The 72089-nt window shown below is 34.2% G+C and overlaps 3 protein-coding genes and 1 long non-coding RNA gene across 5 annotated transcripts; 1 reads left to right on the forward strand and 3 right to left on the reverse strand.

The window, feature by feature from the left end:
- Nucleotides 1-18763: 18763 nt before the first annotated feature.
- On the reverse strand, nucleotides 18764-24446 carry LOC131957852 (GTPase IMAP family member 7-like). Its single transcript, XM_059322655.1, has 3 exons — nucleotides 24387-24446; nucleotides 22651-22806; nucleotides 18764-19942 (listed from the first exon to the last, which is right to left on the reverse strand). Exons 1-3 carry the CDS (start codon nucleotides 24444-24446, stop codon nucleotides 18764-18766), a joined length of 1395 nt encoding a protein of 464 aa, XP_059178638.1.
- Nucleotides 24444-29523, reverse strand: LOC131957851 (uncharacterized). Of its 2 annotated transcripts, none has more exons than XR_009389145.1 (3): nucleotides 29461-29523; nucleotides 25045-25106; nucleotides 24444-24542 (listed from the first exon to the last, which is right to left on the reverse strand). It is a non-coding gene; the product is annotated as an uncharacterized LOC131957851 (long non-coding RNA). The 2 variants fall into 2 exon arrangements; XR_009389144.1 differs by lacking the exon at nucleotides 29461-29523 and adding an exon at nucleotides 26829-26954.
- Nucleotides 29524-43394: 13871 nt separating this feature from the next.
- Nucleotides 43395-44968, forward strand: LOC131957853 (ankyrin repeat domain-containing protein 50-like). The gene is made up of 3 exons (XM_059322656.1): nucleotides 43395-43501; nucleotides 43590-44008; nucleotides 44721-44968. Exons 1-3 carry the CDS (start codon nucleotides 43395-43397, stop codon nucleotides 44966-44968), a joined length of 774 nt encoding a protein of 257 aa, XP_059178639.1.
- A 7059-nt stretch (nucleotides 44969-52027) lies between these two features.
- Nucleotides 52028-58938, reverse strand: LOC131957854 (ankyrin repeat domain-containing protein 50). The gene is made up of 3 exons (XM_059322657.1): nucleotides 57031-58938; nucleotides 55870-56330; nucleotides 52028-52596 (listed from the first exon to the last, which is right to left on the reverse strand). The coding sequence occupies exons 1-3, from the start codon at nucleotides 58936-58938 to the stop codon at nucleotides 52587-52589; spliced, it is 2379 nt and encodes a 792-aa protein (XP_059178640.1). The 3' UTR covers nucleotides 52028-52586.
- Between the last annotated feature and the right edge of the window lie 13151 nt (nucleotides 58939-72089).

Genomic DNA, 72089 nt, shown 5'->3' on the forward strand with positions numbered 1-72089 from the left:
CGTGACCTGGCCACAGACAGTTGTACATGTGAAAAACATGTTTCTGTCTATTATGCATTACTGCATCATTCACCCAATCGCCATGAAAAGTTGGGAAGCTGTTGAGTACAGCCCCCCAAAGGTTTCTGTCATAGGTCTAACATTTGTTTACAAATTGGAGTGGGGACGACTAACGGAAATTTGTGATTTAGCGCCTCAAGATCCTCCATAATAGGATGAGGTTACTACTTGAATACAACCGACAGCAGTGTCATCCTGAGCGCATCACATATGAGCAAGTTGGCTCCCACAGACAGTCGTTTAAAAGTTCCCACAACAATAGGAATAGGTCTCGCTACAACGCTCGATGACTAAATATAATCAGGTGTTGCACCAATGTTTCTTACAGGGTAGACTGTTTTCGGGGGAGGGGAGGGGGGGGACCTCTGCCGGAAGAAACAATGTGTCGCACCCATCACCCGTGTAGTAATGTAACCGGTAGCTCCAAGAGCCCCGTGACTCCCCTGACACCTGGGCCGTCGCCGAGGGACTTACAGCATGCCTTGGCAAACATACATTGCTTTATATATATATATATATATATATTTCTATATATATAAATGTATATATATAAATGTATATATATAAATATATATATATATATATATATATATATATAAATATATATATATATATATATATATATATATATATATATATATATATATATATATATATATGTGTATATATGTATATATATTTTTTTTTTTTAATACTTTTATTTGCAATTAAAACAAGTACATCAACATCACATTTTTTACATAGTTTCAAATGAAAACGAAAGGTTTTGAACATGTACATAATGAATATTTGCGTGATGTCATGTATATGATTATAACAAAAATTACAAAAGATGGCAGTAAAAGGGGTGAAGGTCGAATAAACGTGTCAGAAGTCTGGGTGGGGAGTGGAAAGGATATTTTTCCGAGAATGACAAAGGGCCAGTGGAGCATTTTCAATGTAGGGAAACAAATTAAGTTGACTAGTTAAAAGAGTGTTTATTTATGTACTGGTCGCATTGAGTTTTCGAAAGGTTGCTGTGTAAAACATGAGGGGAAAGAAACAAGATTTAGAACTTTAAAAAGTAAACGAATAGATATTCGAAATTGATGTTGGGGTGGGTGGTGGGGTCGTTGGAACAGTTAAAGGGAAAGTGGTGTTTTCATGTCTGAGGGTAAGTGGATAGACGGGGAGAGGGGGGAGTGGGTAGCTGTGTCTGACGAGGCGTGGAGAGGGTGACTGCGTGTTTTAAGGCAAGCCAAGCGTCAAATTTTGTGTTGTGTTATCTGACTGCTGATGTGTTACCATTTGTAGTGTGTGTGGGTGGGGGGGGGGAGGGTTTGACGAACAGATTGCTGTGTGAGCGAATTAGTGGGAGGGTGAAAGGTTGGTATGTTCAAGTCGGTGTTTATGTTTAGATGAATGTTAAGTACCGACAGGTTAGGGGTGGGTAGGCGTGTAGCTATCACGTGTAGGGATGCAGTGGAGTTTTATAGATAAAAAAATTGGTGTTCACATAAAAGAGTTAGTACAACTGTAAGTGTTAATTTGGTGATAATACAATGTATACTAAAGGAGTACGGGTCATTGGGGTCATTTGTACGTTGTGGACCAAAGTACCTTACATATATGATAATAGTAATATAGTAACAAATGATTGCTTTACAATGTTTGTAAGCTTTATAAATTAAACAATACACAAAAAGCAACAATAGGAAAATGAAATGCCAAATGATAAATGATGCGACACAGAGTGGGGACATGGGGGTTGAGGGGTGGGAGTTACATTGATGTTGTTAGAAATGTATTTGGATAATACATCATTGTCACTGTTTAACATAGTACTTCATCACAGGGGTGGTGGTGATGGGGACGAGGGGATGCAGTTTTGAGGGGAAATTTGATATTGGGATCATGAGGTTTAGGGGCGGGGGGGGGGGGGGGGCGGAGAGGGTGTGATGAAAGGGGGATGTGTCAGTTCGATTAGGCGTTCCAGGTGGCAAAAGCAGTGTAATATGTTCTTTACGTTTTGGTGTTGTTAATTATGGTATATGTGTTTGAGTGCTGTCATTGTCGAGTCGTCTACGATAAATCAAGTCTAGTACGTGTCCCGTGAACTGTACCTTGTCGTGTTTTGCTTTTATTCTGCTGTTCCAAATAGTCTGTCTATATATAGCTACCGTCCTTGCTTTTTGCTCTATGTCCGTCCTATCTCTTTGTATTGGGATTTTGTTTAGAGTTATGACTATATCGATATTGTAGGTCTCGTTTTTTATTATTTTGTTTTCTAGCGTCTTTTTCATGTTTTGTATGGTGGGGCATTCTAAATAGATGTGCGTTTCGGTTTCGGGTGTGTTTTGTCTGCATAGTGGGCAAAATGGTTTCTGTTGTTTTGCTAGGGGGGTTGAATTGTAGATGAGTCTGTAAGTTATTTCCCTGGCCTTGGGTGTGATGGTTTTGAGGTGTAGGTTTCTGAAGGTGTCCATTGTGTCTGTTAGAGCGTATTTCCTACACCATTGAATTCTGTTGTATAGTGGAGTTGAGAGCTTTTGCACTAACTTTTTGTAAATGTTTTGTGACTTTTTGCTAACAAGTTTTTCGTTTTTTTTTAATATTTGTAAACATTCTGTGTAAAAGGGACTGAGTTTTCCTCCTATGTAATGTGGAGTTGTATTATTGATTTTTGTAAGTTTGTTTAGCTGAATGCCTATATAGTAGTGAGCTAGAGGGTGAAAGTTTGGTTGGCTAATTATTCTGCTAATGTGTGTTAGTCTGAATGTATTGATTTTGGTCTGTATATCGTGCAAGTTTATTCCTCCATGAAGTTTGTTTTGTACTAAAGTGTTGTGGCTAATGTTTGAAATTGTGGTCTGAAATATGTACTCTCTAATGATTTTATTCAGATGTTTAATTGTTGGCTTTGGGATTGTTTTTGCCGTGGCTATATAGGTGATTTTTGGGATGACATACCTATTAATTATAGATGACCTAGCAAAAATTGTTGTTGAGCTAAATTTATAAAGTGCTATGGTGTTTTGGATTTTGCTTAAGACTTGTTTCCATTCATCATCGTTGTTGGTGTGTGGGTTACTATAGTGGGTTATGCCGTAAAGTTTTAGTTTGTTGGTACCTAGCATGTTTAGTGGGTAATTGGGTTTGTTGATCCACCGTCCAAGTCCCATAATTTTGGTTTTCATTAGGTTAATTTTTGACCCGCTACCCAGCCCAAAGTCAAGGAACATGTCTGTTATTAGTATGATAGATTTTTCGGTTTGGAGCGTAAAAGCTGTATCATCAGCGTACGCTAGAATTTTTTTGTTTAATTGATTTGGGATGTCGATTCCTCTAATGTCTCTAGTGTTTCTAATGCATTCTAAAAGGGGTTCGAGTGTTAGTATATAAAGGATTGGAGATAGGGGACAGCCTTGTCTGACTGATTTATTTATTCTAAAGGGTTGGGAAATATTATGGTTTATCAGTAAGTGACTATGTGCATTAAAATAGATTATTTTTATCCATGTCGTAAAGTATTGTCCTAAATTGTTTGCTTCTAAGATTTTGTGAAGGTATTTGTGAGCTACCCGGTCGAAGGCTTTTTCTTGATCTAAACTGAGTATGCATGCTTGTGTGTTTTTCTCGTGTGTGTAGTGGATAATGTCTCTAATTAAGTGATTGTGATTTTGTATGTTCCTACCTGTGATGTTGCATTGTTGGTCTACATTTATAATTTTATGCAAGTGCGGTTCAATTTTGGAGACTAGAGCTTTGGATAGGATTTTGTAATCAGTGTTTAGGAGAGAAATAGGTCTATAGTTTTGGGTTTGTTTAGGATCGGTTTTGGGTTTGCGTATTAATGTTATGTATGATCTGTTGAAATTTTCGTGGCATTGTTCTAGCAGAAACATTTCTCTAAAGGTAGCTAAAAGGAGAGAAATTAGGTCGGTTGAAAAGGCTTTAAAAAATTCGCTTGTCAGGCCGTCCGGCCCTGGCGATTTATTTGAATTTAATTTCAGTATGGCTTTGGTTATGTCGACTGGCTGAAAGGGGGTGTCAATATTAGTTTTGTCGCTGTCACGTAATGGTTTAATAAACTTAAGGTATTTGTCTTGTATGTCTGTGTTTGTCTCTTCGAACTTATACAGTTGCGTATAATAGTCTCTAAATATTGATTGAATTTTTTCAGGGTCAGTCGTCTCTTGGTTGTTGTTATCTATGAGATGTGTGATTTGTTTTGCCCTCTGAAAGCTTTGTTCTAAAATTAAGGTGTGGTGTGTGGGATTTTCCGAGCCTATTTGTTCGATTCTACTTCTAATTTGCGCCCCTTTATATTTGTGCTCTTGTATTTTAGAAAGTTCTGATTCTGTTGCGTCTATTTGTTCTTTGTTGTTGTTGATTCCTTTCAGTATACTTAATTGTTTTTCTAATTTAGTTTCTATGTGGGCCCTTACGCTATTAATGCTACATGCATATTGGATAGATACCCGCTTAATGTCTTGTTTTAAATCTTCCCAATGTTGGATTTTGTTAAATTTTGGTGATGACTGCGTGTAAAATTTTATTAAGTCCTTAATAATGTTAATGTAGCGCTCGTCTAGTAAGAGTGTATTATTGAATTTCCAATATGTGTTGTGTTTTGGTTTGTTTTGTATTTGTTCATTTTTTAAAGTTGTCAGAACTGCTGTATGGTCGCTAAACTGTAGTGTTGAGAATAGGTGTTCTACTTTGTTGATTTTCATGTTCGATGGGGCGTAAATTCTGTCTAGACGGAATCTATTCCCAGATGTGTTACTTCCGTGGGTGGTTTGTATGGTGTGTGGATATTGCGCTCTGTATGTGTCGACTAAATTGAAATATGTTTTAATGTTGTTGATTGAGTTGGCGTGTGGTTTGTCTGCGGTTAAACGGTTTCGAATTATGTCTTTTGGTCCTAAAATGTCTAATCTGTCTTCCACGAAATTGAAGTCCCCGGCCAAAATGATGTCGTGTTGGTTGTATCTGTTAGTTAATAAATGTTCCAGGTTTTCATAAAATTTACTGTCTTTTGGTCTATGTGGTCCGTGTACATTGACTATGCTTAGTTTTCCCTCTTGTCCCTCGATTGTAACTATTGCTAATTTTCCCTCAGAGTCGGCGTGCGTGTCTGTTATGTTGAACTTGTTTGATGTGTTAAAAATTGTTGACCCGCTTCCCGTGATTAGTGAACTGTAGCTGTGATGTGCTTGAGTTAACCCTAAGTTGTGAGTGAATTTGTCTGCTGTGTATTTATTTTTGAAATTAGTTTCTTGTAGTAAAATGAAGTCAGGTTTATGTTTGTCGATTAATTGTCTTAAAAACTTGTCTTTGTATCTTGTACTTTGTATGTTGAGGGTTATAATTGTGAGGTTACTTACACTGCCTTTAAAACCTGGTCCGCCTTAGTCTGTTTTGGGATTAGTGGAGGGGGTGTGAAAGTTTTCCTTTTTGTTGTGGTCCTGTCTTTTGCGGTTGGGCGTGTTGGGGTTGGTCGTGTAGGGCTCTGTATGGTGTCGGTTTCAATGATGTGTTCGTTTTCTTTGCTTCGTAAGCTATCTTTCTTTTTTTTCCGTGAAAGCTTATTTCTTTTTCCCTGAACTTTTGTCCATTCACCTTCTGTGGTAGGGGCTGTAGTTGTAGCTGGTTCTTGGGCTGGTTCAATGTCGGCGGCGTCGTCAGACACATCTTCGCTGTCGTCAATAAGTAGATCATTGTCGTAATAATTTCCATCGTTGTCTATATTTATATTGTCTCTCTCCCTTACATAGGGGCTTCGGCATGCGGCCGGTCCATGTTTTGTCGTGCCACAAAGGGGGCATATCGATCTCCTGCCGTTTAGTTGTAATAGCAAGGTGTAAGTTTCTCCTCCAATTTCTAAATCAATATAGTGGGGTAGGTCCTTTAGGGGGGCGTTTGGGCAAAAATCAACTGCCCACTTGTCACTTTTACCAATTTTTAAAGTTGACACGATTGTATCTGGCTCAGATATTTCGATCATGATCTTGTTGATCATATTCTGAGTAATGGTAGGAGGTACCCACTTTAAGTGACCCCTCTGACCATTTTTATCAACATATGAACAATTATAATACTCAAAGCTTATTCGTAAAATACCTACAACATTTGCATTTGATCAATCCCCGCTAATTATGTAATTATTTTTTCCCAACACCAAAGCAAAGTAATAATAAACCGGGAGTGATCTCCCCTAAACTTTCTCGAATATTCTTATATAAAACAACAGGGGATGGGAACTCGGGCTATGGACATGATTTTTAATCCATTTTAAAATACTTAAAGTTTAAAAAATAGAATAAAATCTCGTCGACAAAAGAATTGCACATCAAGTGAACGCCAAATAAAAAGTGCATAATAGTGCGCAATTTTAATAGTACTTTAAAAATTTACATTAGTTTTTTGAGAAATCGGAAGTAGCGTAACTTACTACTTCCGGTCAACGGAAATTACTCAAAATTTAACAGAAGGTAGAGAATTAGATCTTTTACTTACACGTGAAATTTCATTTATCTATCTGAAATGGTACTCAAGTTATAGGCTTTTGAAAAATTCAAAGTAGAAAAAGTACCACATCCGGTTATCGGAAATCGCTCAAAAGTTGATACGGATCTACGATTTTGATAAAATACTTATATCTGAAATTTCATCAACCTAGCTGTAACGGTACTCAAGTTATCGTGTTTACACACGGACACACACACAGACAGACAGACACACAGACATACGGACAGAATTGCAAAGCCCAGTTTTTCAGACTGGATTACGCATAAAACCTCTTAATTTTGCTAAATCTGGATTGATAATTTTTGCCCGATTAAATTAAGTCCTCTATACTTTGGATGTGATGAAGGACTGAGGAGTAATACGGTGAAAATCGTTAAAATTTCAAGTGATTTTTGTGCACGATTATAATACTTTCTCTATACTCCGTATATACGAGAAAGTAAAAAGTAAATTCTTTTCCACTAATGCAATGTTTCATAAAGGGAAGTAATTGTGTTTTCTTAATTTATCAAAGGGAAGTAAGTGCTAAAGGACTAAATATAAATAATTTTCAGGCATAATTAGTATTTTTGTTATTTTTTTTTTAAATTGTGTTTAATGAACATGCTGAAAATTATTTCCCAACACTTTCAATAGTAATTTTTTAACTCATAAATTTAGACTATGAGCACGGTAATAGTCTAACACTTAAATCCATACAAGTATGTCAACGACAAACAAATTATTTACATGTTACATACAGAATTGAGCTTTATATAGGACTTCCTCTGGCTGTCTAATGCTATTCTAGAATACATCACAGTTGGGTCTCTCTAGGACTTCCTCTCGTTCAGCCATGTAGGTTTTACTCAAACACCTTACGAGTGTAGGTTATGCGAACAGGGCCGGCGCTACCTATAAGGCGAACTAGGCGGTCGCCTAGGGCGCTGGCGGTAGGGGGGGGGGCGCTAAAATGGGTTGGAAAAACAAATTGATAGTTTGAGGGGCGGGGGTGCAAATCGAAAGTTTGTTCCCGGGGGCACGAAAAAAAATACGGGGGGGGGGGGGCGCTTTTAATTTAGCTTTGTCTAGGGCGCTAAATAACCTGGCGCCTGCACTGTATGCGAACTGTACGCAGATTGTGCCCACCCTCCGCATCTTGCTCCTACCGTACTAAACTGCCATAGGTTCCTGCGATATTGTTTTACACGTCTGTGTTGGATACTTTGTCTTGCTATCTCATGTCGGCATCTGTCATAGATAGTTGTTGTGGGTTAAAGTTTGTATTTGTGATGGTAAGAAAATAAATCTTTGTTTGATGTGTTCTTCTTGTTGCATCAGATGTGAGGGTGGGGATTTTTAAGAGGCCGGAACGAATCCAATAACACACAGTCCAAGTTCCAAATACAAAGTTCTTTATTCAAATGTATATAATCAAGTTTCTATCTAACTAGCCTATTCTATACTCTCTACTGTTTACTACTACTACTAACTGTTCACTATACTACTAACTACGCACTCCCATGACCAATCCTAACACTAACTAACTGTTCTCTACATAACTACGTCTGCTTCATTCTACAACCTAACACCTTCTCTACTCTTCGCTAGCTACCTATCAACTGCTGCTAATATCTCTACTACTGACCCACGCCTCAGTGGTCAGCTGACCGTCCCACGTGACCGGTCAGTTCCCGTATTTTTATTGGTCTCTCTCTCTGACTAGTCTGACCAACTTGCTATAGAGTCCTTTCATATGACGTCACGTCCGTTCGTGATACCTACGCCCGCCGCCACAGTGGTGTACACAAGACGTAAACACAATCAGCTGTTCGCCAGCGCTGGACGTGTTCACCAGCGCTGGACGCGTTCACTGTATGTAAAGAACCGCACCCGCGGAAAAGGAAAAATACGTTAAAAAACTTGAACTCTTAGGAATTGAAGATCCTTATAGTTATACTGTTATTGACAGTTTCGTATAAATAAATATGTGGATAAAATTTCTAAATAAAAATACTGTTAGTAATACTGTTTGCGTTTAGAGTTAAAGTAGCCGAATCTGATCAAATGCAGTTCTCGATACTTTGTTTCATGTAAGGACAGTAAAATAATAAACTTCATTTTAATTATAAAAGATAACTATTAATAAAACAAATATGCTCGACCTTCACAAATACTAATAGTAAAAGACAAAGTCAAAAGTAATAGGCAAATAAGAATAATAAGATCTAATAGTAGGCCTAATACCTGGCTCCGCTGGGTAGACATAGAATCTAGAATCTACTTCTTTACTTAAATTTAATTACTTTAGATCTACATTCGATTCAAAATACACCCATAATAAATCAAAAGTAGTCATAATAGGCATAATAAAGCATTTAATTGTCTCTAAGATCTAAAATCTCGCTCTATTATCTAATCATTTTTTTAGCAAACGAAATTTTCTGAAATTGAAATAGACTATATGACTAGACTTAGATCTAGAATCTGCTACTTAAATTAAATTGTAAAAACTTTATACAAGCATGTAGTTGATATTATTGTAGTAGAAGGCTTTAATAAATTACTAAGGCCTACCTACTTTGTTGTCTTTTTACAGCAATATGTATCTGATACTGGACTGAGTTTAATTAAATTCAAATTCATATCTAGTAATTGGTCTACTAAGTTTTTGTAGCCTAGTAGTACAATCTAGATCATACCAGCCAACAAAAAATAACCACATTGTTATTATTTGGTTAATGATTAGGCTAAAAAAATTTTTAAATCCACTGTTTATAAAAGAAACAAATCAAGCTAGAAACATTATAAGTGAGATGGTTTAGAATAATAACAATGGACCCAGTCTACAATTGATACAATTGCAGGTCTACATAGGGCCTACAGTCGAGTAGTTTACAGTAGGCACCTAGTGTGTAGCTAGTATACTAGTGTGTAGCTGTCCAGAGTTAAGATTCTTAATGCCTTAATGCTTTCCCCTGATAAGCCGTGTGTGCTATAAATGACATAACATGACACCGAGGTGAGAAGTGTTGAGGGGAGAGCAGTGGGACTTTCCCCTTTGTTCTCCCTGCTGGGCCTAGAGGGTCAAAATTATATAAGAAATACTATCTCTGTGGGGCTGGGTATCACGGAGGTGAGACATTTTCAGGGGAGGGCAGGGCAGACTCCTCTTTGGTTTTATTGTGGGCTAGATACAGGTGGGGGCAGCCATCATGAGGGTTGAACGTCAGTATTAATGTGTCTGATTACTTCCCTGCTGGATTATAAGAGTCTTAAATTGTATAACATGCTACCCAGATTGGTTATTACCCATGGATTATATTAGCCGTTGTAGTGCGGGTTTTGTAGGAGTTAAGTGGTCTCACGTTTGCTACAGTAGATAACCTCTAATATATTACAGCATTTGATCAGCTTCGTCTACTTAAACTCTAAACGCAAACGGTATTACTAACAGTATTTTTATTTAGAAATTTCGGCCACATATTTATATTATCCACGAAACTGTCAATAACTGTATAAGGATCTTCAATTCCTAAGAGTTCAAGTTTTTTAACATATTTTTCCTTTTCCGCCGTCGCGATTCTTTACATACGGTGAACACGTCCAGCGCTGGTGAACACGTCCAGCGCTGGCGAACAGCTGATTGTGTTTACGTCTGATGTACACCACTGTGGCGGCGGGCGTAGGTATCACGTGATTTAGGTCACGTGTTTGCAAGGACTCTATAGCCTGCTTCTGCTATCTACCGCAGCTCTCCGACGCAACCTTGCGTCATCACAGTATTCTATTCCTGATAATTTTGGAGTCTTTCCTTTCACTTATCTATAATACAAGACAGTCTTCACATTTGAGATGAATAACCTAGTTTGTTGTGGTAGTGAAGGCAGTAATCGTACAAGTCGTTAAAACATAAATATGTGAGTGGTCTTCTTAATTACTCTATATGCCCTCGCCTTCATAATGTATGTAATCGTTACTTGTGGTATAAGGATGAGGTTGAGTTCTGATGTTGAGATTAAGGTTGCGGTTGAGTTTAAAGGTGATTTTGAGTTTGAGTTTAAGGTGTGCCGCAAATGGACATAATTCAGCTCTAGTAAAAATTAACAGATAAATAAGAGTTATTTAATGGGTCTCTTACAGTAGTTATTACGGGTCGAAACTGACTTGAGAGAGAGAGAAGCTGTATGTATGTGTGTGTGTTGGCGTGTGTGTAGTTAGTGTGGGCATGCATTACATTGTTACATAATTAAAAACGAAAGAAATATGATATGCACACTATTAAAGAAAAAACAAATGTTAAGGCAATGCAAACAAACCTATTTCAAGAAAAATAACTCAAAACTTTTCGTTGCATTTTTACTGTAAAAATAATTTGAATGTTGTCCCTTTGCAAGTAAGTACGCAATTAGTTCCTATCTGTTTCTATATATTTAAAACATCCTCCTGTTGATTTCGAAATCTAAATGATTTATTTATATTAAATATCTAATTAATCAAAATGAATGGATTAAATGAGGTATGTGAATTTAAAGTTTACTGTTTTTAATTATAAAATACATCAATTTTATTAAAATTTCTAGCTAAGCTTATTATTTTTAAATTCAACTTTCGTATTATCACCTTTCCTGGTTGCAATAGGATTAGATTAAATGTGTTTAACTTATTTATTTAAGTATTTTATAACAACTTTTACTTTGATATTTTTAAACAATAGAGCGGATATAGTCTTCTTCCATACTCAGTAACCTACATTGTTGTTGTGGTAGCTCTTGGGTAAAAATGTAGAAAATTAGCCGAACGACTGGTAATCTTTTCGGTGATTTCTGTTAAGTATGTCGATTCCTAGATTAGGCATCATGGCAGAAGTATGAGAGGGAATCTAATAGAAAACTAATTTATGATAAATAATTACGTAATTAAGTAAAATGACAACATTTGAAATCTCCACAGTTGCAATCACTTATATTTAGCTTATATAAATATATAAGAGACCCATATATAAGCTGTATAGATCTCCATTAAACCGGCTTAGCAATCCTATATACGCCTCGCAGAGTGATAAATGAACATAGAAGAGTATTGTGGAGCTATAAACGTAGATTATTATTCACGCATGAAGCAAACGCAGCCAAATGTATATTATGTCACTTGCGTCAACAGTGACAATAGTCTCTCCACCCCCACCATTATCCCCACGTAAATTACCAGCTTTAAATTAATATGTTGTACATTTCCCGCCTACTAAAGATTTATATTATATATCGTGCTGTCTACGTTTGTGGTTGTGGTTCGAGAATACAGCACTTTATATCTTGATTAATAATCACTGTTCCGAGAATGGCATGAAACTCAACAGACCACAATGTCACAAGCTGATACACTGTATCACTCCATACCGCACGTTCTACTACGTTCAATCATTATCTGTGACGGCAACACTCAAGGTACAATTAAGAAGCGATCTCGGTCACAATCATCAATCAAACACGCCGCACCGTAGCTTAAGCCATCCATATGTTAATCCACTATTAACAATCTGTCTCCATCATCACACAATCTCAGCACACAACCGTTCTCTAGGTGTTTTACTGGTCTTCTGCGCCTAATCGTTTTTTTTTTGTCGTTTCTGCGCCGTACTCAAAAGTAGCTCTGCTTATATACTACACACCCTGACACACACAGCCGGTACATCCAGTGTAGTAAACAAGCTCTATCATGGTCAAACTATTATATTTCTGTACCACCAATTACTTAATATTTTGTATTGGTTGGTCCATATGTGTCTGTTGCGCAGTTTGCAAAAAATGCGGTTTATATTAAGGTAGCACGTCTTGTTTAAAAGTCTATTTAGTCACACTAGACTATGTCTATGTTTATGTCATAGTTACATACTAACTCATTTGGGTTTTGGTGTCCTTGGTGACAGCCAAATACGTTGTCATCTATTGTGTAATTAGTAACTCTACATCAGTTACGTATATAATGTTTCGACGAAAGTTTAAGATTAAGAACGATGCAAAATATGGGTTTTTATTTTCAAAAGCATAATAATAATTATAACGATACAAATCTGTAATAATAGTTTCACTATTCTGTCTCTCTGTCACTCTATCTGACATTCTATCTGAGAAGCCCCCGCTCCCACCCACCAAAGGACGTCTAACGCCCGCCAGCCCCCCCCCCCCCCCCCCACCGAATGAAATACAATTTATATAGAATACATGTACTTTTACCAGTGTCTCAGTTAATTGCCTAGCAGAAAGAGAGAGAGATGGAAGTATAGAACAATTACTACTCACCCAACAAATTACTTCAACTCCGTTTTTCTGACGGATGCCAAATCAGACATTCAGACCTTAACACAGCATTTAGTATGTAAAATCAATAACTATTCGCTATGATCTACTTCCTCAATATGCGCTTATAAGGGTGGGGTTAGAGGGTCGAGAAAAAATGTGACGTATAAAGGTTAGGCTTAACGGGTGTTTTCTGTGAAAACTATACAAACGGTGAATATTAACATTACAGTGATGTTTTGACATATAAAGTAAGGATTAAAGAAAATGTTCAAGTTGAAAAGCTAAGGCTAAGGTTGCAGTTTTTCTTGTGACGAGAGATAATAGGCAAAAAAAAAGGTAAATATATTTTAGAGAATCGAGACAGTTTTTCAAGTACCCATTCAAAAGTTACGAAAATTTTGTATGAAACTATTCGAAAATCCTAAACATCCACGATTTTCGACCAGCACGATTCCATATCTTTAATCATCCATTACATGATCACATTATTTAAACAATACATCGTTAAGAAAATGAAAAACAAAATCTTAAATATGTGATCTTTAGCTGAAAACAGTCGGTACTTTGTTGTTTGTATTTGTTGTGTTCGTTGTGTATATACATGTTTTTTTTCGTAATAACTCAACTATGTTCAATATTCCAAGCACAATTTTAAAATTCTAAGTTATTTATTATTGGCTTAAATTAAAATTATTTTTATGTCTATTTTACTTTAAAGTTTAAGTAAGATACGGTGTTATATTTTTAAAATTCTATGTTGTCTGTAATACAGACCAAGACAAACCTATTCACGGTAATCTTAAGCACAGTCATTATAAATTTCTCAATGGGGGAATAGAGGTAGGCCTATTTAGTTAATGAACTTGATGGCAAGGATTTAACAGCGCTTCTTTTTTCAAAGAAAATAATTGATTTCGACGTAAAACAAAAGGAGGTGAATGGAAAACCTACCTCGGAAGAAAGGAAAGTTTGTCTACTTGATATTACTTTTCGTTCAGGCCCAAAGAGATCTTTTCCTGAATTTATGAATTTCTAGAAAAAGAGAACACTCATGTAGCGTCTAGATTAAAAACAAGTTATAAAAATCAACAGTAAGAAATATTTTTAAATTACAGAATATTCGCATGTAGGCTACTTTGTATTTCAGTACACAAACAATTACCACCTAGAAAATCGCAAAATATTACATAGCGACAAAGTACTCTGTCGAAATATTAATTTACTAAACTTGACCTGTATTTGTTATAAGTAGACCATTATCAGCTTTTTGTCAGTTTTCGAAACATAACTGTTTATTTATTTTAAGACTGACTTTGTTCAAATACTAACGTTGATGTTTACTTTCTCATATATAGGAAGTATAGAGAAAGTATTGTAATCGTGCGAAAATCGTGCAAATCTCGACGTTTTACACCCCACTGATACGGAAAAACATAATTTTGCACGAAATCACGAAACGAGGCCTAAAACAAAAAACAAGAAATCATCTTCACAACAGTTATTTACTTTGTAAGTAGGTTATGCATTTCTCGTTCTAGAATTTACCAGCTAGTATTTATCAAACTAAATCTTCTTTCTTCTTCTTCGTTCTTAATTATTAGTGTTGAAGGGGATCGAGACTTTGTTCGAATTTATCTACCATGAGCTTTTTGCCGACTCGACCACGCCTCCAACACAATTAAGCGGTACGTGTCAACTGGTTATGCGCCATTGAGGCCATTGACTCCGATTTCAGCCTGCTTTTCTTTTTGGATTTGCTTCCATAGCCTTTGTCCAACCAAGAACAAACTACAAGGCATCAGTTGTTTAATTTTGGAGTTTTCTCTCCTAGAAGAGTGGCTGTCCCCAGCTAACGAGCCTCATCTGCCCGAGGGTTCGAACTCGAGACTTTTCGGTTTAGCAACCATGAGCTTTACCGACTCGACCACGCCGACCTCTAAAACTAAATGACAATATGTTTCTTTAATAATTTTTTAAAAAATCGAAAATTTACTTCCGCTATTATTAAGTAACGAGGAAAATGGCCCGTTGAGGAAGGGTACAACGGGCGCTAGGCTGATAGTGCTGTCTCTTTTCTCTAAACTAAAACCAACCCACCCCCCCACACACCACCCCCACCCCCCACCCCTCCACCCCCCCCCCCCCCCAAAAAAAACATGTCTACCGTCCCATTCAACGAAATATAATTATATACTTTTTCCAGTGTCCGCCCCCTCCCAGAAAATTCTACCCCCGCCCCCGAAAATTTCAAGTACCCCCACCCCTCTCCGGGGAGGAAAAAGTCTGAAAGAAACACTGAAACCAACCCCCCCCCCACACCCCCCACACCCCCCCAAAAAAAAACATGTCTACCGTCCCATTGCAAGAAAACCACTTTTTAGATTAGACACATTAATTAGGCGGTAATTTTATTATAGAGTATCGATGAGGAAATTTCTTTTGAGTTGGGGAGGGGGGGGGGGGGCTCAGACGTTCTTACGCGGGGGTGGGGCTTCGCCCCTACCCGAAGAATTGTATGAAAGAAACTCTTCACGCAAACCACTTAGATTAGACCAAATTGCCTTTGTATTGAATGTTTACTCGATAATCAATGACGTCATATAAATGTGTGCACTATCCGGCTTGAGATTATTTTCTACTCTGTGCTAAATGTGTCGACGCCATACTTCGTTTTTCGAATTACTATGCATGTTTTTAAATTGCTTGTCTTTTCTCTAGAGCGTTCTTGTCAGACAGATAGATAGATAGATAGATACATAGAGAGACAGCGAAACTATTATTATTAATTATTAATTCAAAGTCCTAAATAATGATAATGATAGATGACAAGGTTTAAAAATATTAACAAAGCTAAAGTCTGATTTTTTTTTATAAAGAAGCGAACAGTTTTGTTTTTTTTTAATTTATTCGAATCCGTAAATATTTGTCCTAAACGTATTTAGAATTTTATTTGTTAATAATAATTGTCTAAACCCGAAGGCACCTAATTGGATTATATCATTAGTTAATTTTTTTAATATAATTTTTGCTTTTTGTTTACTATTGTGTTTTAAAATCATAAACCGAAGCCTACAAATAAATAGCCGTATTGTATTAGGTAGGAATGGCTATCATGATCACAACAATTAATTTAATTTGAAAATTTACATCTATCCCTGGCTAACGATATTTTGAATTTTTAAAGAGAGAAACTGAGACTCATAAACTCTAAAGGTGTGACCAAACTGATAGTATCTCTACATGTTTTTTTTTAATTGTGGACCATTCACAAGGCCTGTAGATACGTGGTTTTAATTAACAAATCTAGTCAATGAGATGCATGCTTTATATATAAAACAATAAATTAATGCATTGACGGCAATAATAACACACTAAAGCAATAGACAAATCAAAACAAAATCTATATCATATTTTAATAATAACATGTAATAACCTTTTTCTGCAAAAGAAATTTTTTTTATAAAAGCAATCAATTTTAAAATTATTATGTAAACTTTTCCAAATGTATATTTTCGTTCGTAAAAAGTGTATGCATCTCTTTGTGTTAAGTTAGACCACGAAGATAGAAAAATTACAATACAATATACCAGAAAACAATTGTCAATCGATTGGATTATATTTAATACGTACTTACAAAACTAAACAAATTAAATATAAAATAAACATGCGAATACGAAAAAACATAACTGCTAGTTAGTATGATACATATCTTAGTGCTTTAGACCGGAACATAAAGTTTCATCTTCACTTCAAGGTTAAGCTTATTTCTCCAGTTATTGTCAAATAAATTGTGGAACAAACTCCACGTCAAACTAAACACGTCAATATAAAAAGTCTATCAACGATTGGAATTTCTGTTTACAACCACCCGAGACGGGTTAGTGAAAATAGCCACGGTTACTAATCATCATCTTTCAAAGACCGATGAGGCTCATGAAATATAGTTCTTCTATTTAATTACCACAGCACTATACCTAATGATTTCCATAATGAGTGCTCAAGGGAGTAAAGCGGATTCAAAATAGCGATTATTGCATTTGCAGTCATAAGCTCTACTGTCCGACAATTTCGTTCCACCAGTACTGTTCAAGAAAAGACGTATTTGTACTTTAACCGTTTTTTAAAAACAAAAACAACAAAAAAAAAACCCATTAATATTCAATACGAGCCGACCCGCGGTGTATCATTCGCTGCTATTTAGTTGTTATTTTTTCTACTTTCAGTAATTCATAATTTGTGAATTCGACAGTACCAATGCTGCCACTGAAAATATTTGCTCTAAAACACTAACCCCCCCTTCCCCCCGTGAAAGCAGCCTCCTCTTAGTTACCTCCTCTAAGTTTAAAATCGTTTCAAACTAAATTATCTGCCCCTAATAGCTGTCACCAAACCCGGCTCTACGAATGTAAACATTTAGCGTGAACCACAGCTCACCAGACCATGTGGGGGGAGGGGGAGGGTGGGGGGGGGGGTAGTAGCGATAGAGAGGAAGAGAGGGGACTGCAAGGCGCGCTTGCAGCTTGTTTTCTAACGTCTCCAAGAAGAGAATTATATATATAGATAATAGTATTTTAAATGTAATATTGGTGTTGCTATAGGACGGATTGATCTAATTGTAGTGCGATCATCCGACTGCTAATCGTAGAGTCGTGCGTTCGAATCCGGGTTGAAGACATTAAAACGTTCCTAAGTCCATCTATCTCTAGTGGGTGCCTGATTCACCTTGCAGAAAGAAAACGCCGCGGTGTGTTCACATTGCCGACAACGCTATCACTTTATATGCTAGAGTCACAGAAACAATGAGTGAACTATATTTCACCTGCCTCAAGGATTGTCATGTTCGAAAGGGAACATTACTACTTATAGGCGTTCGAATTTAGAACAGAATTTAACATGTCTTCTCTTCTTCTTCTTTGTTCTTAATTATTAGTGTTGAAGGGGATCGAGATTTATCTGCAAGTCGGCAGTTCGAATTTATCTACCATGAGCATTTTGCCTACTCGACCACGCCTCCAACACAATTAAGGATACGTGTCAACTGGTTATGCGCCATTGAGGCCATTGACTCCGATTTCAGCCTGCTTTTCTTTTTGGATTTGCTTCCATAGCCTTTGTCCAACCAAGAACAAACTACAAGGCAGCAGTTGTTTAATTTTGGAGTTGTCTCTCCTAGAAGAGTGGCTGTCCCCAGCTAACGAGCCTCATCTGCCCGAGGGTTCGAACTCGAGACTTTTCGGTTTAGCAACCATGAGCTTTACCGACTCGACCACGCCGAACCCCTTAACATGTCTAAAACTTGTGCAATGACAGTGAAGAAATACAACTTTTGTATGACGCGGGTTAAGCAACATTAAGTCCCCCCCCCCCCACTTTGACCACATGTGAGGGACCCAATTATGCGGCTTATAAGTAAGCGTGCGTATTTGTATGACAAACAGATATCATAGTTTTAAATATTCAGTAATTATTATTAGGTAAAAATATCAAATTATTAAAATACAAGCTTCATTTGCCTTATCATTATAAATTATAAACTATGAAGATAATACAACATACGTCAGAATATGGAATTAATAGTGTCTACATTAAAACAAGCGATGCATAATATTGGAAAAAAATCAGTTTAATCTTGTATCTTATTCTAAAATAAAATTTTATTTTGCAATTTGTTTTTGTTTACTCAAACACATTATGTTTTTTTCGTTGTCCAGATAATAACATTCATACTAGATTTGATTTAAATTAACACAAGCATCTATTTGTCTTACAATTTTATATTTTAAAATCTTAAATTTTGTATTTTAAGCACAAACGTAATTTTACCAGCAGCCAAACAATTTTACAATATATTTTTTAAATATGTTGATGCAAATTATGCTACCAAGATAACACAAACTAGAATTAAACTTTTAGCGGTTTTGAAGTTTAATTATTAATTTACCTAGTAATTTGCCAAAACTAATACCCGTTCCAACGGCACCGGTCCAAGAAAATACTTCTGCAGCTATGATAGCTGCAGCCGGGGCAGCGCCTCCAGTTAGAACAGTTACGGCTGCGCCAGAAGCAAGTAAGACACAGCCCGCTATTGCAGCCCCGATGTCTACAGACATAGGCGGATTGAAAATTTTATCCAATATGTTTTCAATAGGTTTTATCTGCTTTTCGATTGGATCCTTCAAATTGATTTCTTTTAACAACCTTTCAATGGTTACTACATTATCTTTTAAATTTTTCATTATATTTGGATCTTGTGAAATTTTATTCATTTCATCAAACAAAGATGTGCATTGTGTCTTTAGATTAACCAACTGCATCTCTGTCATACTTTTCGACTTAGAACAATAGTTAATTTCTTTCATCAGGTAACCAACTTTACGTTGAAACTCTAAATTAAGTTCTGGTAACTTATATTTTAAAATTAAGCGGTTTCTTTCTTCTGCGCATTTTAAAAATTGCTCGTTACAGTAAGCGCCCTTTTTACCGATTTCAAAAGCAATATTTAAAAGCTGTTTTACAGCATCTGGTTTTTTTTTTTTATTTCTGTTATAAAAAAGGACAATTCTGTTGTCACATTCTTTAAACAATTCCTCAATCGGTCCTTTTTGATTTTTGCACCACGTTTCAAATGTTATTGGTGTGGTATCTTCGTCATTGTTGTCCATATCAAAATCTTCTCCGTGTGTCATAATGATTATACCATGATCTCTAAAAATCGTTTCTCCAAAAATCTGCTTGATATAAGATACAGCTTGCCTATCTTCTTTAGTATACCTAGTTCCAAAGTGTAAAACCAAAAGCATTGCGTGAACACCTTTCGGGCAGACGCTCATCATCCCAGGAAGCTGTGATGCAAGGTTAGCTATTTCTTGTTTATCATCTAGATCCATAACTCCGGGGGTATCAACTACTTTGATCTCATAATGTCCATGTATAACGTGTTTGGCCGTGGTTAAATAAGTGCATGAACTTGCACTATTACTGCTTTCAAAAAGGTTTTGTCCTAAAATAGAGTTGGCAGATGAACTTTTTCCATTTCCCACTTTACCAACCAATGCAAGCGTAATTTTATCTAATTTTTCAACGGTACTCTGCAAAATAGGAAATGTTTCAAAATCAGAAATCATTGAATATTATAGCAACAATCACAAATAGATGAATGTTAGATACATAATTTATAATTCTTTATATTTGATAGAAAATTATGAACACGTCCAAGGTTATGTGCCTATGTAGGTCTATAAGCATATGTATGTGAATATATATTGTTATGATAGATTATAAATATCTATCATAGTGTCTCCACTCCCCCCCCCCCACCTCTTATTGCTACCGAACAGGTAAAGTAAACACCTGGACTTGAGTCCAGCGGTATTGTAAGGTTGACCGGGCCTCGACCTCAGACTGCGGTCATGAGGACGGAGCCTGAGTCTTGTGACCTGTATGGTAGGGACGCCACAGTCCGGTCACTCAACCTTCTTCGAAGTTTCACTTTGTTTTTGTGCTAAGGCACTTTCTATCATTATATTATACTCATTTTATTGCTATGTCACGGAGAAATTTAACTTACGTTTTGGCAAAATGTGTAGAGGATTATGTGGCTTTATTTGAAGGTAATTGGAAACTCACTTTTATTAACTGTACTGTTATAAATTAATCAATAAGTATGAAATGTGAATAAAACAATGTATGACTGAAAACGATAATTTTTAGTAATGTTTATTGTAGGCCCTAAGTCAGGCTGATGTAAATGTATTATCTTTGTAACAATTTTAAAATTGTATGTGTTTGAAGTCTGGATGAATGTGTATATAACACAGATGTTAGGGAGTTTGTTAAATGTATTTTACCACCGGTCAGCTTGGGGCTAAAGAGACGCTACAGAGGTCCGTGTGTGAGCAAGTGTGACCACGCTGCCCTGGAGACCAGTCGCCCATTTCAAGCTAATCTGACTTAGTTAAAACTTTCCTCGTTTGTTATTACTCAATGTTAACCTTCATGTATTAAAATTTAAATGTGTTAAATCTTTGCACTTAGTTAATTATTCATTAATATTGTTAAACCCTTTTCACTGAACAAACATAGAAGAAAAGACAAACACAAAATAAAACACAAACACAATGTAAAAAAACAATGCAAACACAAACTAAAACACCAACGCAACACACAAACACAATAGACAATACTCCTAACGTAAACATAACTTAAATGCAAAAATAAACGCATAGTGCTCACAGTCTAGTCCGAAAACCGAAAGACAGAATAATGATTAGTAAACAGTAGAATACGTTCAGTATATAAAATAAATTAAATGCAGTATTTAAAATATCCGTGTTTTACCTACCATATTGCACTTTATCAATTCATTCATTTTATTTTTAATACTTTAAATTTTTAAAAATTACAATAGTTTCATGACTAAAACCTAATGGACACGATGACCCGTGTATAATAGTGCGGTATAGTTGGTTAAAAGTTATAAATAGTAAACAGTACGTTAGTGAATAAAATAAATAAAAGATAGCCTTTAATCGATCCATGCTAATTATAATATTTCAACAATAATGCGCTCTTATACATCTGCCGATTTTGCATTCACATTTTGCTAATTATATTATTCCTACACTAATTCCCTCTTGTGGAGTTTGCATTCACGTTTATTTTAATAGCGTGAGTTTCATTTATTTTTAAATTACCTCCCTTGAAAAAATTACAAAACAGTTTAATTAATTAGTTTTTTCGACCCTATTATTAATAAAAATGTATCTCTTTTTTTCTAGGGATCTAAGCGGAAATGGTATTTGACATTGATCCGTTTAATATGTTTTAGTGATATGCGTATGTTTAATATTTTCTTTACCTTAAGCGAAAGAGTACAAAAAAAAAAGGGGGCAACTTAAAAATAATTTTAAGTCGTCATATAATTATATATATATTACTTTTAAAATACAACTTTAATACACTGCGATGCAAGTAAAAAGCACGAAATGTGACGTGTTTACTTTTATGGTTTGAAAACCTATTGCGATGACGGAATGACGGAAACACTACCTAGCCGCTTATATTAAAGATGTAGTATCGACTAGAATCTTCCGAAACTATGTGAGTTATTTTCAGAACCTTTAAACGTTTGTTTTATGTTCATTTTATTTTCCACTTTTTGGTCATTCGTTAGAAAAGAAGTTGACCCTACAAATGTTTTTTTATAAAACCTAACCAATATCTTGTGATCTATAGAAGACAGTTATCTGCCGCTAAGTTGTTCGTGGTAGACTCTGAATCAAGAAATCGACCAGCCGTGAAAAATAACTTAAAGTTGAAAACATGCTGATGGAGTAAGCACTTGAAGTTTGTCACTAGCTTTAGAAATGTTTTAAATAAAGCTTTAATGACTAGTTGGCTATCTAATTTGAGAAAAAAGTTAGATAATCTTGCATTGTCATAGAAAATAAAAGTATCTGAAAAGTTTGAACTAATTTAAAGGGTCAAAAATAAGTTACAACATTTGCAACAATCCAGTAACAGACGTTGCGAACTAAATAAAAGCTTGTATGCGAAAGTTTTACTTTGCTTGTGTTTTGTCTATATTTTCGAGAATGACCGATAGGCAGATAAAGTTACAGAATAGTGAAGCTATTGTTATAGATATTTGTATTATAAAATGACATAAAACATAACTATCTTTAATTAGAATTTTAATAATGTTCTATTAATAAATTAATTATATCAATGATCTCTGCACTTTAGATGTGTGTCAAAGAATATTGCATGTACGTATACTCTGCAATTAACAACTTACCGAATTACACAATGATAACGTGCTCTCCACTTTGTCCTCATGTTTGAGCTGTTCTCCCATTTGTAATTTGACGCCTGAATCTGTTGATGGCACAGCTGCTGTAGTTGCTATAATATCACAAGACTGTGTTACCGTACTGCTGTTCTTTACTGTGTCCTGTAAACATAACACTGCATTTGATACGGACTTGTATCTACATAATTATCCGATAGAATGTTTTATTTTAACAAAAGATATATTTATGTACAATTTTCTTATGAAGGTGATGTAAAATTATTATACATTTAATACCACATAATTTGTTTAATTGCAAAGTCATTAATTACTAGGTTCGCCTACTTTTTGGTAAAGGCGATTACACAGTTTTGCGCCCTCCTAGGTATGGCGCCCTAGGCGACCTCCTAGTTAGCCTTATAGGTAGCGCTTGCTCTTAGTGTTGTAAATTATGTAATGTTACAAAATTTAAGCTTGCTATATTTTAATAAAATGCATCCAACTATTCCTAGAACGAATGCATATTGTTGTACTTTTCGCCATTATACATAATGTTGTTTTTAGACTGATATCAAAATGAATTTAAGTCGTGTTTTTACACACAATTACATTTGATAATATAATGGAAATATATTGTAAAAATTAACATAGGTGTCATCCATTAATGACGCTACGCTTTTTTGACGATTTTTAACTTACCCTCTCCCCTCCGTCATACATCGTCAGAAAAAGCCAGAACCCCCCCCCCCCCCTAAGTTGACATTACACCTTAGCCTACAACCCCCCTCAAAATCGCAATTGAATTTTTATGAAAATAAGATATTTTTTCTAAAATCGTGACTGAACTAAGTCAACATAGAGTATTTTAATCAATTCCCATATAATTAACTAAAAAAGTTTCCAAATACGTAAAATAGAGGCTAAAAGTCGTTTTCTAACATTGTTTTTTTTATAATGCAAAAGTGTGACGTTTCACCATCTGAACCCCCCCCCCCCCCCCTTCCCCTCATCACACAGTCGTGTGACGTCATTTATGGATGACCCCCATACTAAATATACGTTTTTAAGAAACTTTTTAAATTCGTGCTCATCCTTTTAAATGAAGGATTTTATAAAATTGATCTGTTACAAGCAACTTTGATACATAGAGATATGAATAAATATTGCAATGGCGATGAGTGGGTACGATAGGTGGTCTTCAGCGGGGTTGAATGGGGGGGGGGGCGCTCTGCTCTCATACCCAAAAAGACGAATAAAAGAAACTCTGCAAGCAGACCCCTATTTAGATTAGAGAAATGAATTAGTTGTAATGTTAGTGTCTTTATTATTGAGTATCGATGACGTCATTATTATTGTGTATTTTTTTTATAAGCAAGGCTTTTTAATTGTATGTTTACTCTAGAATCAATAACGTCACGTTTTGTTTTCCTTTTGACTCTGGACGTTTTACTTTGCTTGTGTATTGTCTATATTGTTCCAGAATAACCGATAGACCGATAGATATATAGCGTTACATAATAGTGAAACTATGTTTATAGATAGGCCTATATGTATTACAAACGCTTTTTCCTGCGTGCGTTTTTTTCTATTGAGCATAATTTAGTCACCATTAATTATAGGCATTAATTTTATTGATATCAATTATCCCCGCACTTTAGATTTGTGTTAAACAAAATTGAATGTTCGTATTCTACGTAGGCTTATAGTTTAGGCCTTCTTTTCGATGAAACTGAACAACTTACCGAATTACACAATGATAACGTGCTCTCCACTTTGTCCTCATGTTTGAGCTGTTCTCCCATTTGTAATTTGACGCCTGAATCTGTTGATGGCACAGCTGCTGTAGTTGCTATAATATCACAAGACTGTGTTACCGTACTGCTGTTCTTTACTGTGTCCTGTAAACATAACACTGCATTTGATACGGACTTGTATCTTCATGGTTATCTGATAAATTATTTTATTTGACAATTGTATATTTATGTACGATTTCCCTTAACAAGGCGATGCAACTTGCTACATATTTAAAAACCACACAATTTGCTTAATTGTAAAAATTGTACATTAGTTTATATGTGTAGTTTAAGCACTGAATGCAATGAGAATATAGTATGAGCAGAATGTGCTGTAAGTAATGCGCAAATTAAAAATATCCTAAAATATTATAAAAACTATTAAAACATGATAATTGAAAGCAGTTAACACTCGGTGAAAGTTCGATATTAACATATATCAAATCTATGCATTTTAAAGTTTAATCCTATTCTATTTTTTTTTTAATTTTGAATATTTCTATAACACATGTTTACCCACAAATATAATGCAATACAAAAATGAACTGAATTAACTGACACAATATAAACAGTTTTTCTATTTAAAAACAAAATTATATAAATTTACCTTGTTGTCTTGATGATACTCAAATTTCCATTGCCATAAATCTATGTCGAACTTTGCCAGAACTAAGAAAATATAATTGTTTTCAAATCACACAGAGAATAATTGTATACATGTTTATAAAGAGAAATGCGTTTTATTACTAATAATTAAAACCGAATACAGATAAAATAGTAATTGCATTTATAAATGACAAAAAGCTTCACCTCGTAAGTTGATCTATTCTGTTAGTTTAGGATAATGAGATAATTTTAAATATGGTATTGACTTTAAACATTAGTTAGTTCTACATTTTTAATTAGTCAAAATTAATTTTTACAAATCTATCTTGAGGCTAATTATAAACCCCTAGTTACATGATCGCAGGGGCGTGGCGTAGGGCCCCTGGCTCGGTTTAATCATCGAATTTCAAGTGCCGCTTAGCCAATATACTAGGGTGCTCCTTAAAACTAACGAAAACGCCATAGTGCTCAAAGGATAGCACAGTGCACTAAATCGCTCCATGCCGATGTGCTGGCGGACGCGCTTGATTATGTTTAGTGAACGACTCTAAAACCTTATGTTTTACACTGCCTATCGCAGTGTTTAAACGTTCGTAGATGCTATAGCGCCAAACTGCATCTTGCCGGGGCGCCGGCGAACGTGCTTGATTCAATTTAGTGAGCGACTTAAGTGCCCCATTGTAAACATGGTCTACCGCGATGTTTAAAACGAACGTGGGCGCTATAGCACTCACGATATAGCCCTGGGCGCGTAATCTCAGCCTGCAGAGATGACTGATTCAATAGTCAACGATTATTGTTTCCTTTCGCGTATTTAGTGTATAGCCATAGCGTTTGCGGGGAAGCACGGAGCGCTTCAGGTCGAGCAATCAACTGGGCGCCGACGGTTGCGCCTGCTGCAGTTTTTACCGCTTAATATACTATCACCCTTTACTTGTCCGATTAATGGATGCCAAGTGCTAACATAACCGCTCTAGAACTCTGGGCGCTAAACCGTGTATTGACGAAAATTGCACGCTCCCGGACGAAGTCCATAATTTTTTATCGCCGAAAACTCATCTGGAGTGTTCTCATCAACTTCTTAAGTTTCATGGAGATCGGATAAACGGTGTCAAACCGCAATCAATTTACATTTTTATACACCGTATATAAAGAAAAATCAAATCGCACCCTGCCGAGCTCTTTCCTTGCGAATTAGATTTGATACTCCACCTGAGTATTCTCAATAATTTCCTAAAGTTTCATGGCGGTAGGATGAAATGAAAAGTAATGCATCAAAGACAGACAGACAAAGAGACGGACAGAGATAAATTATAATCGGACGAAAGGTATAGTAATGCATAAAAGAAACACACAAATGAATTGCTTTTTATATATAGATAAAGAGAAGATTCGAATCGTGCCTGCTGGGGTGCCACCCTGCGAATTTTAATTTTTTCCCCCCAAAAATCTCCCCATGTGTATTTTCAACAACTTCACAAAGTTTCATGGTGATAGGATGAAAGGTGTAGTAATGCATGCAAGAAAGACATACATACATTGCTATATATAAATATATAGAGAGAGATACTATTATTTATAGAGATACTTATTATTTATTGATATAGTTCAAATCTAGGTGCTTATGTTATTAAAAGGAAATAATTTATAATTTTTTTTTTTTAAATTTAAACAGCTGATTTCAGTTTTTATTAAATAAAGTATCTGACAAAAAAATATCGAGTGAACGTGATAATCTTATAAATGACTTTGCGCTACATTTACAAAAGAAATATTATTGGACACCTTTTTTAAAACCAAATATTGCTGCTGGTATTAAAATAGGTAACAAAAATGTCCATATCTGTATAATTCCTTCCGTTATAAAAGTGATGTAAAACTCCTCCCAGGCATTCATTTTACATAAGAAACCGCAAAATATTCCTGCACGGAGAAATAAAAAAAAATTCATAAAAAACGTTTTAATAACAAGCTTTTTATGTAATGATGCACTAAAAAGTAGAAAATAAATTATGCACTACTATTTAAATTACTATAAAGAAAAGCGTGGGTCACTTTAGTACTTTAGTACCTATTGCATACCTTTATTAATATTTGAGAAGAGACCCACGCTTTTCTTTATAGTAATTTAAATAGTAGTGTATAATTTATTTTCTACTTTTTAGAGCATCATTACATAAAAGCTTGTTATTAAAACGTTTTTTATAAAAAAAAAATTCAGTACTTTACATGTTTTATTTACAATAGTGTTAAATGACTAAAAACCATTGCGCGTCTATTGAACGTGATGGCGCAGCTATTAAACATGATGGCGCAGCTATTGAACGTGATGACGCGTGTGGCGTGGTTGGATAGACATGCCTACTAATTCGGTCCAAATTTTAATTAATTCATAAAAAAATAATTAGGCATCCAATTAGTTAAGTCAAATTTAGTTTCAGATTGCATTGTCTTCATGTCTTGACCCACATGCCAAATGTGAATCGTATCGGTCAAGTAGAAGTTTCCGAATTTTCACTCCCGCGTTTCGATCTAGACTGACGACAGACAGAGGAAGTGAGTTAAATAAAAACTTGTAAAAAGAATCATCTCAGAAATGTATTCGCTCTCATCATAATTATTTGCACAGTTAACTTCTGTTGCTACATTGTTTTTAAATAGGTCGGTGACAATTGGCGCAATTCTATGTAAAAAAAAACACAACTACAAAGCTTTAGATTGTGCTTAAACTTACATGTCAGTTGTGTCTGTGTTTTTATGAAACCATTCAAAATAATAGACGAAATAAAAGTAAAGAAATCAAATTGCAACCAGATACTGCTGCACTTCTTAGACACTGTTAGAATTATTGTAGAACAGACGATAGATAGGCAAGCCCAACTTTACATCTGCTTTGTTGACTTTGAGAGGGCTTTTGATAGTGTGGATAGGCAAACAATATTGAATGTGTTGAGAACTAATTCAGCTACTTTAGTATATATTATTGTGCTAATTTAGAGATGCTTTGAAACTGTCAGACGAGTTTCAGGTCACCGCAGGTGTTAGACAAGGATGTCTGTTGTCGCCCCTCCTCTTCTTTGTGGTTCTCGATTTTGTGGCGGCTTATGCCAGTTCTGGAAAAGGTATACAGTGGACACTCACGGGGAATCTAGAGTGTCTAGAGTTTGTAGATGACCTTGCCTTACTCTCGTACAGGCTACAAGACATGCAAGATAAAATTGATGCATGAGGAGCCATCTCACAGCGCGTAGGTCTCAAGATCAACAAAGAAAAGACAGAAGTGATGAGAATCAATTATGCCCAGGAGGTCCTAGTGACAATAGACAGAAGACATGTAAATGATGTGGAAGAGTTCGTTTAAATTGGCAGCAAGATCAGCAAATCAAAAATCAAAGAGCTGGAGTTAATAGAGCTGCGCTTTCAAATTTCTGCGACCTATATGGACTCATATATAGAAGCATTCTGCAATCTCCAACACAACCAACATTAGGATACTAAATTCAAATGTCAAGGTAGTTTAGTTATATGGTGCAGAGACATGGAGAGTCCTTAATGCAAGCACAGAACTTCATGAACAAATGTCTTAGGTTTTGAAATTGAAATGACAGGACTAAGTCTCGAACATTGCATAACGGAGAAAGACAAGCAAGAAGCCTATAACAGCACAAATAAGAAGGAGGGAGTGGCACTGGGTGGGACACACTGTGAAAAGCTCACCCAAACGTGACACACCGGGCGCTTGAGTGGAACACCCAAGGAAAGCGTCACAGGCTTGTCTTTCTCCATAATGCAGGCGGCGTCTTCTCGAATAAGTGAAGCCAAAAGCGATGTATTTAGAGTTTAAAAATCAATAGCCGGGGATCAGACAAAAAGGAAGTGTATGGTGGAGACCCTATGTTACAAAAAGAGCAAAGAGAACTAAGTCAAAGTGAAGCACTATAGTGTCCTGTGCAATACTCTAAAGCAGGGGTCTCCAAACTACGGCCCGCGGGCCGAATGCGGCCCGCGAGGTCCTCTCATGCGGCCCGCGGAGATCGTTTTGTCCACGGAAAAAACGTTTGTTGGTGATGGCTGAGGAACTTTGCCCAGAAAAATCAAAGACATGCCTGGAAGAAACTGGCCCCCGAAATGAAATGTGATAGTAAATGCGGCCCTCGGACTGAAAAGTTTGGAGACCCCTGCTCTAAAGGAATAATAGTTATTCATTTCTGACGTTAAAAAAGGGTAACTAATAAAGTTATAATACAAAAACAAAACGAATGTAAATTAAAATAAATACAAATTATTTAATTTCAACACAAATTATCTTAAATTTTAAATAGAAAAAAATGTTATAAATAGTGTTAATTTTAAACAACAAAATTAAAGCATATTTGCACGGTAATCAGTTCAACGTTACAGTTAAAAGAGTACATACGTTGCTTGATATGTGAAAACAAACAAAATTTAAAAAGTGAAACCGTTTTAGTGGTTTCAGATCAAAAGTTTAAATAGGAATGAAACATGCATTTATAATTGCTTGGGTAGACTAATCAGTGAGGGGCGTGGTTTTTATAAGATTAATTGCTCAAGTTTGTTTTTAGGAACAACTGGGGCGTTATCTGATAATTTTATCTCCGCTTGACAGTACACACACACACATACACATAACTAAAGTTCCCTTTTGAACTTGAAGGTCCATGGGGGAAAGTGAACATAAATTGATAGTGTGGTCAAGCCACCTTTACGTACCCTAACGTTAGTAGTCAGGTGCCCATAAAAGCTGAGTGGACTTAGGAACGTTTTACGAAATTGAACACGGATTCAAACTCTAGACTCTGGTTTTTGTATTCTCATGGTCTACCATTTGACTCAAATACACACACAAACGAGGACCTATAATTAATCGTTGTCAAGCGCAGCGTCGCTACCAATGTTATTACCAGCGTCACTACCAGCAAAGATATAGAAAATCTACAAACTGTAAAATGACAAAAAAAGATAGCCATACAGCCGCTGTCTATTTTGCTAATTTTTTCTTGGATGGTAAAGCAATATGACTGTTTGACTCCAAAAGTAAATAGCCTTTTTTTGTTGGAAGGGACCCGATCGTTGGTAATAGCATAGGCCTAAACACGATTTTGTCTATATCTTCTTTTAAGGCTGCATTTCGTTTTACTTGAATCAACCCAAAACTTTACTCTAAAATTGTACTTTAGTAAGACAGACTTTGTTTAGCCATTAGGTTGGTTTTCGTTATACAATGCAAACTAACGGCTGATTACATTTACCGTATGGTTATGAGCAAAAAATGCAAATTATTTTGGTTTTCTAAAGATAGTAATTTGTTACTGAAACATTAAAATCAACTAAAACACAATCGTTATGAAATTCATACAAAAATCATGCTATAATAACACTGAAATCGAATTTTAAATATGAATTCCCCCTTCCGAATTTATTTTAAAATGTTAAATGAGCCAGATGGACAATAAGTAAATTAATCAATTACTATTAGAATTTTCACCAACATTGATTTAATAATTATCATTAAAAAAGTTTTTAAAAACCCACGTTTTCTGATTGAACTAAAAAGTAGAAAATAAATGCTATACATCACAATAATGCAAGCGATCACTCTACTATAAGCGATGAAAAACGTGGGGCGCCGAAGTAAAAGTTATATTACTATTGATTAGATAATACTATTGACTTTTATTAGGGAGCTTGTAGAGAGTCAACAGTATTAGAAACTGTAAGAAAATCACGGCGCCCCACGTTTTTCATCGCTTATAGTAGAGTGATCGCTTGCATTATTGTGATGTATAGCATTTATATTCTACTTTTTAGTTCAATCAGAAAACGTGGGTTTTTTAAAAACTTTTTTAATGATAATATTTTCTACTTTTTAGTCTTTGTCTGTTTGTTTGCATTAAAATCTTGCTATCGATTTTATCTTTTCGCATTCACTTTTTTTGGTAAACGAAGACAACTCGTAAAAAACACGTGCCTTGAACCCGTGTCGAGTGGGTTAGCAATCGTGTGCCCCACCACTCGACCATATCGTCTCCCCCATACTGGCCACCAGTAGTTCCGGTTGTTTGTACACAAACACCACGTGAACACTACTTAGTAAGCCAAAAGAGGGAGAGTACCGAACCTTGTTTTCATCAAATTACAATTACTGGGTTATGTCCCCTTTCCCCCACGTTTTTTTAAAACAAATATATAGCGGTCTAAAATGATCAATAAAATGTTTCTATGGATCAATTTAGTAATAATAACAATTGAATATTCTATTGTCATTGGAAACAAAGCTTCCCTGAAAATTTCAGCGCGCTAGCTAACTGGGATAGCAAGATTTGATTGGAAAAACAGACGCGAAAGCAAGTTAAAGAAAACGTGGTAAAAAGTGAAATATCAGTTAGAGTTCCCATTCCAACATTTTTTTAAATGTGTGTCGTGACACTTTTTGAAAACCTTCTCTACCATCGTCTGAAAAGTCCAACCCTCTTTCCCGTATGATTTTGATCGTCATGGACGATCACTGTACACGTCACAGCAATGTTGTCATCAGCTCATGTTTAGAGCCACGTCAGCACAGTAAGCAGAAATGGCTGATACACCGGAAATGGTTGAAAACATGTGTACAGGATCTAAAATTGTATTTGAAGTGTCATACATCAAAATGCAAGTTAACATGATCCCCCCACCCCCACCTCCCACACACACACACCGAGATATATACATTGAAGTTAACCATCTTTTCTTTTCGGACTCAGAAAGGTATGCAACGTAGAGCTCTGTAAATACCTTCAATACTTGTATACAAATTAAAATCTAGAGAGATACCTTATGTGATGGATTTTACTATTATATATTTCTATTAGCATTTCCATCCTCGCACGTTGCCGTATTAGAAGAAAGTCTGATGAAAAATATATTAGGAGGGTTTCATCAATGCGTTACCAAATCCTATATTCTTAGGCTTGTGACCTTGTTCTTTAAAACTGATTTATTTAAATGTAAACAATGCCTGCGGTTAGATCATTTTTATTGGGGGAGGGGGGGGGGGGGGGGGAGGGTGCACATCGAAAGTTCGAGAGGGGTGCAAATCGAAAGTTTGAGGGGGGGGGGGGGGTGCGAATCGAAAGTTTGATGGGGGATGCAAATCGAAAATTGAAAGTTGTTCCCCGGGAAGGTTCGCGACGTCTCTGGGGGTGACAGCATTAAGTGCCGCACCGGGTGACACCCGACCTCGCTACGCCACTGCATTAGTTAAGTATTAGCATTACTTGTTTATTGCTAATGAATGATTAAGTAATTATTGGACGATTTTCAGTACATTAATTGTGTTATTATTCCAATTATAACAAATGTTTTAACATAAAACATCCAAGGTTATTTTGTATGAACAATAGGCGGATCATTATCTACACCAGGGGTTCCCAACCTTTTTTTACTCTAGAGCACATTCTAAAATATCGGTAGGGTTGCGGGCACCACCTATTTTAAATCGACAAACTCCTTCCATAACTTTTCATTATTCCATAATTTTCTTATTTTCTTATAGTCATAATGTATTAATAAATAATAAACAAAAATGTTTCAAAAATAATAAAATTATTTGGCATTTTTTTTTTTCAAAGAGAGAAATGTATTTACAAAACATAAAGAAAGTAAACAAAACACATAAATACAAAGAAAATATTTAATTTAAAAATACAATAAAGTCAATGTGATCTTTGGCATTGCCTTTCATTGGCCAGAGCTTCATAATTAGGAGCCTATGACTATAATCCTGTTAGCAGACAATCATAAAGATGCTCATCGGTGAGTCATGTTTGAAAACAATTATTCGCATAAATCTGTCGAATAGTGAGAGGCGGGCACATACGAATCGTTCAGCGGGCACAGGGTTGGGAACCCCTGCATCTACACAGTTTAGAGCGAAGGCTGTCAGGTGACGCTTGATAAAAAAATCAAGAGGTTACTGATAAGCGAATTGTAACAACAAATTTTCGAGAAAAATGAACTGATATTGTAGACAAGGAAAACATAATACAAAGTTCAAGTTATTTTGTTTTTACTTTAAGTTTTGCCAAAACAAACCTCTCTCTCTCTCTCTCTCTCTCTCTCTTTATATATATATATATATATATATATATATATATATAATATATATATATATATATATATATATATATATATATATATATATATATATATATATATATATATATATATATATGTGTCTAACCATGTGGGACATCACCACCACCGCTTACGCCTGCCAAGGCGCCCCTCCCTCGCTCTTCAGGCATATCGCTGCCATCCCCACCCTCACTAGTCTAGCGAGCTGTGGTTCACGACGAATGTTTACAATCATAGAGACGGATCGAATTAGTGAAGGCTATTAGGGGCAGATAATTTAGTTTCAAAAGGATTTGAAACTAAGGGGAGGTAACAGAAAGGGAGGGAGGGTGAGGATAATCGACCTTCACGAGATACGTATAGTGTTTTAAAGCAAATATTTTCAGTCGCAGCATTGATAGTGTCAAATTAACAAATTCTGAATAACTGAAAAGTAGAAAATAAACAAAAAAACTAAAAAGCGACGTATGCTACGCCGCGGGTCGACTCGTAAATAATATTTATAAAAACACAATGTAATGTTTATTGCACATTTAATAACATATATTTTGAGATTACACACATGTGAATACAATTATTATTGGGAAAGTGAATTGGTCTCTTATGGAATCTAACGTCATAAATTACATGAACAAAAAAGTGTCATTAAGATTATGTAATTGCTTAGAGGCATAACAAACTGTACTAAATTATGCTATTGTAAATAACATATTAACATTTAAGTAGCTATTATATTCATCTTTAGATAAAATAGGGACTGCGAGGTTGAATTGTAGAAACTACGACAGCTAGGCTAAAAGTCTAGAGTTTAGATACCGAATTCAAGTGTATAGAACGTCTCTTCGTCTACCCAGGTCGGATGGGTACCTAACTTACGTTATGGTAAATGAGGCCGCTGAGCATAGTGCTGGCCTAATAAACCCTGTACGATGATGATCCTTGAAATAAAAGAACCTCTACTTCATCAGCCCCATTTGTCTTTGGCACAAACCGGGAAAGATCATAATGATGTGACAAAAATCTTAATAACATGTTTATTTGTTACTATCACCTTAAATTTGGTATATGAAATTCTATTGTCTTGACCAATTTTAGTCGACAAACAAACCTCATAGTCTATATTTTTATTTAATTAAAAAAAGTAATATAAATCAATCCTTTTTTAAAATCAATTAGCAACGATCTAAATCATGAGAACCTCTGCTCAATCGCTATTATCTTTCGACCTGCATACAGACAATTTATAATTATTTCTTGATAACCTTTTTACTTTCGTGTAAAGGACGCATCTTTATCAAGACATCTCGTGATTTTATTTTCCTAGAAAAGATTCATAGATAATGTAGCTTACATATTTTACATAAGTCTGATAGAGAACTAAACACCTACTCGTAAACAACCAACTAGCAATATCATACATTGTATCAGATAAACATAATGGGATGGACTTGTGATAGCATGAAATATATTTTAAAATGGGTCTTTGTTCTCACAAGTCACATGTTACAGATTAAAACTCAACGTTTAATATACTTGAACCTGCATCGTGTATTTTCTTGCATATATTGTTATGTATTATACAAAAAGTATCTTAATATTTAAAAAGCATTGAAACTAAAAGAGAGTTTACAAGAATCACCATGGACCATATAGTAGCATAAGTGTCATTCTAGCATTCGATGTTTTACGTACATCCATCATGAGTCAAATCAATCTACTCAGCCAAATAAGATGTAACCATCTGACCGGCCACTGATTAAAAAGACGATTTATGATGATTTCAGTTTCTTACTTCATGATAATTAATCATCCAATGAACATGCCAAACTTTTCGGGACTCAAATATAATTTTAAACTGATATTATTTTTAAAACTATAAATGTCAATGTATTTAACAATTTTACGTCACCTGTTAACAATTTTAAAACATACTGAAATAACTCGAATTTATAGCTTTTTCTTGATGGTTAATTTAATAGTAGTGCCTTAATACATTAAAGCTTGTTATTAAAACGTTTGTTATGAATTTTTGTTTTAGTACTTTAAATGTTGTTATTTAAAACCATTGCGCACCTATTGAACGCGATGACGCGCTATTAAAAGTGATGACGCGTGTGTAATAGTTTGGAGTAGTTGGATAAGACTGCCTACTAATCTGGTCAACATTTAATTAATTCATAAAAAATTATTTAGGCATCCAATTAAGTCAAATTTAATGTCATGTTGCATTGTCTTGTCTTCATGTCTTCACCCACGTACCAACCGTATTTGTAAGTTAGAAGTGACTGCAATTTCGCTCGGGCGTTTCAATCTAGACAGACTGAAGACAGAAGAAATGAGTTAAATAAAATCTTTTTAAAAATTCATAAAAAACGTTTTAATAACAAGCTTTTATGTAATGATGCACTAAAAAGTAGAAAATAAATTATAGACTACTATATAAATAACTATAAAGAAAAGCGTGGGTCATTTTAGTATCTATTGGATACCTTTACTAATGTTAAGGAAGACACCCACGCTTTTCTTTATAGTTATTTAGATAGTAGTCTATAATTTATTTTCTACTTTTTAGTGCATCATTACATAAAAGCTTGTTATTAAAACGTTTTTTATGAATTTTTTTTCAGTACTTTACATGTTTTATTTACAATAGAGTTACATGACTAAAAACCATTGCACGCCTACTGATCATCACGTTCAGTAGGCGCGCAATGGTTTTTGAACGCAGCCATTACGTGAAGGCGCAGCTATTGAATGAAGGTGATGACGCGTGGTGTGTGGTTGGCTAGACATGACTACTAATTCGGTCCAAATTTTAATTAATTCATAAAAAATTAATTAGGCATCCAATTAAGTCAAATTTAGTTTCAGATTGCATTGTCTTCATGTCTTGACCCACGTGCCAACTGTGAATCGTGTCGGTCAAGTAGAAGTTTCCGAATTTTCACTCCTGCGTTTCTATCTAGACAGACAGACTGTCGACAGAACGACGACAGAGGAAGTGAGTTAAATAAAAGCTTGTAAAAATGTATTAAATTTCATTGTTAAATAATATCTTTTTATTAACAATTGGAAATTTAATTCATAATTTATTTTATTGTATATGATTCCAAAATTATCTAAGACTATTTTCTTCATTTACATTCTCCAAACATTGTTCCACACACGACCAAAGTAATTAATGTCCATGATAAACAATCATCTTGTATATGTTTGACACGAAAGTTTAATACAGTCTTTTTTTTTAATCTCATGGATATACTGAATCAAATTTCGTTCGATGATTTAATTAATATTTTTGTCAAATCTTCGTTTAACCTATGTAACAACATGAATTCTTTCTTGTTGTGGGTTAGCTTTCATACAGGAACACGAGCAACAGTGGCAACTTGAAATGACATCTTTATTTACACTATGTACAGATAAATCCGTGGTACATCCATATTTGAAGATCAACTGATATAGGTACAAATAATAATCACAACTCCAAGTCATGGAGACATCTTACATTCACTGCCATCGTTCCAGTCCCAAGTCCTAGCACACAACACCCGTTCACCTTTTGCTCTCCCCTTTTATTCACAACTTTCTCTCCCCTTACGTCAATGAGCGATCTCACCCAAAACACGGAAAAACACATGACGATCGCTCAGACAGTCCTTCCGCTAGCCAGGTACTCTTCATTCATGCAAAACACAATATAATAAAGATACATAATTATACAGTCTGTGACACGTCCCCCCTTCAATTAAAATTTTGTGTAACAAAATTTATAAATACAATATTAGTAGGGCAGGATCATGTGCCAGACAACAAAATTTATAAATACAGTATTGGTAGGGCAGGATCATGTGCCAGACAACAAAATTTATATACATCTCAAAAAACATGGAAAAATACATTCTTTGTAGACTAATGCACAAGCATTATGTGTAATGTATTCAAATATGAGAAAGAAAAACATTTCAATTACCAAGTAATTGTATAAACAAGACAAATGAGTTTAGTGAATTACCAAACTATAATACATAGTTGAAATTATCAAAGACTTAATTCAACTCATGAATTAAATAAATATATCCTATGTAGTAAAAAAACTTCCTTATCATCAAGGCATGTTATTACTACACATAAGTAATATACCTTATTGTCTCCCCTAGTCGACCCATTTCAGTCATATCTAGGTCACAACACAACATTCTTGCCTTTCACAGGTATCGACTAATACAATTCATCATTGAGACTTCCGTCTTATGGTTATCCGGAATAAATAGTCTCTAACTTTTACTTGATTTACTTTATTCACTGTTAATTAATAGTATAGAATAGGTTTAACATAATAGAGTTTACATTATTTTGATATAGTACACAATTTATGTTTACTCAAACACATTATTTGATATTTATATATTACAGTTACAGACTGTATAATATTAATATACTGTCAATTGATAATTTAATCTTAGCATCCTCTATAGCATGAGTAATCGTTCTCGTGCAGTTGACGATGACCTGTATGCCATCTCTCCCTCAAATTGTAGCTTTTAGCTGTGCTACCATAATCATTTCCTAGATTTCGTGAAACTTGTGTTACTTCATTTGTTTTAATATTCTCCTCTGGTTTCTGAACAACGTCAGTGGTTATCTTGCTTTGTGTATGTTGGTTTGGTTCATCAACCAACTCAATATAAATATTATGGCATTGCTTTGGCCTTTCATAATACATCTTGCTTAGGTATCTTTCATTAGAACATGATATATTCTTTCTTAAATTACTATATTTCCCACATGACTTTCTTTGTACATAATTGTTTCTTCTCTGATTTGCCAACCTATGCCAACATTGATTTTGGTAATGACCTGTTTTTCCGCAGTAAAAACATCTAGATTTTGGCTTCTTATAAACATGGTGACTGTATTCATAGTTTGCTAAATTTCTTTTTCTTTCATTCTGTGCATTAATGACATTAATTACATTCTTATTAACATGTTGACTGTATTCATAGTTTGCTACATTTCTTTTACTTTCATTCTGTGCATTTTTATTAACATGGTGACCGTATTCATAGTTTGATACGTTTCTTTTACTGTCAGTTTGTAATTTATTGACATTGTAGTTTGTAGATATTTTTTCATCTTTCTTAACTTCCTTGTGCTTCTTTATTGATTCTAGTTCACACATAAATTTCTGGGTTAATTTCTCCATTTCTTTGTTAAATTTATTCTTGAGTTCTAGTATATCTTCTTTATAGTTTGACTCCAATTTTTTAAGTAACTCCTCAATAGGTACGTTCTCTTCATTGTGGCTTATTAAGTTCACTGATTCATTAATCATCATTAGTTTATCATGATTCCTGCCATTCTCCGATGGACTTATTAAATCATCACTGCCATTGACTGATGGGCTTATTAAATCATCTTGACTACCATTCTCTGATGGACTTGTGATACAACTTTCAATAATATTCTCGTGTACCTGCGTTTGGGTCAATAAAGAGTCAATCTTAAGACATTCTAATGTATCTGTCACCTTTAAATCATTATTAAGTTCAACTTCTGTTTTTTCCTTGGGTTTCAATTCTTCCTGGACTATGTTACTCTGTTCTTCATTCCAAAGGTTGCCAATATTTACTTCTTCAAGTTCTACCTGTTGACTTTCTAATTTTGGTTCATGTGTGTATGTAGCATCTCTTAATCTATCACGCATTATTTCTATCTCATCATCTAATTCTCTAATTACGTCTTCATGAACTAGTCGGGGTTGTTCTGTTTCTTTGTCCAATGCTTCTTTTTCTCCTTCTCTGTCTTGTTCAAGTCGATTGGTTGCCCAGGCTATCTTCTTCTTCATCTTCTTAATGCCTAGATCCCTCGCCATTTCCATATATTCTTCTAGTCTTGACATCTTGACCATCGGAATGTCGAGCTCCTTCATTAGCTCTTTATAATATGTACGACTTGACATTTTGATATATTTTCTATTTATGACATAAAATATAAATTCATTAGTTAACAATAGGTAAGTGTTAATTAATTTACCAATACCCTTTCTTGTATTCTGGCTTTGTTCAGTTGATTACAGACATCTGGTAATCCAAGAAAAGTTCATAGTACATATATAGTACAAAAATAGTTCACTTTGTTGATTCCAAAAAGTTGAAAAAAATTCAAAATAGTTCTAGTAGCCTGTTACAGAGTAGAAATTTGTCCAGTTTTAGATAAGACATCTTTAGGAACAGTTTAGGAACAGTTACAAAAATAAACTTGATCTGCTAAATCCAAACAGTAGAAAAACTTGAACAGCTAATCCATATAGAAAAAAACTTGAACAGCTAAATCCAAACAGTAGAAAAGAAACACTAAGACTTGATCGGCTAAATCCAAACAGAAAAAACACACAGACGATATTTACTCGACATTGGTGAGACAATATCGAAATAAGGTGATAAAAATTATCACGTTGATGACTTGACTTGAACAAAACGTCTGACTTGACTACAGCAACCCTTCTGACTTGAGTGTAGATAGATGACTTTCAAGAACTTGACGTACTTGGTAAACAGTGGAAGACCACAGACTGTAATATCTCCATTTCTGACATATGTAGCACCAATTCTTCAACCACTTGTGACATCATAAGTAACAGTAATACAATGTAGCAACATCACTTTATTGCCTCCACTTCTGACACCATATGTAACAACATGTATTCTTTGTTGTTGTGGGTTAGCTTTCATACAGGAACACGAGCAACAGTGGCAACTTGAAATGACAACTTTATTTACACTATGTACAGATAAATCCGTGGTACATCCATATTTGAAGATCAACTGATATAGGTACAAATAATAATCACAACTCCAAGTCATGGAGACATCTTACATTCACTGCCATCGTTCCAGTCCCAAGTCCTAGCACACAACACCCGTTCACCTTTTGCTCTCCCCTTTTATTCACAACTTTCTCTCCCCTTACGTCAATGAGCGATCTCACCCAAAACACGGAAAAACACATGACGATCGCTCAGACAGTCCTTCCGCTAGCCAGGTACTCTTCATTCATGCAAAACACAATATAATAAAGATACATAATTATACAGTCTGTGACAACCTAAATAAGAATAAAATGCATACATCATCATGTTGGCTGTCATAGGAAATTACTTTTTCAAACCTTTCGATCTATGGGGCAAGTGAAAGATAGAGGAGATATTGAAATCGTGCAAAAAGTCTTAATCTAGATTTTCACATCTATACGAAAGATAGAGGAGACATTGAAATCGTGCCAAAAGTCTTAATCGAGATTTTCACATCTATTGACGTTTCATACTTGATTCGGAAAAACAGTTTTGCAATTTTGTCGGTGTGTGTATTTGTGTGAGTATGTCTGTGAACACTATAAATTGAATACTGTTACAGCTAGGTTGATGAAATTTAATATATAGGAATTATGAGAAATTTATAGTTCAGAATAACTTTTTAGCAATTTCCGGTAACCGGAAGTGGAATTTATCCTCTTTTTTTTTAAAAAAGCATATGGCTTGAGTGTTTTTGAGATAGATAAACGAAATTTCACATAAAAGTAAAGATCTAATTCACTGCCCTTGGTCCGTTTTTGAGCAATTTTAGTTTACCTGAAGTAGAACTTTACGCTATTTCCAATTTCTCAAAAAAAAAACGCATTTGACTTTATAAAGAGCGTCTTCTTCTTCTTCTTTCTTAATTTTAGTGTTGAAAAGGATTCCCTCCAACACATTTAAGTATAAGTATCAACTGGTTATGCGTCATTATTGTTATCTTTTAAGATTTGCTTCCGCAGCCTTTGTCCAACCAAGAACAAACTACAAGGCAGCAGTTGTTTGATTTTGGAGTTGTGTCTCCTAGAAGAGTGGCTGTCCCCAGCTAACGAGACTCATCTGCCTAATATTCAGCACTATTATACACATATTGTTTGCCGTTCATTTGGTGTGCAATTCTTTTTTCTGTGAAATTCTAGGTTGTTTTAAAAACTTTAAATAATTAAAAATGGATTAAAAACATGTCTAAATTCCAAGTTGTCAGCCCCCTTAGTGCTGTTTAAGAATATTCGAGAACGTCTAGGAGAAATCACTCCTGTTTCATTGGTTTTGCACTTGATTGGTTTAATATAGTCTGTTAGTGTAGAAAAAAAAGCTACCAGTTGCTCTTTTGTATAGTTCATTTATGAATCTATTTATATCTCTATGTTTAATTCCTGCTGGTTATTTTAAAAACTTTGATAGTCACATTTTTTTAATTAATAAAAAGTACAGTGGAGAATTGCAATATTTAGTGTATACTAACATTTTTAAATATATCCTAACCACTTTTTAAAAAGATGTAAAATAAACACTGTTCGCTTCTTCTTAATGCAGATGTTTAATTATTTTCCCACGTTTTCTTTAACTTGCTTTCGCGTCTGTTTGTTTGGTTCTCCAATCAAATCTTGCGATCAAAATTTCGGGTACTTCCCAGTTAGCTAGCGCGCTGAAATTTTCAGGGACGCTTTGTTTCCGATGACAATAGAATATTCAACTGTTATTATTACTAAATTGATCCATGGAAACATTTTATTGATCATTTTAGACCGCTATATATTTGTACACAAAAACGTGGGGAAAAGGGGACATAACCCAGTAATTGTAATTTGATGAAAACAAGGTTCGGTACTCTCCCTCTTTTGGCTTACTGAGTTTTTGGTCACGCGATGTTTGTGTACAAACAACCGGAACAACTGGTGGCCAGTATGGGGGAGACGATATGGTCGAGTGGTTGGGCACACGATTGCTATCCCACTCGACACGGGTTCAAGGCACGTGTTTTTTACGAGTTGTCTTCGTTTACCCAAAAAAAAAAGTGAATGCGAAAAGATAAAATCGATAGCAAGATTTTAATGCAAACAAACAGACAAAGACTAAAAAGTCTCTACTATAAGCGATGAAAAACGTGGGGCGCTGTGATTTTCTTACAGTTTCTAATACTGTTGACTCTCAACAAGCTCCCTTATAAAAGTCAATAATATTATCTAATCAATAGTAATATAACTTTTACATCTTATATTAACAATAACCGAAACAAAATTTTACTTCGGCGCCCCACGTTTTTCATCGCTTATAGTAGAGTGATCGCTTGCATTATTGTGATGTATAGCATTTATTTTCTACTTTTTAGTTCAATCAGAAAACGTGGGTTTTTAAAAACTTTTTTAATGATAATTATTTAAAATTTTAAATCGTTTCAAATAGCTATAGATTTTAAGCTATTATTATTGTTTTTTAATATTAAAATAGTGTTTCTCTAATTTTTATTTTTCCATTTTCAGTAGACACAAAAAGTCAATAACAATATGGTACGAAGCTGTGATTTTGGCTTCACTCAATGGATAATTAAGATTTGCAGAAGATCTGATAATTGTAGGGGCCTTTGTCAACTCGATGCGTAGAGAATGGATTACCTTAATAAATGCTTTTTGTGGTGTACGTTTAAGTTTTGGATAATTTAATTAAAAATAAACCGGGAGTGATCTCCCCTAAACTTTCTCGAATATTCTTATATAAAATAACAGGGAATGGGAACTCGGGCTATAGACATGATTTTTAATCCATTTTAAATACTTAAAGTTTTAAAAATAGAATAAAATCTCGTAGACAAATTAATTGCACACCAAGTGAACGCGAAATAAAAAAGCGCATAATAGTGCGCAATATTATTATTACTTTTAAAATTTACATTAGTTTTTTGAAAAATCGGAAGTAGCGTAGAGTACTACTTCCAGTCAACGGAAATGACTCAAAAATTTATAGAAGGTAGAGAATTAGATCTTTTACTTACGTATGAAATTTCATTTATCTATCTGAAATAGTACTCAAGTTATAGGCTTTTGAAAAATTCAAAGTAGGAAAAGTACCACTTCCGGTTATCGGAAATCGCTCAAAAGTTGATACGGATCTACGATTTTGATTAAATACTTATATATGAAATTTCATCAACCTAGCTGTAACGGTACTCAAGTTATCGTGTTTACACACGGACAGACAGACAGACAGACAGACACACACACACACAGACATACGGACAAGATTGCAAAATTATGTTTTTCCGTATCAGTGAGGTGTAAAACGTCGAGATTTGTAAAAATCTCGATTTTTTTTTTTTGCACGATTACAATACTTTCTCTATACTACGTATATACGAGAAAGTAAAAATGGATGATGTGAATGCCAAGCAATTGAATGCAAGTATTGAATTACTGGAGGCTGCTGAAAAAGGTGATGAAAATAAAACCGCCGAACTAATACAAAATGGAGCAATGTAAATATCACACAAAATACTGGTCGGAATGCTTTATGTTGGCATCACAATATGTATACACAAATGTTGTACAAATTCTACTTGATAGTGGCGCTGAAGTAAATGCGGAAGTCAAAAAAGGATGGGGTGCTTTAATGTTGGCTGCACACAATGGGCACACGAAAATTGTTAAACTTCTAGTTGATAATGGAGCTAATGTTAATAAAACTGTCAACGAAGGGTGTAGCTCTTTAATGTTGGCTTTACGACACAAGCAAACATATATTGCCGAACTTTTATTACAAAAAAGACCTAAGATAAATAGTCAGTATAAAGAATCAAATGCGTTAATTTTGGCTTTGCAAAACAAACACGAACAAATTGTAGAACTCCTTTTAGAAAACGGAGCAGATGCCAATTCGTATATCCTTAGGAATCGGAGTCCATTAATGCTGACATCTGAAGAGGGACATAAAGATGTGGTCAAACTTTTAATTGACAATGGGGCTGATGTAAACTCGTCGACTGGTGAGTTAGTAAACGCTTTAATTCTAGCATCTGAAAATGGACTGTATAGGTCGGTAGAGCTACTATTACAAATAAACCGGTAGTGATCTCCCCTAAATTTTCTCGAATATTCTTATATAAAACAACAGGGAATGGTAACTGGGGATATAGTATTAGTACTTAATAAATTTACATTAGTTTTTTGAGAAATCGGAAGTAGCGTAAATTACTACTTCCGGTCAACGGAAATTACTCAAAATTTAACAAAAGTTAGAGAATTAGATCTTTTACTTACATGTGAAATTTCATTTATCTATCTGAAATAGTACTCAAGTTATAGGCTTTTGAAAAATTCAAAGTAGAAAAAGTACCACTTCCGATTGTCGGAAATCGCTCAAAAGTTGATACGGATCTACGATTTTGATATAATACTTATATAAGAAATTTCATCAACCTAGCTGTAACGGTACTCAAGTTATCGTGTTTACACACGGACAGACACACAGACACACACACAGACACACAGACACACACACAGACATACGGACAAGATTGCAAAATTATGTTTTTCCGTATCAGTGAGGTGTAAAACGTCGAGATTTGTAAAAATCTCGATTTTTTATTATTTTTTTTGCACGATTACAATACTTTCTCTATACTACGTATATACGAGAAAGTAAAAACTCAAACGTTAATATTATTGAGCGTTTTGGAATAAATCCATTATTATTAGCCTCTTTTCACGATCACAGAGCAGTCGTTGATTTACTAGCGAACAGAGTAAATAATTTAAATCACGAACTAAGTAATGGATGGGATGCAATTAAGATTGCTAGTAAGAATGGACACGCTGAAGTTGTGGAACTGCTTCTCCAAAGTGGAGCTGATGTGAATACGCTACGAAGCAAAAGGTGGGATGCATTATCCTTGGCCAAATATAAAGGGCATACTTGCATAGTTGATGAATTAAAAAAAAATTGAAGATAAAAAAAAACAGGTAGGCCTAAACATCCCGGGAGAAATCCATTGATGTTATCGTCATTAAAAGGCCGCGAAAGCGTTGTTAAAGTTATTTAAAATTATAGAAGAACTAATATTAATGCTGTTGACAATTAAGGTTGGACATCTTTAATGCTTGCATGTGAAAAAGGCCATTTAAAGGTATTCAAGTTATTCCTGAAAAAAAACTTAAAAGAAAAAGTTGTCATTTAAGTACATTACAAAAAAAGAAAGGCTGTAATGCTACGAGTACTAAACACTCACAAAATGGATTCTATAATTTATAGGAAGTGTTATCAGGCAGGCGATGCGATATTGATTTTGTTAATAAATAAGGATTTACTTAGCTAATGATTGCCTCTAAAAATGGATATTACAAAATTGCAAACCTTCTTGTTAAAAATGGATGCAATGTTAACGTTAAAAATAAAATGGGATTAGATGCATTAGCCTTTGCACGTCGGAATAGAGATGAAAATGTTATCAAACTGCTTGAAGAATACAAAAGAAAATGCAATGCGGTATGTATATCTAAAATAATTTTATTATCATTTTTAATTAATATTTGAAATTATTAATAATATTAGTAACGATAGGAATAGAAAATCATAAAAAATAGTGATTTATATTTCAATATGAAAGCATTATTTTAAAAAAGCCCTACATCCATATTCATGTATTTCATTAGGACTGTATATTTTGAACTGATCGAATGTTTAGGCGGCAAAACTTTGCTACAAGTTTTAAAAGTTGCTTATTTTTATACAAGGCAATTTTTACAATACATTGGTTTGTTATTTATGTGTTGTTTTTTTTTTAAAATAATATTTCATCACTTCAGACACGTTCCATACTACCCTGGTATAAACTAACTGTCGAACGCATGAGAAACCTAATGAAGTGCCATCAACAATATGATGAGAATTGTCTAAACGAAAAAGAAATGTACACGTTACGATCAGGATGCATATATTTAATTTGATGCAAAAATTGCGACAACAATTACGTTGGAAGCACACAAAAACATGTCTTTAACGAAATAAACGAGCATATGCGTTACTTATTAAAATTCAAAAAACCAGACTGCTGTACCAACATGTTTCTAAACATAAGAGAAAAAACGTCAGATTCTCGGTTTTAACAAAATGCAAAGCTGGTAAAAATATTAGATCATTGGAGCAATTCTATATCGACACATTACACACACTAAAGCCAAATGGTTTAAATATGATAAACGCATTCAGGTAAGTTCCGTATTCCATTTTTTTAAAAACTGTGTTAGTAGTCCATGAAATAAGCCTATTTATATGCATTTAGGCCAGAGATAATATAATCCTATCTGCAAAATACTTTAAGGTAATTACCAACCTTTTTTTAACGCATGCACACGTATATTTCTGTATTCTTTGTACAAGAATCGTTCAAGTTTAACGTAATTACAACGTCAGTTAAAAAACGACAAAACAGAATTATTATTTTCATTATTCGGAGTCTATAGTTCGTCGATTAAGTATACCTTAGTTTAGTTAGGTTTTGTTTATGGGGAGACAACTCTTAATATAAGGTTACCAATTTCATTAAAAGCATTACCTACCTTTTTGTTTAAGTAGCTGTATTCTGCTCCTTCTATTTAAAAAAACACATTGAATATTTTAATAACTAATAACATTTTTTTTTAAATGTAATAGAATAGTATAGAATAGAATAGTAATTGAATAATAATTGTCTTATTTTTAAATGGGAATTCATTTGTAAATTCAAAAGTATAACTTATATCACACTAACAAAATTATATTTCCTTCACTAGAATTCAGGATTTTACAAACAACACAAAATCTGCACATAGATAACCAACCTTTATTTTAAAAAATAGACACCTTATACTTAAAACTTTCAAAAATAGACAATAAGCAACAGAATATAGTAACACCATTTTAAGGTTATAGGTAAAAACAAATATCTTTTGAAAAGCACAGATTCACATGTTGAAAATAGTTTCAGCTATCTAAAAAGCTTAATTATTTATAACATTTATATTTATTTATAGCATTTAACTAACTCGTACAACGCAAAAACCTACAAAATTATGTGTGTCTTTAAATTCCAAATTCTGTTAGACTATATGTGTTTATTAAAACTGTTCTGATAATATTTTGTGTTTTGTTAACACTTAGCAGCAATGTGTCACTTAGTCGAACAATAAAATTTGAATTTAAATTATGAGGGCATAGACAAGTTTATGCCTACTTATAGCATGTTTTCATATTATAAACATAAATGTTTTAAATATCTTTTCGAATGAAATAGTAGATAAATATGTGTAAATAGAGTATTTAAAACTATCTACATATTTTTTTTCAAATAGGCCTATCTTTACAAAACTGTGTGGAGTATAGGAGTTTAAAATATAAATTAACTAATATGCTGACTATACAACGAACAAGTATGGGTTTTTTAATAGTAATATTAACTAAAATGTTATCTCTAAAAAATATGACTAAAATGTATGCCCTACATTTTGTATTTCAAAGCAAATTTTAATACCAATGCTTTAAGTATATATGTTAAACACTCACATATGAGTATTCACTACATCGATGTACAATAGTTGCATTTACTATTATAACATTCTTGTAATGATTTTAAATAAACTGTTCTATTACAGTATTTCTATTTTATAGTATACCAGAGTAGATCTTAATCTTTAATTTGTACACTCAATTATTTAACAACGAATCCGACGAAAAAAAAACGTATTTATATTTATATTTTCTTCATTTTGTTGAGATGTTTGGCTATTCACTTTAGATAAAGATCACACAGAAATAGAATAAAAAATTACCCATCTTGTCATTAAACAAATTATGCACATGAAAAAATATCTAAATATAAAACAACAAAAGCAACCTCGACTTTACAAAATCTTAGTCGATGCATTTAATGAAACGATGTGCTACTTGTAGTCTAGTAAAATCAAAACCATGATATGTAGGTCACCATTCTTACATTTAAATGCATGCAATGCTTGAGGAGATGAGATATAAAATTTAAATGCCTCAAAAATACAGATAAAATGGTGAGAATTTTAAAACGTATTAATTAAATAAAATGTACATAATCCAACAAAATTATAAATAGTTTACAACACACCACTACATTTTTATTTAAAATACAGTATTCAACGAATCTTGACCGTTTTGCACTTTTCTAAGTCGGAAAACACCTTTTCAAAATTCTGTCTATAAGCGTGTCTCTCTCTCTCTCTCTGTGTATGTGTGTTTTGTGAATAAGGTACCTCAGCATTGACAGTTGGTTAAGGGAGTAATATATATAAGTTTTAGATACTATAACACTTTTCGCGTGATTTCCGGTAACTTGAAGTGATACTTTACTACTTTTCCATGAATTAGACTTGTGACCTTGCTATCTAAAACTTAACTAGTCCATAAAAAAACAAAATGAGTATTGAAAAAAAGAAAGAAATTATGCATTTTAGTAAGCAAGCTGAAATCGGAGTCAATGGCTTCAATGGCGCATAACCAGTTGTCACGTAACTCTTAATTGTGTTGGAGGCGTGGTCGAGTCGGCAAAAAGCTCATGGTTGATAAATTTGAACAAAGTCTTGAGTTTAAACGCACTAGCAAATAATTCTCGATCCCCTTCAACACTAATAATTAAGAACGAAAAAGAAGAAGATGCATTTTAGTTTACAGAAAACAATACATTTTATCCTTAAAAAGGCCTGATTTTTAGTTGAAGCTATTTTTTTATAATTCAAATATATATTTTGTCAATTTAAAAAACATTAGCCACAAGGTATGCGATTTTAAATGTTTGTATTTATATGTACTTAGTGCTGATAAAAACAAAAGTATTAAAAGTATTAATAAATCATAAATAAGAAGGTATTATAAACTTAAACGTCTTGTAGCAAAAAAAAAATGTTTTCTTACAATATTTACTACATAGCATGTAGCGCAGCGTGTATAAAATATATTACGAACCATAAGTGTGTAACAATGTTTTAAACTTATCAAAAGTTAATTTATAAGTAAAAATAATATCGAAAAATAGTTACTTGATGGAAATAAGAAAAAAACACCCTATTAAAATTCATGGTACAATGAATATGGTCGAATAGTTGGCCTAAATGAAACCAAAGTAAACATGCATATCTGGCAGTACAATTATTTTAATAACACACAAGTATTATTACTTATAAATTTATAACAACATACAAACCGCATTTGCCCTCTTCAATATTATACGGCATGAAAGTATTCGAAACACAATATTAATGGTTCGTAAATGTGTACTCTATAAAATGGATCTTCTGTTACTGATAACAATGCAATAACAAAATATAATGCATCTCAAAACAATATTTTTATTTTATTGTTCTACCCAATTTGGAGCCCCACCCGCCTACCCTAGCTACGCCACTGCCGTACTGTTGATGTAATACATATTTATGGGTACCATTGTAGCTATAGTTTAGTCTGAGTCAGAAGTTATCAACACCACTACAAAAAACAACGACGTAAACAATAATTCATTTTACAATGACCAAAAAATAAAACATAATAAAGATAAATACTGTTAAAATCTAGAGCTGCATTACAAAAAATGATTTATTAATTGCTTACAGAGAAATATTTTTAAAAATATATTTAATTCTTCTTTCAGTTTTTTAAAAATTCCATGTTGATCTACACAAACACGGGCAGCGCCTTTTCAAATGCAGTCAATAATTTAAGCGGGAGTAATCTCCCCTAAAATTTCTCGAATATTCTTATATAACACGAAGGGGGATGGCAACTTCACGGAAATCGGGGTATGGATATGTTTTTATAATCAATTTTTAAATACCTACATTTTTACTTTCTCGTATAAAAAGTATAGAGGAAGTATTGTAATCGTGCACAAAATCAACGCTTTACAAAGTCCTGACCCTGAAAAAGATATTTTGTCAATTTTGTCCAAATGTCCGTGTGTTTGAGCATGTGTGTATGTGTGAATGTCTGTGAACACGATAACTTAAGTACAGTTACAGCAAGGATGATCACATTTTATATATGTTTGTTATTCTGTATCAACTCTAGCGATTTCCGGTAAACGGAAGTGGAACTTATTCTACATTTGGTTTTTCACAAGCCTTTAACTTTAGTTATCGCGTGAGTTGTGATTTCCCAATGTGTATTTTCTATGAGGGGAAATAAAATAAAAATAAAAACATGATGGCTGCCTAGCACACCTTTTTAGTTGCAACCTATTATGAATTATTTTGAGTTACTGTACTATAGTATGATTGGTCAAGCGTATAAATGAATCTTCCCTTTCATTACTTTTAAGCGCCTGGAGTTTTACATCACATTTTACTTTATAGAAAACCACGTTTACCCAATTATTTTTAGAACAAAAGAAAAGGTCACTACACCAGTGTGTACACGAGTGCTTGGCCGATATATTGCTATAGAGTTTATGTTGCCTTGTGGGCAATAAATTGTGTAATACCCGCTCAAAGATAGCCGCTGTCCGCGTAGTAGTGTGAAAATGTTCTGGGGGAGGGGTACCATGTTTCACTTCGCAATAAAGGATAACCGTAGACTGTAGACGTCCGAAATGTTAGGGTTAGAAAAATAAAAGGTATTAGTATCGAATTAAAAAAAAATTTTAAATGTTGAAGAGCAAAATTATAAATTTTTTCGAAGACATGTGTATCATGTACCCTTTAAAATGAGACACATCAAATCAAACATTATTCACTTTCAAATAGCTATATCTATAGCAGTCCTCCCACATTGTAATTTATTTTTATAAATTTTTTGTGAAATTTAAAATAATAACAATAATTTATTTTGTTGTTTTATACAACTTCAAAGACATAATCATAAATTGTATTATGTTGTAATTAAATGATGAAAGTAAAATGACATTTTTAAAAAATCAAGATAATAATATATATGTTAATAAAAAAATTAAGTTCAGATAAAACACATTTTAACCACGATTTATAATTACTAGGATAATTGGTCATATATATATATATATATATATATATATATATATATATATATATATATATATATATATATATATATATATATATATATATATATATATATATATATGACCAAGTGCAGCAGCCTGTGTGACCTTCTTTGTTAGGTCTTATGAAATGTTAGAACACCACAAAAGGTAGTTTTTTCCAAGATGGCCGCCGCTACCATGGTGACCATATTTTCAGAAGAGTCACTGATACATGCAAATATTTCCCCTTAAGTACCCTAACTTATACATAAACAAGAAATTTAAAAAAAGCTTAGTTTTTAAAGTTTTTTTTTCCCCTTTTTTTTCCTAAGCCTACTCCCTTAATACAATTTAAAGTAAACATGTATAGTATTATTTTTAATTGATAGAAGGCTAATTTGATTTTAAGAATAAATAGTTATAAATAACACGACAGTGTTGCTGAAAATATGTTTGATCTTAAGCTAAATTTGTGTTCAGTAGCTTCGAGTAAATATATCAACATTGTTTAATTGTTTGTGTTGCGTTAATTAAATCATGTTTGATTAAAAAAAATATACACATATACAAAAATACAAATATACCAATTCTGGGCTATATAATAAGCATGATCAGTTCGAAAAATGTGCAACCTTTTTTTTAGCACTGACATTTCAAAAGTTGATTCAAATTTGATGAAATATTTAAAATACACATTCTTACTTTAAAAAATGAAAACCAATAAAAACGGATTTTGCTTCATAAACATTTACATTGTCTAAAATGATATATCAAAGTATCTGCTAAATTTAAAATGAATATTATTAGCGCTTACAAAATACATCCGAAAATCTCCAGTCTTGTTTATTTCTTAGATAATTTAAGTAGAGGCATAGTATTTCATATTTATAAATTTAAGGAATAATTTTTAAAAAACCATTTTCTATTTAAAGAAAAACTATATTACCGTTTTTTCAATATAATAAAAAATGGATGTTACTAAAAATAAAAATTATTTACACATCACATTAATTTTTGTTTGCAAGATTATCTAGCTATTTAAATGTAATAATTCTTACTTGCGATTTTAATTATAAATGAATGTATGTACTGTGTGCATTAATAATAACAATCTTTTTATAAGCTTCAAAGTAGCGTAAAAAAGCATTCATTATAATCGTTTCTCACGTCTCTGTACATGGTTTTATATAATATTTTTGTTTGACATTAAGCAATATTATATAAGGACTATAATGAGCATAAAGGGGCCGACATATTTAACAGTAGTTCACCTTATTTGGGTTATCTAATTTAGCGTTTTACAAAAAAAAAATGGAAAATACAATACCTTCTATTTTTCAAATAACAATGAAGCATTACAAAAATGAAATTTGAGTCGTAAAGTATTATGCACAAATTTCAACAAATTTACGTTGATGTATCTCTATTGGGACTTCGTTCAGTTCCCAATTTCTAACTGCGCTAACTGCACACAAACTACAGACAAATGATCTGCTACACTTCTCTAAGACCAGCTCCCACATTCCTCTCCACATACTCTTCTCATGTGTTAAAGGTTTATATAGTCTGTTTAGTCTTGTCTGTTAGAAATAAAACACTTTATTTACAACTAAGTAAACCATTGCAAGATTCTGGATATTAAAAACAAATAAGAGAACACAGATATATACATATATATATATATATATATATATATATATATATATATATATATATATATATATATATATACATACATATATATATATATAATTGCAAGAAAACTAATTGGATACTTATGTGTATTTTCACAATGGTTTAATTTGACGTGTGTTGTAAAAAATACATAGTGTTATAATGTCAGGCGTGTAAGATTTATAATAGTCGTTTATCATTTCAATAAAATGTGTTCTAAAACAAACTAAAGGTGCCATGTCAAAACGGCCCCGTTAATTTGACCCGGTCAAATCGACCCCCAACAAAACGACCCAGTCAAAATAGCCACTTCAAAAGGGCCCCGACTTATTGGCCTCCGTCAAATGGGCCCCCGTCATACTTACTCGCGACATATAGGCTCCCGACAAATGAATGGCATGACCACTATTTGCATAAAAGTTACCATTTTGGCATACATCCACTACCACTGTAACATCTTTTCAATGCATGAATGAAATTGTTTTTCATGTACCAACATCAATTCACAAACAAATCGAGCCATTAACAGCTAAATCCCACCAATTCTAAAGGTTTCATATTATTTAATTTACAACAGTACAGATTTGTTGCTTAAAAGCGAGCACAGAAGTGTAAATGTATGATATAAATGATGTTTACATGATAACAGCATTTTGTTTTGATAACCTACAAGTATATTACAGGTAGGAATGTACAGCGTGGACCCTTCTCCCCACACACTGATTTGGAACAGCCTATAACCGACTCAATTATGGAAGTCATAGATACTATTTCTTACAATAGATAAACTAATATAAAAATAAAGTCTGCCAAACAAGATATACATACGTTGTATTACTTAAGAGTGTTGGATAAGCTAGCCCTAAATAATATTGATGAAAGTGTGCCACTGGCAGGTGTCATACACAATACAACCGTTACAATACAACTTAGTCTCTACAGAAACCGTATTGTCAGAGGTCCTTTAGTCGGGAGCTAAATTGACTGGAACCTATTTTTCGTGAGAAAAATGACGGGAGCCTATTTGTTGGGAGTCGAAATGACGGGGGACGCTTTGTGGAGAAACTTAATGACGGGAGCCTATTTGTCGGGGGTCTTATTGAGATGGCGCACTTTTATGGGATCCTATATAACGGGAGCCTATATGTCGGTGGCTTAATTTTAAGTCCATTTTAAGGAGCACACTTAAATATCGACACGAAATTAGTTGATTAAACTGAGAAGGGTCGTACGTGGCGCTCCTGCGGTAGTGTAACTTGACACATGGGCTGTCTTCTAAGTGTATTCTAACTCACTATTACTTAGATTACCGTACACTCAAGGCTTTCATACATAACACCCTAGGGCTTGCTGGGCGGTAGTGTTTGCAAAACTGTGCCCCGACAATATGATCCAAGAAATGTTGCACAGGCATTGTTTTCATTAACAAAATTCTGTATTGGAAAGCAAGGACACGCATCTAAAGATATTTGATTGTCAACACAAAAATGAAATCCTTTTAAACTATTGCGTCATACTTTCTTCTGAGACCGGACGGTATGTTAGTGTATGTATATATATATATATATATATATATATATATATATATATATATATATATATATATATATATATATATAAAAATTGTGTCCTAGTAATAATAGAATAGCATATTGACGTGTATTTAGGTTTTTACAAGCTTTTATTTAACTCACTTCCTCTGTCTGTCGTAAGTCTGTCTTGACGGAAACGCAGGAGTGAAAATTCGGACAGTTCTACTTGACCGACACGATTCACAGTTGGCACGTGGGTCAAGACATGAAGACAATGCAATCTGAAACTAAATTTGACTTAATTGGATGCCTAATTGATTTTTTATGAATTAATTAAAATTTGGACCGAATTAGTAGGCATGTCTAGCCAACCACACCACACGCGTCATCAATAGCTGCGCCATCACGACCACGTAATGGCTGCGTTCAAAAACCATTGCGCGCCTACTGAACCTGATATTCAGTAGGCGCGCAATGGTTTTTAGTCATGTAACTCTATTGTAGATAAAACATGTAAAGTACTGAAAAAAAATTCATAAAAAAACGTTTTAATAACAAGCTTTTATGTAATGATGCACTAAAAAGTAGAAAATAAATTATAGACTACTATTTAAATAACTATAAAGAAAAGCGTGGGTGTCTTCCTTAACATTAGTAAAGGTATCCAATAGATACTAAAGTGACCCACGCTTTTCTTTCTAGTTATTTAAATAGTAGTCTATAATTTATTTTCTACTTTTTAGTGCATCATTACATAAAAGCTTGTTATTAAAACGTTTTTTTATGAATTTTTTTTTATTAAACATTTAATTTTTAAAGTTATAATAACTTATACACTATTATATACTCGTATATATTTTACTATAATTGACCTCATTTTGATTTAGTTATATGATTTTTAGGTTTTTACAACAAAAATTAACATAAAACAAATAGATATAAATTCACAAATATGTTTTATACTGTGACTAGAGAACTTCCGTCTCTAACGTGTTATTACAATATGCCGCAAAATAATTTCATGTAAATTGTGTGAATTATTTTTATTAATAATTGTTTAAAAAATTCATAAAAACGTTTTAATAACAAGCTTTTATGTAATATTGCACTAAAAAGTAGAAAATAAATTATAGACTACTATTTTAATAACTATAAAGAAAAGCGTGGGTCACTTTAGTATCTATTGGATACCTTTACTAATGTTAAGGAAGACACTCACGCTTTTCTTTATAGTTATTTAAATAGTAGTGTATAATTTATTTTCTACTTTTTAGTGCATTATTACATAAAATCTTGTGATTAAAACGTTTTTTATGAATTTTTTTTCAGTACTTTACATGTTTTATTTACAATAGAGTTACATGACTAAAAACCATTGCGCGCCTACTGAATATGATGGCGCAGCTATTGAACGTGATGAGGCGTGTGGTGTGGTTGGATAGACATGCCTACTAATTTCAGATTGCATTGTCTTCATGCCTAGACCCACGTGCCAACTGTGAATCGTATCGGTCAAGTAGAAGTGTCCGAATTTTCACTTCGGCGTTTCGATCTAGACTGACGACTGACGACAGATTGTCGAGGAAGTGAGTTAAATAAAAGCTTGTAGCCAAATTCATAACTAAGTTATACAACTCATGCACCTACCTGATTGCGTTTCTCATGTTAAGACCATTCGGCTTCAATGTTTTTAGTTGTTTAATATAGTTCTGCTCCAATTGCGCAATATTATCATACTCTTGACAATGTTCAAGTATACAAAATCTGAAGTCTTTAATCTCGTGAATTCTAGAAAAGTGTATGTACAAAAGTTCATTTTTTCCATTAGTTATGTTATCTGTTATATTTTTCAAATGTTGATTCATTCTGAGAAGAACATTATTTTTAGTTTGCCCGACGTATCTTTTACCGCATACCTGACAGTGTATTAGATACACTACATTTACATTTTCAGAATTCCATATATTTTCTTTCACTTTACCATTGTCCCCACACTGGGCATATTTAGAAAACAGCTTTTCCTTATCTTTCAGGTTTAAACTATTATATCTTTGTACTTCGTATGTAGAAGAAATTATTTTAAGTTCATCGTTTGAAAACTTCAAGCTCTGTTGAATTAACATAAGATATTTTTTTCACACATCAATCATTATAATATTACGATTGTGAAAACTTATCTGATTATATATATATATATATAATTGTATATATATATATATATATATATATATATATATATATATATATATATATATATATATATATATATATATATATATATATATTCGTTTTTTATTAAATAAACTAAATACAACATGGAAAAAAATGAAAAAGCTTAACATTTATTTTTACATATTGCGAATGTGTTTTCATTGTCCCTCCATTACTAGATGAGCAATCTTCTTTGATCTAGTTATCACCACTTAATGTGGTAGCACTACTTCACTGTTTATAAACTCACTCAGTGTTTATTTTAGACATTTATCTTTCGAGAGGAGGGGGGAGCTCCAGTTATATTTTTTGACAAGACGGACATTCGAAAAATAAAATTTTTCTATATAAATTGTTTTTTAAAAAAATATATTTTGTCCGTGCTCTATTGATGTACTCTGTGAGTGGGATTGCGATAGACTCACTCCCTACCCCCCTCCCTCCTTTAACAAAACTGTGTGGTCTATAAGGCGAACATTGCTTGCGTTTTAAACTATTTTTTAAATTTTTAACCTGCATATATTCTACTACAATTAAAACAAAATCATTAATTACGTAATCGAAATCATTTTGTCCCTGTAAACTCAATTTACTTACGTTTGAAAGGTTACATCCTCTATTTTTCAGGTCATACTCAATTTTTTTAGATTTTGCCAAATCTAGTGCACTAACACCATACTTTGTTATTGCTTTTACATCACATTTGTTTTCTACCAGCATTTGTATTATGCTGTGATGACCATATTTCGACGCTAACATTAGCGCAGTACAACCATTTATCTTATTCACTGCATCAACGTTACACTTGTATTGTATAAGTAATCGTACTATCTCTGCTTTGCCATTCTGGGAAGCTATCATTAATGCGTTGTATCCATGTTGGTCTATCGCCTCTACATCACCTTCTGCAGATAAAAGTAACTTTGCTGTCTCTATATTTCCATTCTGTGCTGCTAACATTAAGGCGGTCAATCCACCTCTTCCAACTGCGTTAACATCTGATTTTTTAACTAACAATGGTACACATTTGTAATGCCAGTTTTTTGAGGCCAGCATTAAAGCGTTAAAACCATCACTGTTAAAATAATTTGCAGTAGTCTGTGATTTTTGCAATATATTTTCCACAATTTCATCGTGTCCCTGTTCAGCTGCAATCATTAAGGCATTCCATTTACATTTATCTACTTGAATGATTGCATTTTGTTTCAACAATAACCTTGCTATTGTTAAACGTCCCATATAAATTCCTATCATTAACGCATCCCATCCATCATTTTCAACGGCATTAATGTTAATCTTATGGTTTTGTAGCAGTATTACTACAATATCTTCGTGTCCTTCTTGTGTTGCTAACATTAGGCTAGTAAACCCATATATGTTTGCGTCGTTGATATGCATGTCAACTTCAGGTAGAAGATGTTCTACCGTTGACTTTTTTCTACGTTGACAAGCTAACATTAAAGCACTAAAACCACAATGGTCCCTCAAATTTACGTCGAATCCTCTGTTTATTAAACTTACGACTACGTCATTGTAGCCTTTCGAAGAGGCTATCATTAAAGAATTGCGTCCCTCCTTGTTAACGCTATATGGGTAGATAATTTTCTCTACTAGATAATTGACAGCCTGCTGCTGATTGTTTTCTGCCGCTAGCATTAATGCATTCATTCCATTATTGTCACAAGTATCCGTATTATTACTATTGTTAATTAACAGTTCAATAATGTTTACATGACCTTTTATAGCTGCAATCATTAATGCGTTTCGTCCTTGGTTATTCACAGCATTCGGATCAGTCTTTTTCTCTAGAAGAAGTTTGACTGTTTGTTCTTTTCCTCCTTGTGACGCATACATTAACGCATTCATTCCATTATCAGCACAACTATTTGAATCAACACCGCTGTTTATTAATATTTCAATAACTAGCGTGTGTCCGTTAATAGCCGCAAACATTAAAGCATTGCGTCCTTGATTGTCCACAGCATTAAGATTACTCGTTTCCTTTACAAGAAGTTCAACTGTTTTTTGGTCTCCTTTTACCATCGAACACATCAGTGCATTTTTTCCGCCCAACGAGACGTCGTCTGCATTTGCTCCACTCTGCAGTAACAACTCCACAACATTGGCTTTTCCGTTATCAGCAGCGTGCATTAAAGCAGTAGTCCCGTCACATTCAAGCTTGTTGACATCAATTCTATTTTGAAGAAAAAATTTTACAAGGTTTTCGTATCCATTTTTGGACGCTATTATAAATGATTCAAAACCAAATTTACGAAACAGATTTTCATCTGCGTTCCTAAATATTTCAACAACTTTTTCATATCCCTTTTCTGATGCTAGTATGAAAGCATTTTTCTTATCTATTTGAACTCGATTAACATCATAATTTGCATCTATTAACAGCTTTACAACACCATCGTGTCCATGTATGGAAGCTAGCATCAATGCATCCCTACCTTGGTGGTCTTGTTGATTCAGAATACAGCCTTTTTGTATTAAACACATAACTATTTCTTCGTGTCCATATTTGGAGGCTAGCATCAGTGCATCCCTACCTTTCTTATCTTGTTGATTCAGCTCACAGTCAAGGATTAATAAATAAAGAACTATTACCTCGTGTCCATGTTTGGAAGCTAGCATCAATGCAGTGCGTTTATTTTCGTCCGTTTCGTTAATAATTCCCCTGTTGCTTTTAATAATACTTTCAGCTGTTGAAATGTTTCCTTCTTCACATGCAGAAAAGAGTTTTCTCAAATGTTTGTCTTTATTGGCCATATTACCAAAATAACTAGTTTTATAACTATAAAACAGTACTTTTCATTTTTGTCCTACTCCCACACATATTTGGCAGAAACCTTTTCTTTGAATCACTTCTTTTTTAACTTTAATCTAGTCAAAATTACAGTTAATTATCTTTATAAAATTACCAGTTTGAATAAAATAAATAAATATATGTTTTTTTTTTATAATGACGGTTGTTTTAGCTCTCGAGATATATGACATTATATTACTATTAAATAGTGTAGGCTATATAAAACTTGGTTATTAAGCTGTTCAAAATATGTGTTGGAAACCCAGGAACAACAATCTGTGTATGATATCAGCTTAAATCTGAAAAAAAAAGACGTAGATTTAACAAAGCAATCCAACTTACAATTTGTTTTACAAATTTTATGAATGTAATATGTTCTAATGATGGATCAAAAGTGAATGCATTCATTGTCCAAGATAAACTTTGGTGAGCGTTTAATATTGAATTGCAATGTAGGAGAAGTGAGACAAGCATTACAATATTGTGTATATCTTGGCTGTGCATAAAGCATGAGGACAGTCGGAAGCACTTAAACCCTTAGGCTTTGGGTTAGTTTTAGAATTGGTGTTATGTTTAATTATATAATGAGGGTAAGGGATAAGTATAGATTTAGGGTTAGTGTTAGTGTTATGATGTAAGTTCTGTTGTCAAATGTAAGGCCAGGAAATTAAATTAAGCAGTCGGAAAAGTTTCGTTGTAGGGTAAAAATAATGTACATTAATCTGTACGGACACTAACAGTTCTAGCAATTGGTCCAGAAATCTTGTTTAAATTAAATTAAGTCATTTCAATTATAATAATCTTAGAACGGCAAAATATTTTAAAGAAAATGAAAATGTATATTGCTTTATTATGACTCTTTTTAATGTTACAATGGAATAAACGATTCATATAATACATATAAGACTTCAATTATTTTTACATAAATACTAGTAAACCCACACAAGCCATGGTTTTAAGAAAGAGCGCATATTGATTCCAAGACCAAAATTATCCAAACAGAATTCAAGTAATTTGCATTTAATGTTTAGCTTAGTATGTAGATAGGGACAGAAATAACTAAGCCCCATGTAAGGTGGCCTCTTGCCTGTCCCAAATCTGGATACAAAAAAGAGTTGGGCGTAGGACTAGCAACCAAAGGCCATAAAACAACCAACGGCTACAGAAAACGCAAACATAAAACAACCGAGAGTTTATGAATAAATATTCCCCTCTAATAGGGCTTAAAACATTTGCAGTTTGAAAGACTTTCCAGCATGAATTAACATACTAGGAACATAATTAAAGAAATTCAACATCTACATTATAGTCCTTTTAAAAACCGCTGGAAACTAATGTGATGTTACCATATCATAAACAACAGACGCGAAAATAAATGCTAAACTTGAAGATATTGACTACGACAATATACAGGGGGTATCATTAATAGTGCTGGCAGCAAGATTTAATGTCAAGACATTAAAACACCTGTGATTCAATGAAATGTGAGAAACAATGCAGTAACATGAACAGAAAACGAACAATCGTTAATGCCTTGCAGGCCTTACTCGGCAGCAAAATAAAAGATAAATAAAGATTAATATAGGAAATGTGAATGTAAGATTATAATATTAACACCTTCATTTAATGTAAAGTGGATAATCATGCAGTGGGTACTTGCATATTTCTGCGCTCTAAACTATTATTTCATTTTTGCAACAATACCACAACACAATATCAACCACAAGACTACCTGGACTCCCAATTAGTAAAAAACTAAACCACCCCTTCATCTATGGGATTAGGGATCATTCATAAATGACGTTACGCGTTTTAACGATTTTATCTATTATCCCCTCTCCCCACTTCTAAAATGACGTCACATCACAGCTTATATGTTTTTATCTGTTAAAAACATCGATTTCTTTCTGAAATATTTTCTAAGCTCGGTCAATATAGAGTATTTTAATCAATTACTATTATAACTAACAAAACAAATAACCATAGTATTGTGATTTCGATTTTGGAGAATCTTATTTATTAATGTCTGTGTGACTTAGGAACCAGTTTAGTTTTCATCAAAACCTAGGAATGGTAATTATCTAAATCTAAACCAAAGCTTTCAGAGGTCAAAACAAATCTCACATCTTACAAACAATAACAACCAAGAGACGAAATACCCGGAAAAAAATGTAAGCAATATTTATAGACTAATAGCCATCCCGGCCATGTACGGCCTCTCTGAAAAACCTATTTGTAAAGGACCATGAGCATATATATCCGGCATTGTTCGGGTTTAGGAAATATATTACTTTTCGAATCAACCATAACCACAACCAACCAAAAACCAAACACAAAGAAACAGCAAATATAACACAAACGCAAACACAAGTACAAGCAAAAACAAAAACACGAACAAAAATGCCAACACAAACCGAACCAAAAATGCAAACATAAACACAAATACAAAGAAAACACAAACACAAAAAACCCGAAAACTAATACATACGCAAAACACAAACCCAACCATAAACGCAAACCCAAATCCAAACACAAAGAAACACAAATGCAAACTTAAAAGCAGACACAAATACAAATAGAAGCATAACCGCAAACCTAAACGCAAACAATAACTCAATATAATGCTAATTCACGCAAACATAAACACAAACTTAAATGCAAACATAAAAGCAAACTGCTCATAGTCCAACCCGAAGCACCGAATAGCACCATGCTGGTGCGCCGGCGGCGGAACTGCCTGATTCAACTTAGCAAACGAGTATAGTACTCCAATTTATTATTAGTCTTATGCGCTCACTTAAACGAGCGTAGGCGCCATAGCGAACACGGGAAAACCCGGGGCGCCAAATAGCACCATGTCGAGGCGACGGATGACGCTCGGATTTGATTCAGTTTAAGACTATAGTAACCTTTCTTATTCACAGTCTATCGCACTGTTTAAAACGAAAGTACGCACTTTAGCGCTCACATGATATCCCAGGGCGCCAAAAAAGAACCCTGCAGGGATTCAATTTAGTAAAAATGGAAATTTTGAAGCTATAAAAAATAAACATAGCTCTTAAAAGAAATTTTTTCTTCGACTGTAAGACAATCGAAAAACAATCTGCATATTTGGGTTACGCTGTGCGGGTTCCTATTTCTGACGTAGACAAGAGACTGAATGATCCACGAAATCTACTAGCAGTTGTAATGTCCGGGTGTTTATGTAGCGGGGGTTTATGTCCGGGGGTTTATTTCCAGGGGTTTATGACCGTGAACCTTGGGCTGGGCAATGAATGTATCATTTATAACAGCCCTTATGATTCTAACAACTAAAAGTATTGTACTTATTAGCTATTTTAAAATAAATTGTCTCTCTACGATGAAAAGAATAAAACCTACTCGATATGTATTAATAGTGTAATTATAATCCAACTCATATGTGTACTCTAAAAGTGAAATGAGACTTACCTATTTTGTCTCTCATTGAACTTAGCATTACTTACAGCCGTATTTATAGCTAACAACGATTTAAGGATGAAAATTTTATTCTCGCATATTCATTGATTTTTTAAGCAGACAGTCCTAGCCAATATAGACTGATTGGTTTTTTTTTTCATATATAAAAAACTATGGACTAGATTACTAGAATCATTGTACCCGGAGAAATTTATTTTCAAACAATTTAGCCTTATTGTAGATAAGAAACTTTATTAAAATTTTTGATCAAATAGATAAAACTAAAATTTCTTGATGGACGAATTTAAGTACAAAGGTTAATAAATATATGTAACAAATGAATAATAAACGTTTATAGAAACTAATAATACACATAACAAGATACAATTATTTTTAATTTCAATTCTAACTGTAAATTAAACGCAATGTGCTGTATTTCTCTGGACAATAATAAACAAATACTAGACACATAAAATCGTACATACATGGTAAATGGATCGATTGTTATTTCATGGTGTTTATTGGATAAATTTTTGATTACGAAAAATAACATTGTTTTAATTGCTATTACATATTACTTTCATTTGATAACTCAATGTTTAGTGTTGTAGCGCTAATTATGTAATGTTAAACAAATATGTATTATTACAATGTTTACAATTATCCTTGCAAAAAATTTATAGTTATCTATAAATTTCATAAAGCTAACACATTTTCGATTATTTAGTTTATCAGTTTAAATTAGATTCTTTTAATGTTATAGCAATAACCCATTCAACAAAATTGTATCTTTAATATTTTTATTACTTGATTTGTATCTTTTTAGTATATAGAAACCAGCTTGAAATGCCACTAATACGACAATTTAACTTCAGGCAGTTTAATGAGAGGATTCGACTTTAATTACACCACGCCGTATATTGGCGGTTATTTTAATTGTCATACAAAACTGCGATATGCTTAACACATCCCTATCATTTATCGATAATTAAAATCTGAAGCACATTCTGAATACGGTCACATTATGACTAAATCCTATTTCAACAAGAAAATAATTTAGACGACCGTCCAAATTCTGATATTTTTATCACATTTAGGCTAACATACTTTGATACATTTAACTGAATCCCAACACAGGCATTTCAACACCGTTTACGTTAAGTTCTGACAGGGCTTCTGTTTGGTATACACAATAGATTTTGTACTGGCTTATTATCTAGGTCGTTTGTTGTCGCGTAGGCTAAAGCATGTTCAGACGAAAGTTATATTCTTGCCAAGTTTATAATCTTACCACATTCATATTCTTACCACAGTCATATTCTGTCATATCCCCCATCAAACTGCAACAATGCAGCTAAAAGGTAATTTTAATTTGTTTTTACAACCCATTTTGGCGCCCCTGAGGTCGGCGCCCTGGGATATATGTACCACCTCTCTACTGCTTGTGTTTATTGGCGGTGTGGTTGAAGACATAACCATAACACAAGAGCTGGCTTTCCTACATAACATGTATGGCACTGTTATCGGCGATTATATATATTCAATAAGTTAAAAAATAATTGCTGATTATAACTTGGACTTGACTAGCCTCAGTTACCTGACTGTTGATGGAGAAAAGCGAATGGCATAAAGAAAGGCTTGTTTGGACAAGCGAATGAGAAAAACATTCTACAACCAGTCCCAGCAATGTATTATTCACCAGCAAGCTCATTTTTGCTAAATTTATAGCCATTAGCAGTGTACTGGATCCTAGGGTGAAGATGGTGAATTTAATAAGATCACATGGGCTCAACCATAGACACTTCAGAGATATGTTGAAAGACGCAGACGCAGAATCGCAAGATTTACCATATTAAACAGCAGTAAGATAGCTAAGGTGTGAGAAAGTTTTGAGCATAGTATTTAAGTTAAGAAAGGAAATAATTTACTACCTAGAAAGTAAAAGCAAGCCACAGCCATTAGTGTCTGATGAAGAGTGGGTAAAGAAATTGGCCTCTGCTGCAGACATAACTAATCATTTAAATTTTCTGACCCTAAACCTACAAAAGAGGGAAATCTAGTTTCTAATCTATACCCCCACTTTAAGGCCTTCAGATCCAAACTTGTCATGTTTTTGGTACAAGTACAGGCCGACAACTTGACGAACTTTCAGCAGTGCAAGGCCTTCAAGGCTGAAGCAACAGCTGATTGTCCCGGGTCATTTGCATTTGAGATAATAAAAGACCTCAAGCGGCAGTTTCAGTAGCGGTTTTCTGACTGGGATAGGTTTTTATAAGTTTTTGCCCAAGGAAGCCTTCAATATTAAAACTTTTGCATCAACGTACTTTTCAAATTTTGGAACAACATACCTATGTGACAAATATTTTCAAGAATATAATACGTGAAGAACAATTAGAGAGCAAACTTTGACCTCGAATGTGTTGTTGGCCCCCGACAGTGTTTCTTTCAGACGTTTTTCTCCGAGGGGGGTGGGGGAGTGGGAGCACTTGAAATTTGTAGACGTTCTTCGGGGAGGAGGGGGGGGGGCTCAGACACCCCGAAAAAACACTGGCCCCCGAAATAATGCGGCCCTCGGGCTGAAAAGTTTGGAGACCCCTGCGACTAGCGCAACGAAAGTGAATACTAGAACCGCTGTTTTCAGTGTTGTGTCTATACACGCATAGGACAGTGATCACGGAACACAATGGACTAGGTCGGCGTGGGGTAATACCAGTCGGTTATGATGCCCAAATGAACACATAGCTCAAAGTAGAGACCCTTATTTTCATGGTGCTTAGGGGTGTGTATATTGATTTGATAAATGAGTGATTGTATTTGTGTTAGGAGAAACAAGATCTAGCACGATTCTTAAATGAATGCGTAATATTGGCATTATAAATTGGTGGTAGGGGACGAAGGGATGGGGGACGGGGGTGATGTGATGACAGTGGGTGACAGTAAAACAGGTCATAATATCATGTTTATTTCATTCTTGAAGAAACTACTCTAACATTTTGTGAATCATAGGATATTTACCATGTTAGTTGACAATGTTAGTTCCCGGCTGTGTATTTTGCCGTCTCCCTAGACATCCACGTATCTAATTCTGACTTGGGTGCCCTCTAATTCGCCTTCCCTTGCGAGTCACATTTAAGTGAGCTTTTTACAATGATAGTGTTATCCAGCGATCTTTACTCTATCTTATATCCAATATCATAGGCTCATGTCTATTTGCTTTTTCATGAGGTCTACGTTAGGCCAGTGGCGTAGCGAGGCCGGGTGTCACCCGGTGCGGCACTTAATGGTGTCACCCCCCCAGAGGCATAGAGACCCTTCCCAGGGACAAACTTTCAAACTTTCGATTTGCACCCCCTCCTCAAGTTTTCGATTTGCACACCCCCCCCCCCTCAAACTTTCGATTTGCACCCCCCCCCCCCCTCAAGTTTTCGATTTGCACCCCCCCCCCCTCAAACTTTCGATTTGCACCCCCCCTCGAGTTTTTCTCTATATATTTTGCTATTTTTTGCCTTGGTGTCACCCCCCTAAATGGTGTCACCCGGTGCGGTCCGCACCCCCCGCCCCCCCCCCCCTCTCTACGCCCCTGTGAATTATGCCGAGTTTCTTCCAGTTTTTTTACCGCCCCCCCCCCCGAACGAAATGAAATCTATATAATTTATATAGAAAATATACTTTTAACAGTGTCCGCCCCCCCCCCCCGAAGAAAGTTTACCGCCCCCCCGAAGATTTCAAGTGCCCCCCCCCCCCCCGGAGAAAAAAGTCTGGAAGAAACACTGGAATCATGCAGTGTTTAGGGAGTTAAATCTTTTGTTTGTGAAAGCCCGATTTTTACCTAAACATAGATGGCGCACCTTCCGTGCAAACCCCCCCCCCACAGCCCTTTTTATCCCATTTTAATCATCCCGTTTAAAAAAAAAAGTATTTATTTTCTCCATGCTATCTTCACAAAATAGCAACTCTTCTTTGCTATAATCTTAATGAATATAGAACAAGACAAGCAACTGCGAATATCGAACTCACGTCTCTTGATTTATCAACTTGAAAAGCAAACAATGTTGAAAGCTTGATTTCAGTAAAAATGTGTTATTTAACATCTACGGACATGTCTGCTATAAGCCGCTGATTTGTATTATTAGGCTGAGATAATTGTTGCATCTTTACTGCACTGGAGTCCCCAAAACTTCATCATCTTCAATATGCAGGGTTTGATGAGATTTTCTCCTATTGTGTTGTTTTTTTTTTTGTTTTTTTTTGCTTGGCGTTTTCTATTTGATGCTTGCACTAATGCTGTGTTTCCTTGGTGAAAACTTCCTGTTCAATCAAATCTCTTACGTTTTCAATAAGCTTCATGCGGACGAAATAGCTCCTTATCGTTTTTTGGTGTGTTCCGAATGACTTGTCTCAAATGGCGTTTTAGTTTTGAAGATTTCATTGACTCATGAGTGTAAACAACTTTGTACAGTACGCATTGCTTCTTCTCTATTCCATTTCCAATGATATTAGTGAACCCGAATATTAGATATTCTTCTAAATATTTGTTTTGTTTCTCATTGCTAAGGTCGCGACCCCCAGTTTGGGAACCCGTGTTCTAGACTGAGTATACAGCGACGTTATTGTAATTAGTTCACCTGATTTTTATTGTATAGAATGTCTAGGTAAAGTGGGTAAAATATGTAGTTCGTAATACGTTGAGCTATAGATTTAGTTAAGTAAAAGTTACGCTGTTACCCAAACATTACACAGGTGGTGATATGTGAGTATGTGTGTGTGTGTGTGTGTGTGTGTGTGTGTGTGAGTGTGTGTGTGTGTGTGTATGTTGGGGGGGGGGGGGCAAATCGTCTTCTAAGCTATTGATAAATTAATGGAATGCTCTGTTTGGTCCAGTGTGGACAAAAATTAAAGAAGTATAGTAGTCCGCTTATGTTGAGTACGTTTACCATTCACATTTCTCATCGCATCGAGGTGTTTTTTATAGAACAGATAAACTGTTAACGACTTTATTGAATATTAATACATTTTTTGACGAATTTTTTTATGTTGTTCTTGCAGCCTGTCACGAATAGGTTTTACTTGGTCTGATGTTTTTTTTTAAAAACAATGTTGATAAATCATTACGCTAATAATTAATAATTTTGTAATTTAAACATAATTTAGTTATTGTTTCAGCCAACAATACATACTGTGATGTGGCTAATATTTACACAATGAAAAGATGATCTAACCTACATTTGTCATCATTACTTACAAAATAAATTAAATTAAAGTAAATTGTATTACTAATTAAAGATTTTTTTTTTCGATTGCTGGAATATATTTTATGTCCACAGCAGTGTTTCTTCCAGACTTTTATTTCCGTGGGGGGGGTGGGGGGGTCAGAGACGAAGAGATGCCTGGAAGAAACTCTGATTACAGGTATTACCTTGAAACCAGAATAATGGGTTTCCACAGTGAACTGTTGGAGAGACTGACAAACATTTTAATGTTCTAAAAAAATGTGCATAATAGGGCGAAATAGTATTAGTACTTTAGAAATTCACATGCGTTTTTTTGAGAAATCGGCAATAGCAAAATTTCTACTTCTGGTCAAGATAAATCGCAAAAAAATTGAATGATGGCAGATAATTAGATCTTTGACTTACATGTGAAATTTCATTTAACTATCTGAAATAGTACTCAAGTTATAGGCATTTGAAAAATTCAAAGTAGAAAAAGTTCCATTTCCGGTTATCGTAAATCGCTCAAAAGCTGATTTGGTTTTACGACTTGGATATAATACTTATATATAAAATTTCATCAACTTAGCTGTAACGGTACTCAGGTTATCGTGTTTACAAACACGCACATACACACACAGACATACGGACAAGATTGCAAAACTATGTTTTTTTTCCGATTTAGGGAGCTGTAAAACGGCGAGATTTGCAAAAAAAAATGTGTTGTTTTCTTTTTTGCACGATTACAAGGCTTTCTCTACACTTCGAATATATGAGAAAGTAAATAAACCTGGAGTGATCTCCCCTAAACTTTCTTGAATATTCTTATATAACACTACGGAAGATGGCACATGGGAATAAAGTCATGATATTTTATCCATTTTTAATTACTTAAACTTTTAAACAGAATCTCTTAGATAAAATAATTGTGCACCAAGTGAACGCCAAAAATATGTATATAATTGAGCGGAATATTATAAGTACTTTATAAATTCACATGTTATTTTTGAGAAATCGGAAATAGCCTAAATTACTACTTCCGGTTAACGGAAGTTACTCAAAATTTGATAGAAGGTAGATAATTATTGCTTTTACTTATATGTAAAGCTTCATGTATCTATGTGAAATAGTACTCAAGTTATAGTCTTTTGAAAAATTGAAGGTAGAAAAAGTTTTACTTTCGGTTACCGGAAATCGCTGAAAAGTTAATACACATCGGCAATTTTTATATAATACTTATATATATGAAATTGCATCAACCTAGCTGTAACGTTACTCAAGTTATCGTGTTTACAGACACACATACACACACACACACACACACACACACACAGAGAGAATAGCTAAGTCCATTTTACTTTCTCGTATATACGAAGTATAGAGAAAGTCTTGTAATCGTGCAAAAAAAAAAAAAATCGAGATTTTTGCAAATCTCGACGTTTTACATCTCACTGATACGGAAAAACATAATTTTGCAATCTTGTCCGTATGTCTGTGTGTCTGTGTGTGTGTGTGTGTGTGTCCGTGTGTTAACACGATAACTTGAGTACCGTTACAGCTAGGTTGATGAAATTTCATATATAAGTATTTTATCAAAATCGTAGATCCGTATAAACTTTTGAGCGATTTCCGATAACCGGAAGTGGTACTTTTTCTACTTTGAATTTTTCAAAAGCCTATAACTTGAGTACTATTTCAGATAGATAAATGAAATTTGATATGTAAGTACAATATCTAATTCTCTACCTTCTGTCAAATTTTGAGTAATTTCCGTTGACTTGAAGTACTTATTTACGCTATTTCCGATTTCTCAAAAAACGCATGTAAATTTATAAAGTACTAATAATATTGTGCACTATTATGCACATCTTTATTTAGCGTTCACTTGGTGTGCATTTCTTTTTTCTACGAGATTATATTCTATTTTTAAAAATTTGAGTATTTAAAATGGATAAAAAATCATGTCTAGAAGTCTATATCCCGAGTTGCCATCCCCCGTAGTGTTATATTAGAATATTCGAGAAAGTTTAGGGGAGATCACTCCCGGTTTATTTATAGCTTGATTAAGCGTATAACTCCCAAATTTTAATAAATCTGGCCCGATTAAAATAAGTCCCCTCTACTCCGTTTATGATGAAGTAATGAGAAGTAAAACGGTGGAAATTGTCAAAATTTCATGTGATTTTTGTGCACGATTACAATACTTTCTCTATACTTTGAGAAAGTAAAAAAGCATGGTAGAGAAGGCGATTGTAATTTCTGATATTAATTTGTGTTGTCATATTTTATTGACCTTCAATCCCATCCTGAAATTAAACACACGTTTATAATGGTATACAAAGATCATCTCACCACGTTTGCGGTTCTCAGGCCCCTTAAAATAAAGATATCGAAAGAAGTAGATCACAACTTGAGAGACCATATATCTGGATTAGTGCACCATTAATCTTACAGTCCAACAACCGTCGGGAATTTGTGAAAAAAAGGGTCAGCGGTCTGAAGATATACTACCCCACTTTGAAGAGTGTACGTACACGTACACGTACACGTACACATATATGTACACGTACACATACACATACACGTACACGTACACGTAAACGTACACGTACACGTACACGTACACGTACACGTACACGTGCACGCACGCCTACGCCTACGCCTACGCCTACGCCTACACCTACACCTACACCTACACCTACACCTACACCTACACATAAACGTACACATACACATCTTTTGTAGCCAAAGCACATTAATCAATCATTATTGTTCAAGTATCACCTAACGTTAAGTTGACTACAAATAGAAAACATTCATGTTGAAATATTTTGTATACTTTTCACGTGGCTTTATTACAAACCAGACTGTTGCCCAATTAATTAGAATCCAGGAATTATCAGTACACCGCAAGCATTGTAGTGAAGTATCCCGGACAATTCATTACTTTTGACAATGTAAGCTTGTTGCGCTTGAAATCCACAGTTGCGATCCAGGCATTTAAATTGTGACAGCTGATTTCTTAGAAGATAATTAGGCATGATTTTCTTTTGATCAATTCATTTGTCTCCAACATACATTGATACATACGAGTAATATGGTAACTGTAGCAGTTTTATCGATATTCTCAATCTCTCCATATGATTGTTTGTAATAAAGACTTTAGCAATTCATCTATTTAACGCCAAGGTGTTTTATGTTACATATAATTTGCAGGTGTTAATTTTTTTCTTCTTTTTTTTTTACATTTCTCTTTTGCAAATACAAAATTTGGTTAAATAATGAGTGCCTTCATAGCACTTAACCTAATATATATGTATATGTATATATATATATATATATATATATATATATATTGGTGATACAATCACAATTAAAATGCAACGTTAAGGGTATGTTGCAATCTGTATGTAGAAAAAAAACTGAGAGAAACATAACGTACTCGAACGTGGATACAGAAATCAATAATTTTAGGCTAGATGTCCCAGATTTGACCAAATATCCATGTTGGTGAAGTATAAATTTAAAAAAAATAAAAATAAATAATGTGCGTCTGCGCAATCAAATACAGTTTAAGCCCAGCTGAAAATTAACATTTGTTCAGCCATTTATAATTTTGTATAATATTAATAATTGTTATTCTCATGGTTGATAAGCCTTCGACTGTAGTACTTTACTGCCCTATCCCTATCCGGATCCCTATCCCTATCCCCATCCCTATCCCTATCCCTATCCCTATCCCTAGCCCTAGCCCTAGCCCTAGCCCTAGCCCTAGCCTTAGCCCTAGCCCTAGCCCTAGCCCTAGCCCTAGCCCTAGCCCTAGCCCTAGCCCTAGCCCTAGCCCTAGCCCTAGCCCTAGCCCTAGCCCTAGCCCTAGCCCTAGCCCTAGCCCTAGCCCTAGCCCTAGCCCTAGCCCTAGCCCTAGCCCTAGCCCTAGCCCTAGCCCTAGCCCTAGCCCTAGCCCTAGCCCTAGCCCTAGCCCTAGCCCTAGCCCTAGCCCTAGCCCTAGCCCTAGCCCTAGCCCTAGCCCTAGCCCTAAATTCTATGAAGCGTAGCACCAGCCTTTATGTTGCGACTAAATATCGTTCTTAACCTTTTTTTTAGTACGTTAATTTCTATTAATGGACTCCCAGGAAACATATAGAAAATCGTATTAATTGTATCACAAATTTAAATCAAATAATAATTTTAAGTAT

Source organism: Physella acuta, unplaced genomic scaffold (genome assembly GCF_028476545.2).
Source record: "Physella acuta isolate Inbredline_101_S28 unplaced genomic scaffold, ASM2847654v3 ptg001272l, whole genome shotgun sequence".
Classification (NCBI taxonomy): Eukaryota; Metazoa; Mollusca; class Gastropoda; family Physidae; genus Physella; species Physella acuta.

Bases quoted from the DNA above. Each gene is read 5' to 3' on its own strand.
- LOC131957852 (XM_059322655.1), bottom strand. From the start codon at position 24,446: ATGGGAGAACAGCTCAAACATGAGGACAAAGTGGAGAGCACGTTATCA. The intron at 22,807-24,386 runs GTAAGTTGTTCA...TTATGTTTACAG, and splicing joins CGTTATCATTGTGTAATTCG to GACACAGTAAAGAACAGCAG. The intron at 19,943-22,650 runs GTAAGTTGTTAA...CCTATTTTGCAG, and splicing joins CGTTATCATTGTGTAATTCG to AGTACCGTTGAAAAATTAGA.
- LOC131957853 (XM_059322656.1), top strand. From the start codon at position 43,395: ATGGATGATGTGAATGCCAAGCAATTGAATGCAAGTATTGAATTACTG. The intron at 43,502-43,589 runs GTAAATATCACA...TCTACTTGATAG, and splicing joins CTAATACAAAATGGAGCAAT to TGGCGCTGAAGTAAATGCGG. The intron at 44,009-44,720 runs GTGAGTTAGTAA...CATTATTATTAG, and splicing joins TGATGTAAACTCGTCGACTG to CCTCTTTTCACGATCACAGA.
- LOC131957854 (XM_059322657.1), bottom strand. From the start codon at position 58,938: ATGTGTTTAATACAAAAAGGCTGTATTCTGAATCAACAAGACCACCAA. The intron at 56,331-57,030 runs GTAAGTAAATTG...TTAATTCAACAG, and splicing joins GAGGATGTAACCTTTCAAAC to AGCTTGAAGTTTTCAAACGA.